The following is a 72,089-nucleotide window of genomic DNA, read 5'->3' on the forward strand; positions in this document are numbered from 1 at the left end:
CACATCAATCAGAGCTCTACCTGTAGCTAAAAAGGGTCTACCAAGTATAATAGAGGGTTTTATCTCCTCTTCCATGTCTAATATAACAAAATCAACAGGGAAAATAAATGGTCCTACCTTAACAAGTAAATCTTCAACTACACCCACAGGTAATTTAATAGAAAGATCAGCAAGTTGAAGAGAAATACGAGTAGGTTTTACCTCCTCAATTTGAAGCTTTTTCATCACTGAAAGTGGCATGAGGTTGATGCTAGCTCCAAGATCACATAAAGCTCTCTAAATGCCGACTTCTCCAATGGTGCAAGGAATGACAAAGCTCCCTGGGTCTGGCATCTTCTCAGGAAGGGTGTGTTGAATAATAGCACTGCATTCCTTGGTTAGCACCACTATTTCTTGCTCCTTCCAATTCCTCTTGTGGGTCAACAACTCTTTCATAAATTTAGCGTAGAGAGGCATTTGCTCCAGAGCCTCTGCAAAAGGAATGTTGATCTGCAGCTTCTTGAAGACATCTAAAAATTTAGAGAATTGCTTTTCTTTGGACGCCTTCTGAAGCCTCTGAGGATATGGCATTTTTGGCTTGTATTCAGGGGCCTTTGGTAAGGTGGGATAAGTGTCAAGAGAGTCAGGAAATGGGTTGTCTGCACGTTTAGGAGGGGCGTGCTCTACTTCTTCCTTCTTCTCCTATGGAGCTTTCTTTTCAACTAGATCTTCATTGACCTTAGTCTCAGAACCAGCTACCTTACCACTTCTCAATGGAATAGCCTTACAATCTTCTCTTGGGTTCACCACTGTATCACCAGGGAATGTATTTGAAGACCTTTCAGGTAATTGCTTGCTCATTTGACCCATTTGCACCTCCAAGTTTCTAATGGAGGCTCTGGTTTCTTGCACAAAACTCATCATCATCTCCCACTTAGAATCTTATTGGGATTTAGAATTTGCATGCTGAGGTGGTTATTGTTGCTGAGACTGAAATTGGCGGTTATTATAGTTGTTCTGTTGAAAACCACCATGAGAACTATTGTTGAAGCTCTGAGGTCTCTGAGGTTGATCTCTCTACCCAAAATTTGGGTGATTCCTCCACCCCTGATTGTATGTCTTAGAATATGGATCATTGTTGGGATTTCTAGGACCACTCCCCATGTAATTCACCTGTTCAGAAGAGGGTTGAACATAATCATAATTATCATTTTGCACAAAGTTACCTGCCATGTCATAGGAGGTATCTTGGGGTGGATTTTGAGTATTGATAGCTGAGACTTGCATGCCACCCATCTGTTGAGTAAGTAGATTTATCTGCTGAGACATAAGCTTGTTCTGAGCAAGAAGAGCATTAACAGCTTCTACTTCCAGCACGCCTCTCTTCTGAGCGGTCTCAGAGTTCACAGGATTCCTGTTAGATGAATATAAATATTGGTTGCTTGCAACCAATTCAATCAGCTCAATAGTCTCCTCTGGTGTCTTCTTCTTGTGCAATAAACTGCCTGCAGAGGTATCTAAGCTCATCTTGGACATCTCACTCAAGCCTTCATAAAAAATATCTAGTTGGGTCCACTTGGAGAATATGTCCGGCGGGCATTGCCTAGTCAGTAGCTTGTATCTCTCCCAAGCTTCATAAAGAGTTTCACCCTCCTTTTGCTTGAAAGTCTGAACCTCCAACCTAAGCTTAGTCAGCTTCTTTGGTGGGAAGAATTTAGTGAGAAACTCCATAACTACCTTTTCCCACGTATTCAGACTCTCCTTTGGTTGGGAATCTAGCCATAGCTTTGCTTTATCCCTCAGAGCAAATGGGAAAAGCATGAGTTTGTACACCTCTGGGTTCACTCCATTTGTCTTTACAGTATCACATATCTGCAGAAAATCAGATATGAACTGATTTGGATCTTCATGAGGAAGTCCATGATACTGGCAGTTTTGCTGCACCAAGGTGACCAATTGTGGCTTCAACTTAAAGTTGTTTGCAGTTATAGGAGGCACCACAATACTTTTTCCATAAAGATCCGCAGTAGGGGCAGAATAAGAGCCAAGCACTCTCCTCTGTTGATCATCCCATTTGGATTTACCACATTGGCATTAGCATTATTATTTGCCATAGTGGATTCTACAGCCTTGCAAAGTCTTGCTTGTTGTAAACGTCACCTAAAAGTTCTTTCAGGTTCAGGATCAAAGTCTAAGAGATGTTCTTTGTCTCTATTCCTACGCATACACAAGCAGAAAACAAGAAAAACAAATATGGGACTCTCTGCGTCAGAGTGCAGAGGAGTCCCTGTGAGATAACCTATGTAAAATAATAAAATAAAAATGCTAATTAAATAAATAAATAAATAATTCGAAAATTTAAAAGGAAAAATAAACAGGAAAATTAAAATAAAATTAACTGGGTAACACCAAACTTAATTTCAGGAATTAAGGAAAAATATTAATACTAAAATAAAATAAAATAAAATAAAATATTAATTCGAAAACTGTTTTTTTTTTAAGATAAAAACAAAATAAAACTAATAGAATAAAAATAAAATAAAATAAAAAATAGAAAGAAACGAAAATGAAAATAAAAGAAAGTGGAAATAAAAAGAAAATAAAATAAAATGAAATAAAAAAATTTAAAACGGACTATAGTAGAAAAATGAAAAGAAAAAGGACGTAAAGAAACAGGGGGGAGAAACAACGAAATACGGGAATGAAAAATAATAAAACAATATTTAAATAAAATTAAAATTAAAACGTCTAATCTAAACAATCAAACAACTAATAGTTGTTAATCACAATCAATCCCCGGCAACGGCGCTAAAAACTTGGTGCGGTAATTTACAACCACACTTACTAACCGGCAAGTGCACCGGGTCGTACCAAGTAATACCTTACGTGAGTAAGGGTCGATCCCACAAGGATTGATGGATTAAGCAACAATAGCATTTGATAGGATTAGTTAGACAAACAGAAAATTGTGTTGGGAGTTCAAAGACATTAAACAATAGCAAAAATATTAAAGAAGGGCAAGTAATTAAGTTGGGAATAATATATGGAGAAGACAGTTAAGGTTTCAGAGTTATCTATTTTCTGGATTGACTTTTCTTATTAACTATTTTAATCATGCAAGATTTAATTCATGGCAAACTATTTGTGACTAGACCCTAATTCCTTAGACTTCCTAGTCTCCTCTAAAATTCATTAACTGCCAATTCCTTGGTCAATTAATTCCAATTAGAGGGTGATGATCAAATTCTAGTTTATATGCCACAAGAATCCTAATCATCCAAAAATAAAGGGATTATATGTCACGTATCCCGTTAAATACAAACAATTAGAAATTCAGGATAATATGTTTTCAAGCTATTGTTCAAGTAAAGAGCTTTTCCAAGTTTTACAAGAACTCAAATAGAACATGGGTCATACTTCCGTTCCACCCAAAGTCATAAAATAAAGAACGAAAATAATTATTGAATATAAATCAAAACATGAATTAAAATAGAAAAATAATATTATCAATCCATACAATAGACAGAGCTCCTAACCTTAACAGTGGAGGATTAGTTGCTCATGGAATACGGAATATAAATTTTTATGGAATAATGTTGTGGAATGTTGTTCTGGAACCACCTTATTGGGATCCCTTTTAATCCTAATAATTTTAAAAATCAAATTTCTAAAAGTAAAATTAAAATAATATCTTTTCCTAAAATAAGATTTGAATTTGAATTTGAATTAATTAACAAGTCTTCAGCTGATGGGTGGGACCACTTGATTTGTCCATTCTGTAGCTTCTAATCTGTGATTTCTGGGCTAAGAACTGGGTCAAAACAGCCCAAAAATCGTCCCCATCGTTTTTCTACATTTTTTGCACGTGGCGCATGTGACGCGTCTGCGTCGTCCACGCGTTCGCGTCATTTGTGCAGATTCCAGTCTACGCGTTCGCGTCAGGCACGCGATCGTGTCATTGCGATCTCCTCCATTCCGCGCGGTCGCGTGAGCCATGCGTCCGCATCGGTATTCGTTGGTCATCTCCTTGGTTTCTTCTCTTTCTCTGCAAAAACTTCATCAAATCCATTCGAATGCTAGCTAAAATAAATAAAATTGCACAAAACTCAAAATAGCATCCATAGTGGCTAAAATATAATTAATTCTTAATTAAACTCAACAAATTAGATGCAAATTCACTTGGAAAAGATAGGAAAGATGCTCACGCATTACTATGCACTTCTGCTCTTTCTTTTTTTGTGTGAGTATTACATCAAATTAACCAAAATTTTTAATACCCTAAATTCATTCTTTACCTCTGTAGCTTACACCTTTAACTTCTGTCGACGTTGTCAAGGAGTCTGTCATTGACGCTCTCAGATCCTTCTTTCTGCGCTTTGTCAGTGGCATTATTAGAGGTCCACTCAGCGACACTACCACGTACACTTACCAAACAACTCATCACATCAACGCGTAAGTAAATTCCGTCAGTTCTTGATGTTGGAGATGATGGAAAGACCACCATGTCTCACAACAAGCAGGAACAAGAATCAAGGGGTACCATTTTTTGGACAAAGATCACTTTGTCCTTCTAGGAACCGCACTGGAATTTTACTCATATTATTAAGTAATACTTGGGGACAAAGAAAGAAAACATAGTATATAGAAAAATACTAGTGAGATGTTCATTTAAAAAAGGGGTAGGAATACCAAATTATTCTTTAATAAATTTTAGATTAAATATTTTAGTTGTTGATAAATTTTTATCATTATAAAAGTTTTTTAGAATTATTTTTGTCAAATAGATTAGTCTCTTTATCCTCTTTAATAAAATTTTTAATATACGTATTAAGCAAAATAGTACTATATAACAAACTTTATCATAAGAAAATTAAGTCCTCTAAAAAACCACTATAATTATAAGACAAATTCATCTTTTTTTTTTATGGAGGGATCAATTCATCTTAAAAACTTTAGAATAATAAAAATTTGTTAGAGATCAAAGTGTCCGATATAACATTTTTTAGAAATAAAATAATTCAAGTGTTTTCTTCTTAAAACAAATATGAAAGAAGCAGAGAATATATGAAAAAGGAAAAAATGAACATAATAGTGTATACAAAGAGTTATAACTAACAATTCAATATGATATAACTTATGCAACAATAATTAACAAATAGGTGAGCATGCAAATCGTTTATGAGGATGCTCTCCTTTTCTCAATTTGCTTTTCCATAACTGCTCTCTTCTCCTTATTGTAGTGTCCAAGATATATTAAAAGAACACGAAGTGCATTCCTATCCAAACTTGGGCAATTCTCAAATGAAAAATATATGTTAAAATAATCCGGCCCACTTTCATACCTCCTGAAGTCATCTTCACTTATTTGTTTCTTGAACAATTTGACGTGTTGTTTGAGTATTTTAGGTGTTGGAGTGAACACTGTTTTCAAGGATGTGCAATCACTGACTTCCAAGTATTGTATAGAAGGTGGAAGCTCAGGCAATGATTGAAGCCTCCTACAACTCCCCAAGTAGAGAGATCTCAACTTTCGAAGATGTTTGATGCTTTCTGGCAAGCTCTTCACATTAGTTCCCTTTATTGATAACCAACATAACAATGATAAGTTGTTGACATTGTCTGGTAGTTTATCCAAGTTATGGCACCCACCCAAATTGAGCCTTTCTAATGATGATAACCCACTAAATAAAATGTGTAGGTTTGATGTGTCAAGTTGCTGGCATCCTTCAAGGTAAAGCTCTTTAAGAAATTCTAATTTGGATGTGCTATCTGGCAGATGCTTTAGACTCTTGCATCCTGATAGGTTCAAGTGTTCAACCTTACTGCTGCTGCTACACTTACCTAAATACATCGTCATATTTATCATATATTTCACTTCAATTTGATCTTTTTTATGCATTTTTAGTATGTAAAGTTCCATTATATTTTTCTGCAATTGTTAGCCAACTATTATTACTATTTTACTAATATATTAAATGATACGTATGTATACTATATAGCATCGGTTAATGATGTGACATATCACAGAGGGACGTGTGATTAGAATTTAGAAAAATATTTTTATATTTTTAGAAATTTTAACTAAAAACTTTATATTGGAATGTTTTTTCAATGCATGTTTTTACTATATCTTCTATTTAATATCTATTTTTTGGAATGTCTCGTTGGATCTTCATGCTAGAGCTTTCTGGAAATTTGAATTGTGGAAATTCATAAATTATCATGTATAATAGCTGCCTCATTTTTTGTTTAGCTCTAAAATTATAATTTAGTCTTGTAATCTTGTAATATATTTTATAAATTATATCTAAAGCATCATACTTTTTCTCAATAATATCTTTTGGATTCTAATATATAATTTTAAAACTTTCGTAGTACATCCATTTTAATTTTTAAGCTCAACAAAATTTAGATAACAATTAAAAAAATATTGGAACATCATGGAATTATTTTTTAAAATAATAATTAAAGAATCTTTAAACTTAATTTAAGACTATTAGTATGCTCACATTTATCAATAATTCTATACAGCTAAGTTTTTCACAAAATCAAATCCAACTAACTCATGATATATTTTTTATCATTATTTTATTATATTTATTACTTCATAGTTTGGACTTTATTATAAATATGTTATTCTATAAAATTTAAGTTTAATAAAAAAATTTAGAAGGTAATTTAACTTTATGAAAATATTTTAACAATGAATTAATCTCAACATTTGCTTGAATATTACCATAACTCACCTGGGAGTTTCTTCAACCTTATACAACGCTCTAGGTCCACATGAATTAGTTTTTGGAGGAAGAAAATAAATGGATGAACAGAGCGCAAATTTTCACAGTCACAGAGTGATAATGTTTCAAGATTTGAGGCTTTGGAGAGGTCTGGAAGCTCTATCAATTGCTTGGATCCATCAAGATCAATGCGTCTTAGATTAGCCAAATTCTGTTTCAAATTATCAAATAAAATAGGTTAATTATCTTAGAGGGCAAAAGTAGTAAAGTAAAATTATTTTAAACATGTATTCAACCACGTAATAACGCATTAACAAAAGTAATTTTATTTATATTATCGCATGAAAGATGAATATAATTAAATATCTATGTTAAATATATAATTAAATATCTATGTTAAATATATATATATATATATATATATATATCAAAATTAAACTCATATCTTATTATATTCACCATGCAATAAACATATTTTATAAGTGTTTAATTATAAGTAGTAAACAAATATTATTTCCACGCACCTGTACGTCATTCCAAAGTTTTTTGACGTAACTTCCTTGCATATCAAGTTCAACAAGATTCTCTGCATTAAATTTGGTGGGCAAGGATTCCAAAGGGTAATCATCCCAGTGAAAAAGTTTTAGTTTGTCTGGCAATTTTTCAAGGCCTTCTGGAAGGTGCACCCCATATGTATCATATGAATAGAATCTCAGAAAGTTAAGATTTTTCATTTTAGCAAGGGAATGACGATTTAACCTCAGATCAGGAGCACTTGACATGTTGAAGGTTATGCTTTCAATACGATCAGTCCCCTATCCAACAAAAATTAATACGAAATACGTAATTCCAAAAGAAAAATGATATATTCTTGAAATTTAATTTTGATTCGTATAAAGTAATTTTACACGTGCACTAATGACATAACATCACATCAGCAAAAAAATTGACCGCGTGAATGGTTATTCATAAAAACATATATAATTATACGACTGTGTAAATTATTTTATATTGTCAATGCATCAAAATTAAACTCCTTATTCTTGACCAACATATCAATTAAAAAGTTTAAGTAAAGATATAACGAACTATTGTTCAAAAGATACTAATTAAGAGAGTAAATAAGTTATCTAGTTTCATACCTGGTTCTGCTTTAGTACTTGAGTTATGTCTATAGGATCCCATAAATGACTTCGTTCCCCAAACTTTTCAATGTTTTGCCGACGAACAATTTCTCGACCCATTTCTTGAATCAAATCGTGCATGGTTACGTGCTTTCCATCTTTTGAAACAATTATAAGAGCTCTGTCATGAAGAGTTTTCAAAGCAATAGCTGTTGAGTAACCACATGCATCCAGTAAAATTTTAATGTTATCATCTCCTTTGAAAAAACAAGCAATATATAAAAATATGTTGCTTTCTTCTCGATCTAGTCCTTCGTAACTTAATCTCAAAACATTTTGGATTTCGTTGAATGACATTTTCTCAAGTTTTTGCAATTGACTTTCCCATTCTTTAGCACTTTTTCCATAAAGAAAAGTTCCTAACACCTTTAAGGCTAAGGGGATTCCCTTGGCATAATCAACTACTTTTGTTATAAGATTATGATGATTCATTTGTAGGCTCCTTCCATTGAAGGCATGCAAATTTAAAAGTTGCAAAGCTTCATGGTGTTCCAATGCCCCAATTTCATAAATATCATCGGCTTCTTTACAAATCACATGCTTATCTCTAGTTGTGATGAAGATTCTGCTACCTTGACCCAACCATTTATGTCCTCCAACTAAGTTTTGAACGTGATCTGGATTATTAACATCATCAAGAACAACAAGAATCTTCTTGCGACCAAGTCTCCTCAAAACATGACTTGGTACTCCATTAGCACCAATGTTTAGATCTTTTTCCTCTAACAATATGGAAAGAAGTTTATCTCTTAATTGGATTATCCCATTCTTCTCTGATTGTTCTCTGACATTTGGAACAAAACAGCAACCTTCAAATTCAGAGCATAATATATTAAATAATGCACTGGCTATAGTGGTTTTACCAATACCACCCATACCCCAAATTCCTATAATATGAACATCTTTTGATGCAGTGCATGACATCATTGATTGAAGCTCTTCAATTGGTTTATCGATTCCAATAAGACCTTTGAACTCAATTCGGGGCATGTAATTCAACCTTGTTAACACACGTTGTACAACTTTTTCAATAAGTTCAACTTCAGTCCTATAACAAAAAGTAAACAAAATTTATTGTTATCAATCATCCAAAGAATATGAAACAACTCATAAAAATATATTTTTCTTTTCTATAACATTTCATTTATGATTGACTATTACTAAAGAAGAAAGTATATGGAACCAACTTTTATTTAGTCAATACTATTTAGGGTTTATAATTTAGTGCATGGTTAAGGATTTATAATTTAGGATCTAAATTTTAAATAAACAAAATAATTAAAAAAAAAGTTAATTAATGTTGGCTGAAAAAAATTGGCTACCTAACATTATTGTTCAACAAGCAATTCATGGTATACAAGTAGTTTCATCATATTCTTTATTTGTTAACCAATAATAATAATAATTATAATAATAATAACAATAATAAGTACTATGACGACTTGTATAAATTCTCAAGTCTCATCATCCATTATTCATGAACTTGTATAAGAAACTATGTGATTTTTCCATTTATAAAGAAAAACAAAAACGAAACAAAAGAATCCAGAAAATAGGCTAATTTGTTCCCATTTGGCTTGAACCTACTTAAGTTATGAGTTATTTTAGCCAAGTCAAAATAACTCACTTCTAAAAGAGCCATATTTTTGCTACCTTAAATTGTCAGTTCTTTGCAATTCAACCAACTAACCAAGTCAATTATGGATTTCAATTTATTTTTAAGGCTCTATGACCGCATACTTCTCTAGAAAATTATTCATACCCTGGCCCAAAAATATAGTCAGGCTCAAAATGAATAAAAGCCCACTAAAAAAGGAAACAGTTATCCTCCATTAAAGGTGGAACTATTCTAAAAAGATGGTTATCTACTCTATTATAAATACACTGACACACTCAAGTATATTCAAGATCCAATCTACTAAACACCTATTTTAACCTTTGCTAACTTAAGTATCGAAGCACCTTGCAGATATCACCCTCCACCTCCTCTCGAAGAACTTGGAAGGCGGCACTTCGGCACCAATAAAAGTCAGACGCTGCCCAAAGGGAGTCTGGACCTCACGTTCAAGTCCAAAAGCAACCCAGTTTTAAGTAACCCAAGTCATGTCTAAATTGTGATGTAATGTTTACACATGCAATTTGCTATGCATCATAAGCTTGAAATACTGAGTAGTGTATTTGTTTGAAAAAATAGCAAACTCAATGGTGTGGTAAAGTTTAAAAGAAAAAGTCAAATACTGATGTCATAATATATATTAAAGTGAATATATCTACACTTACCCAAAATTTATGGAATGAAATCCTGATAAATTGGCAACTCTTTTCAAGGAATGTTTCCATTTTTCTACAGTCATGATGTTGTCTTTGAAAGATTTTTCATGATGAACAAATGCATTTTGGTAGCACCCCTTTTGACGTCGTACATCTGATGGATCTATATTGTAGAAGATAGGTATTACAATTTGCCAATTTTTTGTCATGCATTCTGTTATTTTGACAAGCTCTTCCAAACACCATTTTGAAGAAGCATAATCGCTGGAAAATATAACCAATACAATTTGTGATTTCTCAATTGCTGTAAAAAAGGCAGGCAATAACTCATCTCCTTCTTTGAGCCTGTCATCCACATATGTATCAATTTGTTTCTCCCTTAATGCCTTAAGCAAATGGCTTAGAAAACCGCGACGGGTGTTTAAACCTCTAAAACTGATGAAGACATCATATTTTATCTGAGATGAAGACGAAGCCATGATATGAAGGGCACTCATTGTATGAATCTATATAATCCACATAGAAGTATGTATCTGAAAGAAACAATTTATATAAGAACAAAATAACACATTATCATTGCCAAAAAGAGAAACAAACTCATTTGACATTTTTCATAAGCTATTCAATAAAATATGGGAGAAAAAGAGAGAGAATTGAAACTAGGTCATGACAACTTATCAACAAACTATATCAAATATTATGATCTCATATATAGCGGTAACTCAAATTTCATCAATTCAATTCTGGGTAATAGTAGGCATTTTGGCTGCTAGATTTCTAAAAAAATATGTTTACCTATAAAGATACATTTTTCTTAATTATTTTTGCTTTAGAATTTTCTAATCATTTGTTTGTTTTTTTTTTTAATAAAGTGCCTCTTGACTGAACACAGCACATATTTTCAATATAAGCATAACTAGTATGAGTAAATGATCCTTGACTACTAGCATGATAACTTTTCAAAATTTGATCAAATCAATCCGATAAACCCTAATCCCAAACTGGTGAGTGGAGAATTGGGACGAGATTGACTTTGAATTCTTGGAGAATGTGAGTGGAGAGCCTTACATTCTGCACACCAATGTGTTCAATAATGGCAAAGGCAACAGAGAGCAACAATTTTCTTTAAGATGCAGGGAGAACATATATTCTCAAAGTTTTACCGAGCTTCAAAAACGAAAATGATTTCCATGATTAGAAATCAAAACTAATGTATATAAGAAAAAGTACTAGTCAATGAGTCAAAATAAATTAGAATATGGGGGCGTTGACCTTATTTTTGAGGGCTGCTGGGAGAAATACTTCTTCAAAAGCAAAAGTAGATACAGAAACAGAAGTACATTGGTTGTAAATATTAATGGTAATGAATCTTTCAAAAGCACAGGCAAAACAATATATATATATATATATATATATATATACTTACTATTGAAAAATAAAACATAATTTTTATATCCTACAACTAGAAGTACAAATAAACAGGCTCGGTTATATAGAAAGCAAGTAGTGATAAAAATTGGGGATTAAGTGATTACATTAGACATCAGTTGCATTCTCCCCTTTTAATACAAAATTTTCTTTCAAATTTATTTTTTGTATCAAACAAAAATCAAGTTTTTCCACAGGCATGCGTACCTTGATTACAATAGAGAAACAGGAAATTGTGGGGAAGGCAAAGTGCTGCTGTTTAAATTCATTTGAAGAAGAGAAGGTTCTGATTCTAATATGGCACTACTTGATTTTTGTGGAAATTCTACCTTTTCATCAACTTGCCCAATAAATTAAGTCTTTTAGTCACTGCTTTAACAGTCATGATTATAAATACAGATAGGCATAGATCATTTCCAAGCATCATTCACTGTTTCTTACAAAAGCTTCAATGCAAATGCATGCATTCATTCATCATCATGTAGTTCTTCGTCAAACTTTGCCTCCTCTTCATGGCTCTCAGAAGAGTTAGACTGACAACAGGTCAAGAGAGCACTACAACTTCACTCCAAAAGAAGGGGATATATATGCACTGGTTTAGGATTAGGTTTATCGCTTAGGATTGATTTGATCAAATTTCATAATGTTATCACGCTGACACTCAATCAGGAGACACATGTGTGCTGACATGGACATGTAACCATTCAGGAAAAAAGTAACGGAAAAACTAACTAGACTAACTTAAAATCTTTTAAGGATAGATTTCATTAAAAAAATTTAAGAATTGATTTAAAAATTGCGTAAATTTTTAGGGACCAATTTGATTATTTACTCAATAAATTTATGATTATTAAATCGTCTTAATGAAAAAATAAATAAAAGTATGTATGAGTGTTTATTGTCAAAGATCGTTATCGAAGAAAGAAAAGGATCATAAGACATTAGAAGTGACATTTCAATTAATAAAGATAAAATTTGACCAGACAACATTAATGTTATATGTGTTTGCCAGCGAATGTTAATGCACTTCAAAAAAAAAATAGAGTGTACTGCTTCTTAAACGCCTAAACTTTAAAGCCTAAGTAAAAAACTTTGAACTTTCTTAAATTCTAAATATTCAATTCTAAATCCTAAATTATAAACTATAAATCCTAAATCCTAAATTATAAACTCTAAATTTGAGCCATTGATATAAAATATAAAAAATGGAGAGTTGAAATTTATTTAATTAGCAAGGGGTGCAACACTCCTTACTTTGGTCTAATGTTTATAGACTGTTTTTGAAATAGAAATACATAGATAATAAACACAACATTTCATTTGGTTATGAAAATAGGAAGACACAATTTTTCTTTCTTAGAGATTAAAAATTTATGTATTTTCTATATTTTCATAAAATGGTGATAAAAAATACATGTCTTCTTCTCTTTACTTATGTGTTTTGTCTTTATATTTCTATTTTAGATACAGTATCTAAATGCATTATTAAGAACCTTCCTAAGTTTCAACTCCCTTGATAGTGGGCTATGATGATTTTCTATTAACTCTAGCTATATTTTTTAGTTTGCTTTTGGCTAAAGATAGCCTTTTAATGGTAAGAATATTATATAACTATTTTTTTCAATTTGAGAATTGCTACAATAAGGATTCTTGAGACTTTATGTGAGTGTTGTGAATCTGAATTTGGATATAGAAAATTCTGAGAATGCTCTATATGTCATTGTCCTAGTGTGGCTAAGGGCACTTACAAGGACTCTAATCATTTTAGTAAAGAAGATAATAGTAAGATTTAATTATTCATACATGTGGGTATTTATATGGAGCTTGCATTGGGGACTAGATCTTGAAAACATATAGTTTATCCATGATCACCTCTTTAGGAGCTATTTCTAAAGATGTGGGCAGTTATTAGCTTGGGATCTAAGTCATGTTCATAATCACTAAGTCATGAGGTTAGAGAGCTTAGTCTCCAAGTCAAAGGGAGAGATTCCTACGTTAAGGCTTTGTAGTTGGTTTGCAACCTAAATTGGGTTATCGTATCAAGATGGAATCCAAGGATCGATGTTGGGCCTACATCAGATTCCTTTATATGTTGGTCAATCTTGTAGGTCAGGCATCTAGTGATATTTGTGTAAATCATGTTGCTTGTATGCGAAGTTTGTATTCGTAGGTTTTGATGAATGACAAACCAACAAACGACATGAAAGACAAACCAACAAACAACTTGAATGAACAAGCATGTTGAAAGATCAACCAACATTAAACGTTGAGGAATGAAGAGCTGAAAGCAACACAACAACAACAAGAAACTCAAGTCCACAACATTTGAAGACAAGTATAGTGTCTTAGGACTTAGGTAACTTCTTGTTAAGAACCAATTGCTAAATCTCTCAACACACACTCACAAAATGTTTTGATGCACATCTTGCAATTCGATGCTAGCCAAATGGTTTAAAAACTTGTTTTCAAAGGTACAAAAGCATAGGAATTGACTCCAACAAGTTTGAGATCAATCCTAAGTATTTTGAAGTGATTTTAAGCTATTCTTTAAGGTTTGCATCGATGCACACTCATCTTGCATCGATGCAAAGCATGCGACGACTTGTTGCATCGATGCAAAGATGTTTGCATCGATGCAACCTAGCTGAAAATTCAAATTTCAGCTTCAAAGACACATTTGCATCGATGCAAAAGTGTTATGCATCGATGCAAATGATTCAAAAACATAAAAAACGGCTAGTTTTGACAAAAAGGCTCCATCCCATTAACTCCCCAACGTTTCTAAGGTTTGGGGAGTCTATAAATAGATGGATTGAAGCCTTATTTCAAATACTTGAGTATTTGCAAACTATCTTGTTCATATTCTTTCATTCTACACATTTTTTTTTTGGTGTTATAATACACAATTTGAGAGAGCAATATCAATTGGTTCAATAGTGCTAAACTTGTAATCATACACTCTTCTAGAGAGTACTCATTTCGTCTCAACAATTCTTTGAGAATTGTTTTCTTGTACACTTTGTAAATTGGAGTGTGATCTCCAAGGTTGAGTCAAGAGTTATAAACACTATAGTCGGTGAGGATACCAAAGAAGTATACTAAGTACTCAAGGCAAATCTTAGAGAAGGTATCTCTAAGTGGAGTGGGTTAGTATACGAGTGGTGATCATATACCGTGAGGTGTTAGAAACTAAGGACTCGGATTGTAAAAGGTTTTGCGCGAGCACCTTGAAGCTTGGCAATAGTGGAACTTCTCAATAGCGATTGAGAAAGAAAGTGGACGTAGGACAAGGATTGTGCCGAACCACTCTAAATAGCGTTTGCATCTCTCCAAACTCATCTCTTCAATATTATTGTCTTTTACCTTTGAGCAAATAAATTGTGATCGAAAAGTAGCTTCGTAAGTACTTAAGGAATAGCTTAAGTCCGATTGGTGAAAAGCTTGATCAATTTATTTGAGTTGGTGTCTATTGGAAAGTAAAAGCTCCTTATAAATGCTTAGCAATTGAGTTAAGCTCTTGGAAAAATACTAGTACAATAACACTTTTGTATATTGTCTTTAACTTTCGCAAAAAGATTCATTGTTGTTGCAATACTCAATTCACCCCCCCTCTTGATGTCTATTGGAAAGTAAAAGCTCCTTATAAATGCTTAGCAATTGAGTTAAGCTCTTGGAAAAATACTAGTACAATAACACTTTTGTATATTGTCTTTAACTTTCGCAAAAAGATTCATTGTTGTTGCAATACTCAATTCACCCCCCCTCTTGAGTAATTGTGCATAGGTTCTTCAACAACCTAAGCATGCTTGGCACAAAATACAATGATAAACAAATTGTGATCAAGGTGCTTACAAGCCTTACACCAAAATGGAACTCCAAAGTGAACGCCATTGTGGAAGGAAGGCTCTATGATCAACTTACATTTGATCAACTACAAGGTAATCTTCTCACCTATGAAATGACTATGCTAAATAGACAAAAAGGTGAAGAAAGCAAGAAGAAAAGTCTCGCCCTTAAAACAACATCACTACAAGAAGAGAGTGATGATAATGAAGAAGAAGGAGATGAAGAATTTGCACTCTTATTAAAAAGATTCAATAAGTTTGCAATGAAGAAAAACTTCAAGAGTAAAACAAAGGTACCAAAATGCTATGAGTGTGGAGAAGTTGGACACATTAAACCCAATTGTCCAAAACTTCAAAAGGAGGACAAAAACAAGAAATTTAAGAAGAAGGAGAAAGCATACATATCATGGGAGAACGAGGATGAATCCGACTCCGATGACGACGAGGTTGCAAATCTTTGCTTAATGGCAAGCGAAGAAAAGGTTAGTGATGACAACTCCACTTCTTTTAATTTACAAGATGAATATGATGCCTTACTTGAGGTGCACACAAAACTTACCCAAGATTATTCTCTCCTAAAGAAAAAGAATATGGATCTTTTAAAACAAAATGAGATGTTGAAAAACGAGAATATCAATCTTGGAAAAGATAAGTGTAGCACAAGTAGTGATCCATACAAATCTTGTAAAATGCATGAAAATGAAATTACAAATCTTAAGAACACTTTAGCTAAGTTCAATGAATCTTCAAAGAACTTGGATAAAATGTTGAAAAACCAAAAGCATGTTCATAATAAGGAAGGTTTAGGTTTTGAAAAAGGAAAATTTAAAAATACTAAAACTCCTATTAGGCAACCGCAAGCCCAAAAGGCAAGCATGCCTAAAAGGAATGAAGCCTTTAAACATCCTCCTCAACATGCTTCATTTAGAAATTATAATCACAATGCATATAGATCAAAAGATGTTGCATTTAGGAAACAACCTAGGCAACCATTTAGAAACATGCATAGGATGCATAATCCAAATGTCATGTCATTATTGTAATAAAGTAGGTCATATAGCACCCGTATGCTTTACTAGAATTAAACATATAAACTTTCGTAGTCAAGATACGAGATGGGCACCTTATGGGCATTATGCTCATACTAACCATCAAGGATCCAAATTCACTTGGGTACCTAAATCCCAATTTTAATTGTTTTGTAGGTACGTGTTGGAGCTAAGGATACAAATTGGTATGTTGATAGTGGATGCTCCAAACACATGACCGGCGATGAATCAAAGTTCACCGCAATAGAGCCTACAAACGAAGGAAACGTGATCTATGGAGACAACAACACCGGCAAAGTAATCGGCGTTGGAAAAGTTGGTAAAAATTCTTCTACCTCAATAGATAATGTTATACTTGTCAAAGGTCTCAAACATAATCTCATTAGTGTTAGCCAACTTTGTGACAAAGGAAACTTAGTCACCTTTGATTCAAAATGTTGTTTGATAAAAAGGCAAGACACTAATGAAATTGTGCTAATTGGGCACCGTGTTGACAATGTATACATGATTAATCTAGATGAAGTTTCCTCAAATGATGTGAAATGCCTTGTTAGTAAAAATGATGAAACTTGGTTATGGCATCGTAGAGTAGCTCATGCTAACATGGACCATCTTAGCAAGTTGGTCTCTAAAGAGTTAGTAATTGGCTTACCAAAGCTACGTTTTGAAAAAGACGTCCTTTGCGACGCATGTCAAAAGGGAAAACAAGTAAAGGCCTCTTTTAAACCCAAAAACATTGTTTCAACAACAAGGCCATTACAACTTTTGCACATGGATTTATTTGGTCCTTCTAGGACTATAAGCTTTGGTGGCAATTACTATGCTTTAGTTATTGTTGATGATTACTCTCAATTTACATGGACCTTGTTCCTAGCAAACAAGAGTGATGCATTTCGAGCATTCAAAAGATTAGCCAAAGTTATTCAAAATGAAAAGAATTTGCATATATCATCCATTAGAAGTGATCATGGTGGAGAATTTCAAAACAATCTTTTTGAAACTTTTTGTAAAGAAAATGGCATTGAGCATAATTTTTCCTCTCCTAGAACACCACAACAAAATGGTGTGGTTGAAAGGAAAAATCGTCATTTAGAAGAAATGGCGAGAACTATGCTCAATGAGGCTAATATTCCTAAGTACTTTTGGGCGGATGCGGTTAGTACCGCGTGTTATGTTATGAATAGGATTATCATTCGACCTATTCTTAAGAAAACACCGTACGAATTGTACAAAGGAAGAAAGCTAAATATTTTCCACCTTCACGTCTTTGGCTGTAAATGCTTTATTCTAAATAATGGAAAAGATAACTTAGGCAAATTTGATGCTAAGGCTGATGAAGGAATCTTCTTAGGCTACTCTTTAACTAGCAAAGCTTTTAGAGTATATAATAAACGCATCATGACTATGGAAGAAAGTATTCATGTCGCTTTTGATGAAACTAACCGTTGTTATGCTAGAAAAGATTTTGATGAAAATGTAGAAAACTTTGATTCACTAAATTTGAATGGTGAAGACAAAGAAAAAGATTTAAATGAAGCCTCTACAAGCTCAACAAAGGATAGTGTTCAAGTTGAAGAAATTGAACCATCACAAGCACAAATAAATGCACTTCCAAAGGACTGGCGTACTTCAAAGGATCATCCTCTAGACAACGTCATTGGTGATGTTTCGAAAGGGGTAACAACTCGATCCACTTTTAGAAATTTATTTGCATATAGTGCTTTTGTTTCTCAAATTGAACCATCTACCATTGAGTCCGCAATTGATGATGAACATTGGGCTATGGCAATGCAAGAGGAGCTTAACCAATTCAAACGAAATGACGTTTGGGAATTGGTTCCTAAACCAAGTAATCAAACAATTGTAGGAACAAAATGGGTTTTTAGAAATAAACTCGATGAAAATGGTACAATTGTTAGAAACAAAGCTAGATTGGTAGCTAAAGATTATAATCAAGAGGAAGGCATTGATTATGACGAAACTTATGCTCCCGTAGCTAGATTAGAAGCTATTAGGATGTTACTTGCTTTTGCATCCTCTTATAACTTCAAACTTTATCAAATGGATGTTAAGAGTGCCTTTCTTAATGGTTTCATTCAAGAAGAAGTATATGTTGAACAACCTCCCGGTTTTGAGGATTATGAAAATCCTAATCATGTTTTTAAACTCAAGAAAGCTCTTTATGGTCTTAAACAAGCTCCAAGAGCTTGGTATGAACGTTTGAGCAAGTTTTTAATGGAAAAGGGTTTTAGAAGAGGGAAGGTTGATACAACTTTATTTATCATGATTGAAAACAAAAATATCCTTTTGGTACAAGTTTACGTCGATGACATAATATTTGGTTCAACTAACGAATCACTTTGCAAGTTTTTCTCAAACCTCATGCAAAGTGAATTTGAAATGTCCATGATGGGCGAACTCAACTTCTTCCTTGGTCTTCAAATCAAACAAGGAAAAGAAGGAACTTTCGTTAGCCAAACCAAATATTGCAAGGAATTGCTCAAAAGATTTGGAATGGACAATGCTAAGGCAATGGACACACCAATGAGCACTACTTGCTACCTTGACAAAGATGAACAAGGTAAAAATATAGATGTAAAGAAGTATAGAGGCATGATAGGATCATTACTTTATCTAACGGCAAGTAGGCCAGATATCATGTTTAGTGTATGCATGTGTGCGAGATACCAAGCTAATCCTAAGGAATCTCACTTAAGTGCGGTGAAAAGGATTATGAAGTATCTCATAGGAACATTAAATGTTGGATTGTGGTATCCGAAAGGATCCACTTGTGATTTGATTGGTTATTCCGATTCCGATTTTGCCGGTTGCAAATTGGATAGGAAAAGCACTAGCGGCACTTGTCACTTGCTAGGAAACTCTCTTGTTTCATGGCATAGTAAGAAACAAGTAAGTGTAGCCTTGTCTACCGCCGAAGCCGAGTATGTAGCCGCCGGTAGTTGTTGCGCCCAAATTTTATGGATGAAACAACAACTTGTGGACTATGGACTCATGCTTGATCACATTCCTATCAAATGTGATAATACTAGTGCAATAAATTTAACCAAGAATCCGGTTCAACATTCAAGAACCAAGCATATTGAGATTAGACATCACTTCATAAGAGACCATGTTGAAAAGGGTGATGTGGTTATTGAATTTGTCGAAACTAGTAAACAACTAGCGGACATCTTCACTAAACCTTTATGTAAAGAAAGTTTTTTTAACATCCGAAATGAACTTGGTATCTTGGATTCTAATCTAATATGATTTGTTTGAATTCATTGTATTTATATTGCTATTTTTGTATCTCTTACTAACTTAAGCATTGGAGATATCCAATTAGCCATTGTTTTGTAGGTTTATGAGTTGATGAATGAGTGATTAATCTTGAGGTAGATTGAAGAATTTGAAGATTATAAACAATGGAGGATCAACAAATTGAACTTTATAATAGTTTAAGTGAGTATATACATGATGGAACTCAAAGGATTGAAGAAAGAACCACCAAAGGATGAAAATTTGGTGATTTTGGGCAAAATGATGCATGTTGCATCGATGCAACCAAGCTTTGCATCGATGCAAAGCACACAACGTGCTATGTGCATCGATGCAAACACGACCAAATTGCACAAAAACACGTAAATTTGGCATTTTTGAGCAACAAAACCCCACTTTTTCATCATCTTCAACCTCACAACTCATATCCCCACATTCAAACCTCCATAACCTCCAAAACAAGCTCACATATAGCTTCATACAACTCACAAAACTTAGATACCCACTACAAACAAATTACATATTTGAAGTCCCCACATTCTCCTCTACAAAACCCATAAAACAAAACCATCCACAATGCCTAGAATCAAGAGAACCATCAAGAAGTCAAAAGGCTCTTCAAGTGTGGTTCCACCTCCAAATGATCATCCTTTGGCAAGGTACTTTGCTTCTAATGAAGATCTTCAATTCTATGAGGCAAGGCTCGCCGGAAGAAAGGAAATTCCTCCGAGGTATTTGGATCCGACCCTTCTTGTCATTCATAAGTTTGATACTCTTAAGGCTATTCTAGTTCATCAAGGCCTCATGGATTTTGTTCAAATTAAGAGTAAATATTATCCGGATTTAGTTGCCATAGCCTATAGTACACTCATGCTTGAGATTAATGAGGAAGATGAATCAAATTTCACATTATTCTTCAAGATAGGAAGAAAGGATTATAGGCTAGATGGTGATGAGTTAGCCACCATTTGGGAGTTGCCAAATCAAGGTGACTTGTTTCAAGGTGGTAAAACCCCAATTGATGAATGGGGTTATTCAAAGGACAATGCCATGCATTTGTTCAACCTTGTACAAGGAGCTCACTCCAAAATTAGTTGCAATTCAATGAGTGCGGAACATAGAACTTTGTTATATCTAGTCACCTATGTATTGCAACCTAGAATATCCGGGCATGCGAATGTCAATGATGAAGATTTGATTGTCATGTGGGCTATGATGAATGGGATTAAGATTAATTGGCCATACTTTATAGTACAACATATGATTAGGCTCAAGATGAAGGATAGGAATGGTGGATTAGGATTCCTTTGCCTATGGTCTAAAGTCTTTGATTATGTTGGTATTGATATATCAAATGAGATTGCCAAGGAAGTACCACCTCAATCTTGTATCAACACTCATATTCTCAACAAAATGGGAAGAAGAAATGTTGATGAACAAGGTCCTCAAGAGCAAGCTCCTCCACAAGCACCTCAAGCTCAAGAACCACCCTCCTTGGTTGATGTAATGAGAGAATTACAATCCATCAACCAAAACATCCAAAGGATTGAAGTAGAGCATGGTAGGCAACTTGAAGCACTTAATCGTCGTGTGTCTCGTGTAGATCATCGCACGGGTCGCTTGGATCGTCGTATTGATGACTTATATGAGCATTTCGGCATCCACCTACCGTATGAAGAGGATAATGATGATGATGAAGACCAAGATTGATTGTCTCCTCTTCATCAAGTCACTTCTTATTGCTTTATGTTTATTTGATTATATGAATTGTTAAACTAACTCCTAGTAAGCTAAGGATTTCTATTATGGTTTAAATACTTTGATATTTCCTTCATAATTTTGTTTAATGATTAATGCTTGTATGCTTATTTGGTGAATAACTCAAAATAGGCTTGGTACCCCTATTTTAAGTTAATGTGCATGCCTTGATATATTTCACTTCTTTAGGGGGAATTATGCATGCTTGTTATATATAAAAAGAGGAAATCAAATTCTTTTTGAAAGGGGGAATATCTCATCCTTGAGATTAATAGAGATATTGAACTTAAAAAAATTCATTGTTTTATGCATGCTTCTATGACACATTTCAAACTCCTTTCTTTTTGATAATGTCAAAAGGGGGAAGAAAAGTTTGAGGATATTTGAAGTTTTGAACTTTTGAAAAAGAAGAAGTTTGAGGATTTGAAAAGAAGAAATAAGTTTGCGAAACAATGATTTCAAAAAGACTTCCGCTAAGCAAAAACTTTTGATATCTAAATCGTTTTCTTTGATAAACGCCCTTTAAGGGAACAAATGCACATATTTAGGGGGAACTCCTGCAAAAATTTTTTTGTGAAGTCTTCTCCAAAGCTTTCTATAAAACAAAGTGCATTATTGTTGCTTTCAAAATCATTTATAAATGCATATCCTCAAAATTGGTTTGTCATTATCAAAAAGGGGGAAATTGTAAATCATGTTGCTTGTATGCGAAGTTTGTATTCGTAGGTTTTGATGAATGACAAACCAACAAACGACATGAAAGACAAACCAACAAACAACTTGAATGAACAAGCATGTTGAAAGATCAACCAACATTCAACGTTGAGGAATGAAGAGTTGAAAGCAACACAACAACAACAAGAAACTCAAGTCCACAACATTTGAAGACAAGTATAGTGTCTTAGGACTTAGGTAACTTCTTGTTAAGAACCAATTGCTAAATCTCTCAACACACACTCACAAAATGTTTTGATGCACATCTTGCAATTCGATGCTAGCCAAATGGTTTAAAAACTTGTTTTCAAAGGTACAAAAGCATAGGAATTGACTCCAACAAGTTTGAGATCAATCCTAAGTATTTTGAAGTGATTTTAAGCCATTCTTTAAGGTTTGCATCGATGCACACTCATCTTGCATCGATGCAAAGCATGCGACGACTTGTTGCATCGATGCAAAGATGTTTGCATCGATGCAACCTAGCTGAAAATTCAAATTTCAGCTTCAAAGACACATTTGCATCGATGCAAAAGTGTTATGCATCGATGCAAATGATTCAAAAACATAAAAAACGGCTAGTTTTGACAAAAAGGCTCCATCCCATTAACTCCCCAACGTTTCTAAGGTTTGGGGAGTCTATAAATAGATGGATTGAAGCCTTATTTCAAATACTTGAGTATTTGCAAACTATCTTGTTCATATTCTTTCATTCTACACATTTTTTTTTTGGTGTTATAATACACAATTTGAGAGAGCAATATCAATTGGTTCAATAGTGCTAAACTTGTAATCATACACTCTTCTAGAGAGTACTCATTTCGTCTCAACAATTCTTTGAGAATTGTTTTCTTGTACACTTTGTAAATTGGAGTGTGATCTCCAAGGTTGAGTCAAGAGTTATAAACACTATAGTCGGTGAGGATACCAAAGAAGTATACTAAGTACTCAAGGCAAATCTTAGAGAAGGTATCTCTAAGTGGAGTGGGTTAGTATACGAGTGGTGATCATATACCGTGAGGTGTTAGAAACTAAGGACTCGGATTGTAAAAGGTTTTGCGCGAGCACCTTGAAGCTTGGCAATAGTGGAACTTCTCAATAGCGATTGAGAAAGAAAGTGGACGTAGGACAAGGATTGTGCCGAACCACTCTAAATAGCGTTTGCATCTCTCCAAACTCATCTCTTCAATATTATTGTCTTTTACCTTTGAGCAAATAAATTGTGATCGAAAAGTAGCTTCGTAAGTACTTAAGGAATAGCTTAAGTCCGATTGGTGAAAAGCTTGATCAATTTATTTGAGTTGGTGTCTATTGGAAAGTAAAAGCTCCTTATAAATGCTTAGCAATTGAGTTAAGCTCTTGGAAAAATACTAGTACAATAACACTTTTGTATATTGTCTTTAACTTTCGCAAAAAGATTCATTGTTGTTGCAATACTCAATTCACCCCCCCCCTCTTGAGTAATTGTGCATAGGTTCTACAATTTGTAGACTCGATGCTGTTTGTCTAGACTAAAGTCTCGTGGTATTGTACATTGTTTCAGATTCTTTTTGCAGCTTATCTTGGTTGATCATCAATGGTTGACTACCAAGCTCATTGGCTGACTATGAGGAGTTGAAGTGTGCTTTTGTAAGGTTTGGTCTAAGATCTCGTATCTCAAGTTGCTTTCACATAGTGGAGGTATTCTTGATCTACTACATCTGCTGTTATAAAGTTAAAAGTGTTCTAAAAGGGCTTTGTCCCAGTGTCTGATTTTGTCATCGTTGCCTTGTGCGCTTAATCGTCATTTTCAATTTTTATACTTGGTTCTCATGACGTTCTTATGTGGAAGTTAGGCTATGCCTTAACAAAGTCTGGTATGAGCTTATGACCTTAAGTCTATAGAGATGAACTCGATGTTATCCTTAGCGACGTGTGTCTCTTTTGAATTTCCTCACACTCATCATTAAACTGCCACTGACATTATTAGAATACATTTCATTAATATAGTGAAAAGATATTTTTTCACCCATGTTCTCTTTGTTCCATCTCATTTATTTTATAAAAACTTCTTCTCCTTTCATTTTTTTGTCACTGCTACCATTTGCATAAAGAAAGATTTATGTGCTTATTGCTTTTATTGCTATTGGCCTTGTTGTCTATTGTTTTCTATTCTCCATATATCCTTTAACTAAGGTTGGTATCCATATACTTCTTGTTCTTTTCATTTCTTTCTTTTATTGTGCATTCTGACTTCGTTAGTAGAATGCTTCCATTTATTTTTTTACCCTTTGCTTAGAGTGCAAAAATAGTAGCATAATGATGGTGGTAGTTGATGTTATGTGTGGTGTCTCTACTTCTGTGTGATCCCTTCGCATTGGTGGTGCTAGTTGTGCTCTGTCGTAGTGAATTTTATTGTTGGCCTATAGGAAGGAAATTATTTGAGTAAATGGAAGGAACCACTAGTAAATTAGTTTTGTAGCACCCTTTGATATTTTTTATTTTGGAACTACTTTCTTATTTTTGAGCTTCTTATGTGGATGGTGTTTCTCTTGTACATATTATGTTGTCATATTAAGGATAACTCCCTTAAGAAAGCTCCCCTTACTCTCCCCTCCAAGATACTCGAAGAGTTAAAATGGGTTGATAGCATCCTAAGGGCAACATTTGAGGTGGATGAGGATTTCTCACACTGTTTCATCAAGTCCAACCATAGGGGCAAATGTAGATGGAAAAGTCAAATATGAACCCACAGTATTGGCTATTGACAAGCAAGTATATGATTTCAACTTAAAATATTCTCGAGTTTTTCATTCAGTGTCTATGCATGAATCCTTTTTTTTATCTTTTCAAATAAAGGATTTTGATCTTGCTCCTTCCTAACTATATCCATATAGTTGGGCAATGGTCAAGGGCTTTTAAATCATTTGCAACATTACCAAGGCATTTAATGTTAATGGGTTCCATTAATGTCAATCTTTCTACACTTACCTTTGTCAAAAGATATTTGGTCTCTTTGAGGATACCTTCAATGAGTTCAAAACCATCTTCTTCATGTTCTGTTCTCATGAGCGTGTTCATCCCTTTTTTTTTTTTGTCACATGAGGGTAAACTCCATTTCAATATATATTAGTGTGAGCATGTGGAGTTGCTAAAGTATGATTTCACAGACTTGGATGAGAAGGAGAGGTTGGCGGTTGAGGTCTTCTTTGAGTGTCAATTGGTGGTCTTTAAACTTCCTTTTGAAGCTAAGTGTATGTTGATCTTGAAAAGGTTGTATTTTTTTCAAATTGAGATTGGTATATATATCTTACGCTTTACAAATTTTTATTCTTTTATGGGAAAAAGACTAATTCTCTGGCTTCTGATGTTCCATCCTTGAATCCACAGAAGGTGGTTGACTCAAATAGTAATCTTGCTAAGAAGAAGAAAGCGGAAGTGACATCTGACTTGCCAATACTTTCGTATGAAATTCCCATTGTGACTTTCATATATGCATCCCTTCTCTTTGATGTTGCCAATTCGAGCTTGTTCATAGGATTTGTATATAAACCTTTATTAGGCTCAAAAGACTTCTATAACATTCGTGGCTCTTGCCTAGATGGAGATAATCTCTTTTGATGTTCAACTTCATGATGTGATTAGCTTAGAAATTAGATTCTTTGTATCTCATTACATTAGACCTTAAAATTGAGAAAAATGAGCTTAAGGGGAAGGTCGAGGTCAGAATTCTATTCTGAAAAAGTTGCACAACTTAGTGAAGTTAATATACATGGAGCAGGCGAATGTAGACATGAAAAAGGAACTGGCTAAGCTTGAAGTTGAGTGCAGACAACTCAGAGAGGACACCTTTGTTGGGGTAGATGAGGCCATGATAATTTTGGAGGCTCATGTTATTATTCTTCCCCTGACCTTCAGGTTTCCATGCTTGATCTATCGAAAATCATGATTAACGGCTAGATCGTTGATGCTTCTCTTTCTTGATGTAGTTTTTAACTTTTTTTTATCTTGGATTGTTTAGCCCAAAAATGTCTCTTTTGTAACACTAAATACATTGTACTTTGAGATATTAACTTTAACATTCTTGGCGTGCAAGTTATTTGCCCTTCAATATGGACCTTTTGCATTTTTATCGTTTTCTTATGAGTTTTTTATTTACCTATTTGTAACAATTTCGTATGCATGTTTACTTGAGTTTCTTGCTTATTTCTCATGTATCTTAGTTTTAGTATAATCGATTTTATGCTTTTTTGACTTATAATGTTTTCCATTTTTATAAAGTTGCCTTTTCGCTCTCCTTTACCCCTTTTGTAAGTTGTATTGCCTCTATGATTTCTGGATTTAGCACCAACTATTGTTTTTACTATTTTGGACTTGTCTCTTGCCTTTGGCAAGTCCTCACATTTCTTGAGCTTACAATTTTTACTTATACACCTCAATATTTTGGCTATGTGTTTCATTTCGCTTTCGAAAGGAGGTAACCACTTCAAAGACGATTTAGGAATTGAACCCTCTTCAGATCAAGTCAGGAGTTTAACCCTCTTAAGGTTGCTAATTCTAAAATTAGTATGGGTCGACCTTTTTGTACTTTAGAGTTGGTTCCAATAGATGAGAGCAAATTGCTATTAGGAGATCGGATCCAAGCTTAAGGTATTCAAGAAATGAAGTCTTCTAGCTTTTTTGAACTCGACATTAGTAGGATCTCTTCAATATAACCTTTTTTTGTATGCTCAGCTTTATATTGTGGTTTTCTCATAGAACTTTGGTTCTTTTATCTTCTTTATTGTCAATATGTTGGGCTTGAATTAACTCAAATTCAAATAACAAATAAGGAATTTATCTTGATAACTTTTTATTGTGGCAACCACCTTTGGTTGGTGTTCTTTAATGATTTGGAATGTGACAACTTAGGACTTATTGAATACGAGCACTTAGGATGCCTCCATCTCTAGCCCACAAGTCGGTGCAGTTGTCTTTTAGGATGGTTCTTAGCTTGTTTCCTAGTTTGTTGGAGGACCACCAACTTAGATTGTCCATGTCAGAGGTGTTGGTGTTCTGGTTGCTTTTCATCTTGGTCATGCAGTCTTCCAAAACTTGATCATTGTTTCACGCTTAAGGTTAAAGTCAAAAGATTCTAGAATATTAGCCTCATTAGTCACGAGGTCCTTATTTTGTTAGTGCACTTAAAGAGCTTGATGCTAAGATCTTGGTGAAGGAGAAATTTTCAATGTTAAAAAGGAACTTTACTATATTTATTCTTGCAAAAACAAAGATAAAGTTGCCTATATACATTTAAGTTGTATAGTTTTTTTTATGGTTGCTAGGCTTTCCATGTCTCTAGTAATTTATGTCTTACAGGTTTCAATTTTGCCTTTTCTGCTAGGCTCGTGATAGTACATGGATTGGTGGTTGTGATATGAGATCAAGTTTTTCTAGATAGGTAGAGTTTGCACCAAATGGTGAAAGCTTATTCTTCAAGTCAAATAAGGAGGTCATACTAGTCTAGGTCATCTTCTCTAGGACTTTATTAATTTGTAAGGCTTCTACTTTGTAAGTTAATTATGATACTTCTTTTTGTTCATTTGATAACCAACATGTGCTAATGTGGATTTGGTACCTAAAACTTTTGAGTTCAAAAGTTTTCCCAGGGCTGTTATGCCTCTCTTTACTCCTGGCTTTTACCTGGTATAAACGGTGCCTGAGATGTCAAGAAATGAGTCATTTTCTCGACTTTGGATGTGGTGAACACATTTGAGATACATTCTTCTGAAAGACATGATTTGTCTTGTTAGAAGAATTTGTTTGCAATCGAGTTCATGACATTTGTTTACAATTTTCTTTTATCTTATCTGAGTTACAAGTTTGGTTGTTGTGTCTTCTTAATTCGGCTAGGTATTTGTTCAACCCTTTTTCTTTTATCAAGCATGCTCTTTGAGAATGTCATAGTGGGTATCTTGCATTGGCAGTTTCTAACTTGATGATGTCAGGTTTGCATCAATTCGATCTATATATGAAAAAGTAATTTTTTCATGAAATAGATGTTCCTAAAAAATTGCCAAGATTGACAAAGTAATATCAGTTGTATATCATTATACTTTTGTAACTCTCGAAGAATCCTTTTTCTTTTTGTCAGAATTTGTGCCATGTGAGGTTGAGGTCAAAATTCTTGTCTTCTTGACTTCCAATAAAACGTCTCTTCCTTATTGATCTACATCAACGCTCTTCCGTTCAGCCTCTTGTGCAATTTCATATTCTAATCGGAGCAAGATACTGTTGTAATATGGGTTAAACTCATGACCTTGGATTGATGTTGTTCTAGTGGTAGAGGCATGCGACTTTGGGAAACCACATGAGATGCAAGTATGTAACTTAGGTGAGCCTGGTTGAAGATTAGTGTTCGTACCTAACTATTGATACGTACTTATGAGAATCCAGATCCCAATGTGAATTGTTCAGACCAGGCCGGGAAGACAACCTACAAGCACTCCAAAGTTTAAGTTAGTAGTGCGTTTCTAGTAGTGATAATGTGTCTTGTCTTACCAATTTGCAGAGCTCCCGTTTTATGTGTTTTCCTAAGTATCCATTGAACATTTATTGCTTCGAATTTACATTTGTCTTGCTTGTTTTCCGTTTTACCAACCCAGAATTATTTTCGTATTTATGTTACCCGTGTTCTTCGCATAACGTTGGTAATGTATGATTCTGTATAGTCAAATTCTCAATATTCATTATTGTCCAAAACAGTGTCCCAACTTGGGCTTCTTGGCTTGCGACATTGTCAAGTATGCCCAAGTTTTAATGGACCGGGCCCATGTAACCCTCTTCTCTTTCTTGCCTTTTGGGCATTTTTAAGCGCCCAAAAAATTTTCTTCAAAAAGAAACCTTTCGGAAGCGGTTTTAATTTCTTCTCTTGGTTTTCGAATCATTTCTGAACCATCGCCTCTACATTTTTCTCTTCATCAATCAATCAATTAATGAAGCATTTACTCTTACGAGAAAGTTTTACTTTACTTTACTTTATTTCATTTCCTATTTTCGCATTTGCTATCTCTTGTTTTTGCATTTGCTTCTAGAAAAGCCATCCTCTATTCTCTGAAGAAAAGAGGAATTCTCTTCGTTGTTTGTCACGGTGTTTTGGACCCTTGCGACTTTCTCATCTACTTCTCCTTCCTTGTGGTTCTTATCTAAGTAAAAATTTTGTTCTCCTTGCACTCACATTTTTGTTCGTTCCTTTATGCTTTGTGAAAATGGAATAGATTTTTTGCATGTGTGCTATCATTCCTAAAATGCGATATTTTCTTTGTTGCCTGGTATTTCCTCTATTGGTTCTCTCTGATTTAGTAACCGAATCAATTTAGTGGGGGTACCACTATCTAGTTTTTCCCCTCCTTAGGGTACGACTAGTTTGCATGTTTCTTTGCATTTTCTATGGAAATTTTGATATTTTAGGGATAGATAATCTCTTCTTCGTAGGAAGGAAAAGGATTTTTCCTCTATGATATGGTGGCGGTGCCCTTGTAGGTATATCGAGATGCCGAGGAATAAGGTGGTAGCTTCTCACGAATGAGTCGGGATGTCATCCTCTAGGCCGGTTCCGTGTCCTCCTCAACGTGAGGGTGAACGTGTTATCCTTACTCTTGGGTTTCCGAGGAAGTGAGATCTACTCCTTTTACTATCACCGAAGACGAACTTGAAGCTATGCGAGAAGCCGGGGTTATCTTTGATTTTGATTTGGAAAATCTATATGTGCTTTCTGTTCCTCATCCGAATGATCGCCTCTACCATTTCAACCATCATGCGGGTTACAAACCTGATTGGTTATGGATGTATAAGACGTTATTTACATGTTTTGGAGTTCGTCTTCTGTTCTCCAGCTTTCAACAAGACATTTTAAGTTATACTAGCTACGCTCCTTCATAATTGCATTCAAACACTTGGGCTATCATCCGAGGGTTTGAGTTGTTGTGTTCCTTCTTAGGGTTGAATACATGTTATAGAGTTTTCTTCTATTTTTTTTACTTTAGCTCCCAGGGTTGCAGGTTTATCTCCTTTAGAGGTATCCCAAATAGGAGAATTTTTACTCTTTTTGAAGAGTCTTACCATGGTTTTAAGAAAAAGTTTTTTAAGATTGAGAGGGTAGAGGAAAACTATGCCTTTTTTTATGACTTTAGAAGATGAAAAAAAGTTTAATTTATATTGGAATTTTAATGTATTGTTCCCTAAGATCCAATTGCAAGGTATTAACACTTCCAAGTTTGCGAGCATCCAAATGCTTTTGGAGCTTTGGAATGAAAATCCCTTAAGTCTTTGAACTATTTTTTCCGACGAGCATGCAGATCGAAATGCCATTGGTAAATACTTTACGTTTGGTCTTTTAATTATGCAATTTGACGCTCTGACGATCTCACCATTTTCCTTCCTTCTCTTCTTTCTTTTTCACAATTGGCATGGCTGGGGGATTGGGGATATTATAACAATGAGAAGGAGGTTGACTTCTTCTGATGCTAATGGTTGCTGCCAACCCGGGTAGTGGTGATAAGGTCTTCTCCTCTGCTATACTAAGCAATATCCAGCCTCTGCCAAATTTTAACTCAAGAGCTGAAGTTCATGATGTTGAGGATATTTCTCCTCCCCCTTCTCCTATCAAGAAAAAACAAAAAAGAGGTAAGAGCCCCATAGCTAAGGTTCATACTCCATCTTTCTTTGGATGTATCTTGGAGAAAGAGTTTCAAGCTCCTGAGTTTGTTAATGAATATCTCCTTAACGAGAGAACGAAGTTAGGTTTCACAAAACTCCCTTTGGAAGAAACTCTGCCTCGTGTTTAGAGGATGTTGCTTCGCTCGTCCACCTATACCAGGGATGATGAGAAGAAAATTGCTATCTTTCAATCTGAAGTGTTAGAGCAGGAGAAAGAACTGAAGGATGCAAAATCAAAAGCTAAAAACATAAATGAACCCATGAAAGTTCTTAAAGGAGAAAAAGAGAGCCTGCCAGCCAAGGTTAAGACATTGGAAGAGGCAAAAATGTCTTCTGACGCTAGGGAAGAGAAATACAAACAGCAAGTTTCGGAGCTCATGCAGTGAATTGACGATCTCTCCCTTTCGGTAAAAAAGGTCGAGCAAGCTGCCATAGATGGAGTTTTTGATGTGGAAAAGAATATGTTGGGCCAAATCAATCTTATAGGTCCCGACTTGGAGATCTCCAATGTTGGTGCTTTTAAGAAAGCGGTTGACAGAAAAACTATTGATATCATCTAATTTCCCTTGTTTAAATTTTCTAAGTATGTTTATGTAGTTATCTCGTAACTTTGTTTTGGATGTAACTGACAATTTATTTATGTCGTTACTTAAGTGACGTTAGTACCTACTGCCTTCGGGCTCGGAAACTTTTGTTTCCGTTACATTATTTAAGTGCTTTTATTTGTTTACCGTTGTCTCGGTTTTAATATTTATAGGCACCTTTCCTGGTAGATCACCTTTCCATTAAACCAATTCTTTTATTTTCAGATGAATTAGAAATAAAAAATAGAGCAATTGTTATTCAATTGTATTTTATTATGAACCATTCCAGTACAACAAGTTTATACTGAGGCCTCATTAAAAATCTATATTGATAGGAAAATAGTGCCTCTTATTGTAAGAGTTCTTAAAAGATGAAAAAATTTCCTAAGGATCATACCTTTTTAGATGAATTGCATTCGATGACCTCAGGATCTCTGCACCATCTAAACTCTCTAACTTATAGGCTCCCTTTCCCAAGCTCTTCTTGATTCTGAAAAGGCCTTTCCATGTTAGGGCCAACTTCCCTAGAGTTCTCGATGCCCCGGCATCAGCCTGTCTTAATATTAGATCCCTGACTTGGAAGCTCCTAGGCTTAACCTTGGTGTTGTATCATTTTGCAATATGTTGTTTCAATGCTTGCTCATCTAGGTTGGCTGCGTACCTTATCTCATCAATTAGGCCTAACTCATCAGGATTCTCAGTGTTCCAGAGGAGTAGCCTTGGATTGGGTTCACCGATCTCTACTGGTATCACTGCTTCCTCTCCATAGGTAAGTTGGAAGGGTGTTTTTCCTGTAGAGGATTGGGGGTAGTTCGATAGGACCACAAAACCGACCATACCTCGTCAACCCATGATCCCATAAAATTGTCCAACCTCTTCTTCAATCCTTTTAAGATTATTTTGTTTGCAGCTTTAACTTATCCATTTGTCTGTGGGTGTTCTACTGGCACGAGTACTTGATATATTCCCAGGTCAGTTAGAAATTCTCGAAACTTAACTTCTGCAAATTGAGTTCCATTGGCAGTCACTATCACTTCGAGGAATCCAAACCTTGTTAGGATGTCTCTCCATACGAATTTCTGATATTGAAACGTTATCTTCCACAGTGGAACGACTTCAATCCACTTGGTAAAATAATCAATTGCCACTATCAGGAATTTTACCTGACTAGGTCTTTGAGGAAAAGGTCCCAATAGGTCTACTCCCCATTTCACGAAAGGTCTTGTCAGTATCACAGAAGCAAGTTCCTGAGGTGGAGCTTGATGAAGGTTACCATGAATTTGGCATTTTTGGCACTTCCTCACAAAATTCATTGGTTCCTTTTTGGTAGTGGGCCAATAGTACCCAGCTCTGATGACCTTCTAAGCCAACAAATTGCCCCCATATGGTGTCCACGGCATCTTTCGTGTACTTTCTGCAACACACAATTAATTTGTTAAAGTGTTAGGCATTTAAGCAGGGGTTGCAAAATGCCCCTTTTAGACAATTGACCATTAATCATGATATATTTTGCTGATTTCAAGCGCAGCTTCCTAGTTTCTTTGGGATCACTTGGAAGGATCTCGTGTTCTAAGTACATGCAAATAGGATCCAACCAAGTAGGGTTAGTGCCAGATGGTAATATCATGACATTGGAGGAACCCACGGATGGTTTCTAGAGTACCTCCTGAATTAAACTCCGATTCCCACTTCTTGTCTTGGTATTGGCTAATTTTGACAAAATGTTAGCTCGGTATTTTGTTTCCAAGACACATGCTTAATACATAATGTCTTAAAATTTGAAATTTCATTTTGTACCTTCTTCAAATATAATTGCAACAATGGATCCTGCACCTGATACTTGCCATTAACTTAGGAGGTTATGATATGGAAATCACTATACATAGTTAGCGATGTTGCACCGACTTCAGTTGTCAATGACAATCCTACAATTAAAGCCCCATACTCAGCCTAATTGTTTGAGATCGGAAAATCAAACTTAATAGAAGTTTCGATGACCAGATATTCCTCTTTAATCAAGATGACACCTACACCCCCATGCCTTGTTTGGGATGCTCCATCAACGTGAAATTCCCAAATTGGTGACTCGGAGAAGAATAAGTAATTTTGGCCAAAAAGTCCACCATTGCTTGTGCCTTAATGGCTGAGCGTGGTTCATATCTTATGTCAAATTGTGACAATTCTATTGACCAGCTCTCATTCGACCTGCCAAATCTGACTTTTGCAAAACTTTTTTAATCAGCTGGTTGGTTCACGATTATCAAGTAACTTTGGAAATATTATCGTAGACAACGTGCCAACATTAGTACCGCAAAAGCAAGCTTTTCTAACTTTGAGTATTTCACTTAGGGACCTTGAAGGACCCTACTAATAAAATACACAAGTCGTTGTGCTGAAGCTATGGATTCACCATTGACAAATAAATATAGGTATAGCGACTTCCTGGGCTCCGGCTTTGTGAGGACAAGAGGAAAAGATAATAAAATTTTAAAGTGTGTGAAAGATTTTTCACGCTCCCCCGTCCATTCAAAAGCTACTCCTTTTTTTATTATTTTAAAGAAAGGTTTTTCTTTTTCAGTAGAGGCTCCAAGAAACCTTGACAAGGTGATGACCTGACTTGTCAACCTTTGCACCTCCTTAAGATTCTGAGGTTTGACATATTTAAAGTGACTTTACAATTTTCTGGATTAGCTTCAATACCTCTCTGAGTGACCATGAATTCGAGAAACTTTTCTCCCCATACTCCAAAATGCACACTTGTCGGAATTAACCTCATGTTATGAAGTCAAGGTTATCAAAAGTTTCTCGCAAATTAGCTACAAGGTCATCATCCGATCTAGTTTTTATAAACATGTCGTCAATGTAGACTTCCATGTTTCTCCCGATTTGCTATTTAAACACCTTGGCCATTAATCTTTGATAAGTAGCCCCTGCATTTTTTAAACCAAAAGGCATTACAGTATAACAATAAATTTCTTCTGAAGTGATGAAAGCAGTCTTATCTTCGTCAGGTTGGTGCATCGGGATTTAGTTATAATCACTATATGCATCTAAAAAACTTAGAATCTGATATCTTGATGAAGAGTCGATCATATTACCAATGTTAGGTAAAGGAAAACAGTCTTTTGGACAAGTTTTATTCAAATCAGTATAATTCACACACTTTTGTCATTTTCTATTAGACTTTTTCCCATTACAACATTAGATAACCAAGTTGAATATGTGAGCTCTCTAATAAAACCAGCGTTCAACAACCCTTGTACTCGTCTCTTAACCTCGTTAGACCGGTCTTGGGACATTTTACGATGTCGTTGTGCAACCAATTTATATGAGGGATCCATAGCAAGTTGATGGGACATGAACCTGGGATCAATTCCAGGCATATCGGATGGTTTCCAAATAAGTAAGTTGTGACGTTACCTTTTAGAAATATTGAAGTTTTGACTTCAAGGGGTAAGCAAGTCCTTGTTGATGAATGTATATTTTTAGTTTCATGCCCAATTTGGAATTTTTCCAAATTGCCATCAGGTTTGGGCCTCAGCTTTTCCTGATCTCGTGAATCCAAGTCCACCAAGAATACTCCTGTAGATTCATTTGCTTTATCCATTAAGTTCAAACTTACAATGTTGCATTTGATGGCGGCCACTCAATCTCCTCGAATGTGGCTACACGACCTTTTGCCGACATATACTTCATAATAGAAAATTTGGTTGAAATGAAAGCACATAGATTATTTAGGCATTTTGCGTCCGAGGATAACATTGTAAGCCGTTGAGTCTTTCAAAACGATAAACTCTGCCTGTACAACCCGAGCTTCCAGTCCCTCCTCTATCATAAAGAAGAGGTTGATAACTTTGTCATGCTTAATATAGTAATTTCCCAAACCCACCCCAGGTAGGTATGGTTTGAGATGTCGATCCTTAAGCCCTAAGACGTCAAATGCGTTCCTAAAGAACAAGTTTAAATCTGTTCCAATGTCTATCAGGATTCTCTTAACAATCCTATTTCCTATCCTAGCCGTGATTACCAAAGGCTCATCATCTTCTAAAGTGGTATATTGGAAATCCTCAGCAGTAAATTGGACAATTGGAAAACTCTGTAACTTCAAGACTTCGGAACTTCTGGATTTGGCATCCTTCTTAACTGCGTTTTTGGTTTTTGCTGAACCATTTTTTCCCAGCACGACATTTACTACCACTTGTGCAATGGCATCCTGGTTCTCGCTGGTTTTATGCTTTCTAGGGTTCCTTATTTCTCGGTTTTTGTCAATGTTTTGCCGTTGGGACGGCCTAACGTGTTGAATGATTTCTGAAAGTTTCATCTTGGATGGCCTGTTCCAAAACATCCTTCAAGTCTATACAATCTTCCGTCCTATGACCATAGGATTTATGATAATCACAATATTATGATTTATTCAAAGAAGCCCTAGATCGTATCTGCGTAGCTTTGGATAATATGCCTCAGTGTGACACTTGTTGATAAACTTCTGCCAGTGATGCCACTATGGTATATATGTCGAGAACTTTTCCACACGAGGAACTGTTGCTCTCAGGGCATTTTGTCCCGAGCTTCTGGCCTTATTAGGCAAGGGAGCTGGATTTTTCCGCTTTGTCGAGACCACCTTTGAAACATCTTCGTCCCTCATGTATTCTAGAGCGATTTGGTGGATTTCTTCCATAGACTTCACATCTTTTGAGGTGAAGTGCCTTCTGAAGTTTCCTTCGAACAATCCTGCTATGAGACAGAGGCAAACAACCTCGGGAGTTCAGGTATTAACCTCCAAAAATGTTTTGTTGAACCTATCTAGATAATCTCATATGCTCTCTCCGGTCCTTTGTTCTATTCCAAGTAAGGAGATTGGGTGCTTAACTTGAGATTGCCTGGTTGTAAAATGAGCAAGAAACTTGATCTTGATGTCGTGAAATAAGGAGATAGAACCAGATGGCAAAGGCTAGCCCAGAAAGCATGACTGGAAATGCTTTGCATCTTATAGCATCACTTTCCAGGTTCATTCGTGCTTCGAAAGCTTCTATGTGCTCCTGAGGATCAAACTTTCCTTCATATTTGAGATCCGTTGGTTTATCAAAGTGCTTGGGCAATCTGACTTGTAAAACGTGTGAAGCAAACGGGGTTTGCCCCATGATTACGTACTTCCTAGAATTCGTATACTGCCTAGGGCTTGGGCTCTTGTTCGGAGCCCGTTTCCTCTTGGATTGGGCAGATTCGGAGTTGGACCTTCCTTGTCTTTCATAGTCATGGTAAGCCTCCTCATGACGAGGGTATCCTCCAAGTTCACCGATGACTGTCCTCTCGTTGGTAACCTCGGGACCTCTCCGGAGTCAACCTCTCCCGGCTATCTGGCTGATCTCTAGCCGTGCAGCTACGAGATCGAATATTTTTTGGATTGTGAGGGTTCTTCCAGCTTGCGCTCTAGTTCCTTCATTTTATGTTGCATTTCCTGCATTTCTCGCATCTTGTGACACGTCTCTTGCATTACATGGTCATAATCTTGTGGCCCCAAGCCAATGATTCGACGATCAGTGTTATGCTCGAATCCTCATGATGTGTTTCTTTGAGTAGAGTGTTTTGATTAATGGTTGATTGAATCTTGTGTTCAGCTATGGTATGAAACAAATTCAAGATGTCTACAAACAGTCAATGTTCGTACCTGATAATTGAGACGTACTTATGAAAATTCAAGATCTCGATGTGAGTTGTTTAGACCAGGCCAGGAGGACAACTTGCAAAGACACTCTGAAATTTAAGTCAGTAGTACGTTTCTGGTAGTGACAATGTGTCTTGTCTTACCCATTTACATTTGTCTTGCTTGTTTGTCGTTTTACCGACCCGGAATTATTTTTGTATTACGTTACCCATATTCTTCGCATAACGTTAGTAACGTATAATTCCATGTGGTCGGATTCTCGCTATTCATTATTGTCCAGAATAGTTAGATTTGGTATTCATGCTTTGTTGTGTGTAACTTCACGTTAAGGGAAGCACGCCCATCTTGATGAAAGTAGTGGTTGCTTGTCATATGTAGATGAGCTCTGGGTCCCTAGCATTGTCACTAGTGTTACGATAGGAGTGTATGAGACTTTTATGCGAATGTTCTGGATACGGACTTTGGAAATCTAAAAAATTTTAGGAATGTTCCACGTCGTTACCCTAACAGAGCAGGGGATCCTGCAAGTTAATAAAGGAATCAACAGAGGAGTTATGAGGTTGAATGATTCATACTTGTCATTGGTCACATTATAGGAAGGTTAGAAGTTGGATCTTAGGGACTTAGTGTGTTCGTAATCACCTTTTTAAAGCTCTTTGCTAGAGATGTAGGCAGTTACTAACTTGGGAGCTAAGTCATGTTGGGAACTCCCAAGTCGCTTATTCTCCAAATCAGAAGGGGAGATTCCTACATTAAGACTTAGCTTGGAGCCCAAATTTAGTCGGGTCTTGGTGGAGCAGGTTTGTCCTTACCTGTTTTGTTAACAAAGGTCATATTGAAATGGATTAACTAGTTTTTTTTTTTTTTTTTAGTCGGTGGATTGGACAACCCCCAATCCTAGGTATCCCAATGGATTGGATAACCCCCAATCCTAGGTACACAACACACCCACATACTCTTCACATATTTTATCACATTTTTCCTCAATTGTATTTTCTAGGGTTTGAACCCTAGACCTTGAGGTGGGGAGGGGAGAGAAATGCCATTAGAGTTAAGACTCATTCGCGGATTAACTAGTTTAAATTTGATGGTCAAAGAATAGGTCCATTTAACATGACATGCTCAAAGAGTCAAACTCATAGTTATCAAACATGGACCAAACCCAGTATGAGGCAAAACTTACTATTATGCTAAGTTTTTTATTCATTATATATATTGTTTTTTTTAAGAGAAATGCTATATAGCTAATAACTCATAAGTCTTTGATCAACCATTAAATTTAGAAATTTAATTATATCAATTTTTTATATGTTCAATTTTCAATTTTTTAGGATACTAATAATATCCAATTTAAATTAAATTTGATTTGCATTCTTAAGTTCTCTCAAACTCATCAAACATCCTAAAATTAATGAACGAGTCTAACGTTTAGATTTTATGGTTTATAATTTAAAATTTAAGTTTTAGAGTTTGAAGTTTACAATTTGGATTTTTTTCACGATTAAAAATTTAAGTTTTAAGATTTAACTTTTAAGATTTATTATATGTTTAAATTATGTTTTATTTTAAATTTAAATGCAGTCTGACTTTGTATTTTAAATATATGAAAAATAAATTATGAGACATCAAATCTAATAATGCGTTTCTTATATTTATTTAAATTAATCTTAATAGTCATTGGTTAAATAAAAGTGAATTTTATTAGTTACTTAATTAATCCTATTATTTTTAAAATACGTATTACATGAATAAAATTACATTATATTTTTATGTATTTGAATTAATTAATTTTTATTTAACCAGTATAAACTAATAATCTACTCATTAAACTTCTAATAGAGTGACTTAGTTTCTTGATAACTGGTTCACTTCCTGAGTTGATTTGACTAATGTTTGGGAGTCAAAATTTAGAAAATAATAAAAGAGTCATAAATTTTTTTTATTTTTTTTAATGAATTTATTTTTATTTTATATTCTTTAAGTATTATTGAATAAATAAATAATTTTAAATATAATCATTAATTATATAATTATAAATATTATGTATATAAAATTATAAGAATTAAATTAAATAAAATAATTTTATTATTATTATTATTATTATTATTATTATTATTATTTTCCTACCATTTCTCGTTCCTTTTGATAACTATGGTAAGACGTGTGTGGCTAAAATGGTGAGACTAGGCTATTTGATAGCTTTACGAACAGCGAAAAGAAAAAAAAAAGGATTACTAAAAATAGAGATTATGCTAAATAATTAATAATTTTTTTAAATAATATAAATAATAAATTTTAAAATTAATTTTAATTTAAATAAAATACATTACATTTTAAATTATTTATTTAAATTTTAATATTAAAATAATTATTTATATATCTAATAAATTAAATATATAATATATTTATTATTCATATTATTTAATATTTTTATTGTCTATCTATATTTTTTTCTAAAAAATAAGAATAACAACGATATGCTAATACGAAAACCAGAACTATCACGGTGGAATTGGTCAAAATGATAAATACCTTTCTTCCTTAACCAACCAATTATTTGGGTTTTGAATCTCAAGAACGGAAAGGAACAATCCTAGTTGAATCAATGGTAGTTGCAAAAATGAAGATGATCCCACCAGACCAAATATTCTTTGCTCGTTCAACTCCTGTGTATAACTCTGAAGAAGGAGCATGCTTTCTTTGAAGCATGACAAAAAAATACAAGGAGGATTCAAAGTTCAAACGCATAAAAAACGAAAAACAAAAAGGGAAACACAACTCACAAAATAATCAGTTACTCCAAAAGATTTATGTAACCGACACCGACAAAATACAAATCAGCATTTTTAGGTATTGTTTGTTTGGATTGAAAACCAGTGGAAAGAAAATAAGAGGAAGGAAGTAAGAGGGAAAACATTTATTTTCCCTTGTTTGTTTAGAATGAAATTTTTAATGGAAAACTCAAATAGTGTAAAATCTAGAGTGGGTCCCACCTAAAATTTTTCTTTCCAATCCTGGACAGAAAACTGAAGGAAAAAGGAAACCCAACAGCGCTATCTCATATTTGCCCTTTTATAAAAAAAAGAGAACAAGAAATACGCAAGAGTTCTTCTCCAAGCATGGCGAAATTGAGAGGGACATAGAAGCATTCAAGCTCTGTTTTCACCATAAAATCAAGAGTGCATTTCTTCTTCAACTTTGCTGTTAGTATCAACATTGTACTACAAGCATTCTCAATCTAACCTTACACAAACAGGTTAGGGTTCTACAATCTCTGATGTGAAAAAGTTGTCATTTTTCTTCTTTTCTTCATATGTGAAACGACTTCTGCAGTATGAAATCTGTGGTAGTTCTTGAAATTTTTTATCTTTAATTTGTATTGATAGCTTTGTTGTTTCTATCTTTTTATTTTATTCTTTCTTTTTTATGTTGAGCTACGGTGCCTTGTGATTTGAGTGCGTTACTTTGTTCTGTTGTGTCATAACTAAGAAATCAAAAGTTGTGATACTAAAAAATCCAGAACCTTTTAAATCTGTTGGTTACAAAGAAAATGTTAGGGTTTTATCTATTTCAGATATGGGTAATCTTTTGTACATGCACATTGTTTATTCCGTTGTTGTTAATGTTAAGTTTTGGCTTTTGTACCCCAAAAATGATATTGCAAGATCTAAATTTAAAATTCATTAAATATAGAAAAAAATTACTTTTCATTCAGTGTTTGCTTTAAACATGTTTGGTTAATTTTGTAGTTTCAGCATGTAATACACGTTGGTGATGAAGATTGGAAGTTGTTTTACTGCATAATTTTAACTGTAAGCACGGCATGGAAAATATTTTTTTTGATGATTTTCCCTTATTCCAAATATGCAATCCTATTCTGGTTGAAAATCAAGAGCATGCATCAGATGTTTCTATAGGTAACCAGAGACTTATAAATAGCATTGAGAGTCAAGAACATTTGTTAAATGTTCTCAAAGAAAATTGGGAGAGGGATAAGAAACTTAGTACAATAACAATGCTGTGTTATACTGTCCACATGTTATATTTTCTTAAAGTGATGGCTAAGAAAGTTGACAAACCCATAAGAGATCACATTATTGGGAGAGAAGAGATTCGAACCACTTTGTTACGACAGTTGCGCGAAACTAATAGGTGTCGTGATATTTTACGAATGAGCTCACATGCCTTTTTAGAGTTATGTGCAAAATTAAGAGCAACCGGTCATGTGAAGGATACTATACATGTCACAGTTGAGGAGCAAGTAGCTAGATTCTTATATATTATAGGTCATAATGTTAAAAATAGAACCATTTCATTCTTCTTCCACCGGTCTGGAGAAACAATCAGTCGTAATTTTCATGCTGTTCTAAGAGCTGTAATCTCACTTGAAGAAGAGTTTCTTCAGCAACCTTCCGGAACAACCATTCCATCAGAGATTCTTCGAAGCAATAGATTTTATCCATATTTTAAGGTATGATTAGTTGTACATTGAATTAGAAAATCATAATTAGTATATAAAACAACTTTTCTTTTTAATTAAGTTATATGTACAGGACTGTATTGGAGCCATTGATGGAACACATGTCAGAGTCAAGGTTCCAATAGCTGATCAACCTAGATTTCGTGGAAGAAAAGAATGGCCAACTCAGAATGTACTTGCTGCGTGTGGCTTTGATATGAGATTCACATATGCTTTAGCAGGATGGGAAGGCACTGCATCTGACTCTAAAGTTCTTAAAAGTGCACTATCAAGGGATGATAGGCTCAAAATTCCAAGAGGTTTATCTATTAAAAAACTTTGACATGTTTAAATAAAGTGGTGACATCTAAAGTATAGTATTTCTATATGATTTTTTTTAGGCAAATTTTATTTTGGGGATGCTGGATTCATGCTTAAACATGCTCTAATAACTCCATATCGAGGCGTAAGATACCATTTAAAGGAGTTTGCTGGACGTGAACCTGAAAATGCATATGAATTATTTAACCTTCGTCATTCTTCGTTACGAAATGTGATCGAAAGATCCTTTGGAGTTTTGAAAAAAAGATTTGCAATTATAGCAGGTGGTACAGAACCTTATTATGACGTAGAGGTTATGGTTGACATTGTCCTAGCATGCATTATACTCCACAACTTTTTAATGGGTGTAGATCCTGACCAACACTTAATTTCTCAAGTGGATCGAGAATTACAAAATAATAATCCAGAAGCCACTAATGAAGAAAGAGAAGAAGTAAATGAAGATTACCGGCGAGGTGCAGCGCTTAGGGATAACATGGCGGCTCAAATGTGGGCTGACTATCAAATTGAAAGATGAGACTTATTTGAACCTTCATCCTTATGAAGGGGAATGAAATTTTTTGAACCAAAGTGAATGTAATGTGTGAATATCATGTGAATGTTAGGACTATTATGTGTCAAACTAATATTTTCAAAGGTGTAATACTCATGAGTATTGTGAAAAGCATGATATTACTATGTATGAAGTGTGTAGTTGAAACATTCACTTATGATGATAATTATTTTTTAAAATTAATTAAATTACTTGTATTATAGGAATTACTTCTAAAGGTAATGTTCTTGGTTAATTGATGAATTCATCATTAACACTTTTTATATTATTATTTCATTGAAGTTAATTTATAGAAGATTGTTTTTATAATTTAGCTCTTAATTTTTCAGGTTAAGACCAAATGGCAAAGAAGATGGCATCTCAAGGTGACACATCAATCAAAGACAATTTAAGGTGGACTGAGGAAATAGATGCAGCTTTTCTTGATGCTTTGATTGAGGAATGTAGTAAAGGAAACAGAGTTGAGGGCACTTTTACAACAACTGCATATGACAACGTTCTTGCAACTCTAAAAGCTTCATTCGGGAACCATCTTCGTAAAGATAATCTTAAGAATAGACTGAAGACTTTGAAGGATCACTTTGGAGTTTGTTACGATCTCTTTCATAACTTAAGTGGATTTTCATGGAACCCAGAAACCAAACTCTTTACCGCTGAACCTGAAGTTTGGGCGGATTTAATTAAGGTAATTAATTTCATGATAAGTTGTTACTAAAGTCTATAGATACCTTTGCGCATGATAAGTTGTAGTATGAAATTATTTTGACCTGTGATTTTAAATGATTAAAATTCTTTACAAGTGTCAAATTTATGTGGCAAATTATGCTTCCTTGATCTAAAAAATTTTAACAAATAACTAATATGTGAGGACTAGATTTTCATGAAGCTATTGCTCTTGTATATACTTATTTATGAAACTATTCACAAATTAAGAAAAGAAAACCGTATAATTAAATTACATATATGTATCTATTTTTTATATAGGCAAGACCAGATGCAAAAAAGTGGATGCGAACTCCCATCAAACACTATGATAAATTGTATTTTATATACGGTCAAGACAGAGCTACTGGAAATATTGCTGGAAGTGCCAAAGAAAGAAATAAAAGTATGGCCAAGATGAAGGAAACAATTAATTTGAACGAAGATGAATACCAGGGGTTTGACTGTGAGTGGAATGATTGGCAACCTACTACTCATTCAACTAGCTTTGTTGCAGAGGAGAGTCCTGATTTAGGTAACTCAAACCAATCTAATGGAACACAAGGGAATCATAGAGGTTCTAAGCGTAAAGCACCAATGAGTGGTTTATTTGAAGCTGATATGGAACGAATGAGTAAAGGTATTCAAGGATTGACAGATATGTTGAAGGATGGGAATAATTACTATGATAAATCACTTGACATTGCTTCGAAGCAAGCGTTAACAGCTGAAAGGCAAGCTGAAACAGCTGAGAAACAAGTTATGCTAGCAGAAAGACAAGTTCTGATAGCTGAAGAACAAATTCAAGTTGCCAAGATCCAAGCTCAAGCTGTTGAGAGAGGAATTACATTCCTAGAACAAAGTAGAGCTCGAATTTACTCTGAAAATGATGTGTATAACGAGCTAAAGAAATTGGGTGTTGTCAAAGAGATCTTTTGGAGTTGCTACCGTTTTCTCTGTAGAGATGAAAGAGCAAAACGAGAATTTTTTGGTGTTCCCTTTGAAGATCACCACGGTGCATTATATGACTTAATGAAAGAAGCTGGTGCAATTTAAGAGGAACGCAATCAGTAATGGTAACATATATTTTGTGCATGTTTATGATTTTAGGATTTAATGTTGTATAATCTTAGTAGAGCCTCTATATTTTGTAATTAATATACTCATGAGAGTCTTAAAAGAGGCTTATGGTTGGTATATGCTTATGTATTTTGAATATGAAGTTATATATCTTGGATATTGACTGAAGTATATATTTAATGCATCAAGAATTTCATATTATAATATTAGTGTTGTTGTAGTTGCTCTTTGATTAATAGACCCTTGAAAACTACCTGATTATACTGAGAGTGCTAGAATTTTAAAGGTGATATGCATAGACCCTTGAAAACAACCAGAATTTATGTGGTTGATTATATTGAGAGTGCTAGAATTTCAAAGGTGGTATGCATAGACCCTTAAAAACTACCAGGATTTATGTGGTTGATTATATTGAGAGTGTTAGAATTTCAAATGTGGTATGCAAATTATTTGGTGTTAATAAATTTGTGTTGTTGATATATTAATTGGATAGTAGATTAGTATTGTGCTTGGAATTTGAAACATATAATTTTTCTTGTTGAAGATAACAAATTTAAAAGAATTAGCTTTAAAATATATGAAACTTCAAATCCTTTAAAATATATATACTATTTAAAGAGCAAGCACATGTGTTAGAATTTTTTCTACCGTTGATGTGTATGAAGAGAATTCAATAAAATTTGTATTAGCTATCCATCATGCTTTGCATGAATCCGGCTGGAATTTTTTTTTTTTAAAAAATTTAAACAATACATTATATTTTGTCTTAAATTTCATGAAGTAATACATTGTGTGATGTAGGATTTTATTTGGTATGACTCAAACTTATTGTAACATAAAAAAATTATGATTGATGATCTATCTTTAAATTATTAATTGTATTAATATATTTAATTTTTTAATTATTTTAAATTAAATAATAAATTTATATACATAGAATACCCTTTTTACAATACAAGGACAAAAATGTCATTTACTACTAATTTATTCTTCTTTCTTCCTAATTTTCTTTCTAACCAAACAAAGGAAATTATTCTTTATTTTCTTTTCTTTCTTTTCATTTTTCTTTCATCCAAACAACTCAAGAGAAAATAAAAATACATTCAAATTCTTTCCTTTCTTTTCTTTCCTTTCTATTTCCTTCCTTTCTATTTCCATCTTCCCATCCAAACAAACCCTTAAGGATAGACCCAAGAATATCTCAGATTACTCTAAAATATAAACAGTAAATACTAAATACCTAGCTACCACATGGATCTAATTCAAGAGCATGAGAGGATTCCACAAAACTGAAAGGGAGAAAAAATTTGCAAAATTATTATAGTGAAATAATAAAAATAGAAAGTAGATTTGTTCTCACCTTTAAAGCGAAAGTGACGATCAGCGGTGTAAGCACTAAGCAAAGTAAAGTCAAGTCTATCTTCTTCCTTCTTTCTTCTTTATTTTTCTTTGGCTGTGGACTAAGACATTATTGGTTCAGCTTTCAACTATATATTGTGAGTTGTGAACAACACTACTAAAACGAAGTAACTTTATAAATTAGAAAAATAGATCCTTTCAATTTTTTTTAAATTTAAAAAAATAAAATATAATCTCTCATTATTAATTTTATAAGTAAAATTAATAATAAATATAAAAAAATAATAAAAAATTAAATTAAATAATTGATATTATCTATTTTTTTTATTCGAAAAGATCCACTCCCCATAAATTAAAAACAAGTTATCCTAAAATTATATATTCTAAAAATTTAAATAACAAGTGTATAAAGACTAAAAAGTCATATCAAACAGATAAATAGTATGCTTGATTCCACGTATTAATAAAAGGACAAATATAATGTTTGGACTATAAGCCAAATAGCCAATGAATATATATTCTCTGGTGGCATTGAGTTTATGGTGGCCAAATTGGCTACATCAAATACATCTATGAGAGAGACACGTGAAAGCTAGTTTTAGTGTTGACCGTTCTTTAACTGGGTTAAGATGCAGTAAAATTATTAACAATATACGGTAATTGTTTAGTTTTGCTGTGGTTAAGTAATAAACATTAAAAAAGACAAATTAAAAAAATTAAAATAAAAATTAAGAAAAATTATTTTTTTTTTATTTTATTTGTTGCCACTGTCACACTTGAAAGACTTTGGTTTAAAGCTCGTGGCAGCTCGTTGAGAGTGAAATCGCCGCAAGCAGCAGCCCCAATAATATGGAACCAATCACACTAGTTTATTTCGTTTATTGGCACTCTAAACTGGTCGTCTCTTCCTCCATCACTGCCACTTAATAATTCTCCGCCGGTCTTCTCTTCGGTCATTTTTCCGTTCCTTATCCTAACAATGATCGCTCCTCTCATCTAACTACACTGCCAAATTCATGTTCATTTTCGGCCACAATAACAAGTCTCACACTTGTATGAAATTAACAACTAACCCCTTCAATAGAATTGTCCTAGCAATTTTGTCGCTGAAAATTTTTCTACTGCACTTTCAAAATGTCAATCTTTCCTACACAAGTAAAGCCCATCAAGCAACTCATACCCTCTATTTCAATATACGATGAACAATTGCTTCCATGGCTGCACAATTTCAGACCTTCTTTCCTACACAATTTCACCTGCACCTGCAACACACAAAATTTCAAGTTGAGGTAGAGAACCAAAACAATTTGTAACATCATGTAGTATATTACATCCATTTTCCTGTATTTGTGGTTTGTGTTTGTGCCCCTCAAAAATGCTGCTGACGATGAACAATTGCTTCCACACCACTGGTATCATGGAAGCAATTTAATCCAACATGCAATTACCCTTTTAGCCTTACCCATTTTTTAAATTTTCTTATTTATTTCTGCAGTAAAACTTGGACTATACACAATATAGTTTACCTTATAAGTACATAGATAATGACCTTGTGAAACCTCACAGTTGTCGTATCTTTATTGGCAGGTCAATATCTAGCCAGCTATAATCATCGTAAACAATTCCACCAGAGTCGTCGCCACATAAATAACGTAGAGTAAATGATTAAAATATCTACCAAAAAATGATTAAAATCACTTTTCACTTTTAAAGGCATTGATAAAAATATTTTTAAAATATTGTAAAATATGACCAAAATAACTAAACAATGTTGAGTTTGGAAAACTTTAAATTATTGTGATGATCAAACATTGTTAAAAATGTCAATTAAAAATTATTAATTTGATTTGGAACTTCAAATTATTTGATTAATAATTTCTGTTTTGTGTGCAGTATTTTGTTCAATGGGCATATGCAACAAAAAGTCCAATAGATTGAAAAAATATTCAATATGTGGTACAAAAATATTCAATCAATGTGGCTGAATTATTTTTGCAAATGATTTTTGGGCCAAGTATCAAGAGAACAACCCAAATTGATTTTGTTGTAAGACCAACAATGCTTGGTCCGAAAATTAAAAGAAAAGAGAAAGGAAATGCTGCATGCCTCCCATAATTACCTACTCCCACTTTGGAATGGAATTCAAAGTGATCAAATGGATTTAATTGCATTGGTAACATGAGAGAGAAATTTCAAAATTGATTTGATAGCTTTTATTACTCTCGCACGTTACTAAGCATGGAGAGTGGGAAATTAATTTCTTTTAATTTCATTCATCAATTACATTAAAAACTTTTCACTCTTCTCTCTCTTCTCTCTACTTCTCTGTCAGGAAGAAGATGGCGCAAGTTGTCAGAGAAGGTAGAAGCATAGAGACTATGAAGAGGCAAGCGGCCAAGGTGATGATAGTCCTTGCAAAAAGAAGATCAATGGTATGGTGTGGCTGAGATCTTTACCACTAATGGTAAAATGTGGTGAAGAAACCTCAAGCTCTCCAGACCTAGAAATGGAAGCAATCAATTTCGGTCAGAGAAGAAGATCCATGTGGTATAGCTCGTTTCTACTTTTTGTTCACTCATCACAGAAGGTAGCTACTGTAGCTACGTGGAGGAGGAAGCAGAAGTGGAGCAGTTAGAGCTGTCAAGGATCAAGCATTCATCAAGGGTCAGAAATCCTTCTTGGGAACCAAGTCAAGATGGAAGGCTCAGATTGATGAAGTTTGAAGAAACGGGATGAGAGAGAGGTAATTGCATGTTGATTTTAGCTTTCGGTTCCCTCTCTCTTCTCTTTGTCCGAACCGGTTTTGGTGTTGAAGAAGAAGAAGATTGGCTCGGTTGAACCGTTTCAACCTTGGAGGCTTCCCCTTCTAGAATAAGGGTGAACAGCCAAGGCTTGAGACAAGAAGAGAAAGCACAGAGTTTTCATAGCTACCCAAGCTAACAGAAGTTCTTCTCCTTCAATCTGTTTCATTTTGTATTTTCTTTAGTTTTGTCTGTCTGAGTCTCATGGTGAAAAAGGCAAACAGTGAGGTTTGTAAGAAAAAGCCAGTGAGTGAAAAAAGGCAGAGTGTACAAAATTAAAGAAAAAGCCATAGGTGTCTTAGAGGTTCTTTGTACATCTATGTGTTGTGTATCATGATTCTGTGGGAATCCCCTTGCAAGTTGGGTTAGCACTTAGCAGTTGAAAGCTTGGTAGGTGACCAAGTCAAGTTCAGGGTTAGGGATAGATTCTGGACTTGTCCCGGATAGGAAGGGTAGTTTCTAGGGAGAATTGGTGTTTGTAATCAAGATGATTATAGTGAAATTTCATCATTGTTGTGATGGAGACTGGATGTAGGCTGCATTGCACTGAGCAGTTGAACCAGGATACTTCTTGGTGTGATTCTCTCTCTCTCTTCTACTCTATTTCTGATTCTGTTGCATAGAAGACAAAATTGAAAAATATCTCCTGACTGGTTACGAGACAAAAATAAAATGTCTCTTGACTAGCCACGAGACAAAAAGAAGAAAAATCTCCTGAAGCTATTTCAAAGGGCAGAAAGCAACACTAAGCAAAAAGGGGCTAAGATTCAACCCCCTTCTCTTAGCCACTGATTACCATCAATTGGTATCAGAGCTTAGTCTCAAAGAGATCAAGCTTTGCAACTTGGAGAAAAGATTCTGATGGCAGAAAACAGTGGTTCAAACCTGGTGGCCTACACTTTGACAGAAGGGCAGTTAAGCAACAGACCTCCTCTCTTTAATGGAAAGAACTACACTTATTGGAAGGAAAGAATGAAGATTTTTATCTAATCAGTAGATTACAGACTCTGGAAAATAATCCTAGAAGGTCTTCAATTTCCAACCACCACAGGAGCTGATGGTGTAGTCTCTCTCAAGGGGGAAGCCAGCTGGACCGAAGAAGACAGAAAAAAGATGGAGCTCAACGCCAAAGCTATCAACTTGCTTAACTGTGCAATCAGCTTCGAGGAATACCGACGGGTATCAAGATGCAGAACAGCAAAGGAAATATGGGACAAATTATAAGTCACTCATGAAGGCACAACTCTAGTGAAGAAGACCAGAATTGACATGCTAAACAGAGAGTATGAAATGTTCTCAATGAAGGAAGGGGAATCGATTGATGAACTGTTCAAAAGATTCAACATCATCATCAATGGCTTGGATGCTATGGGGATCACATATCCTGAATCTGTGCTTGTGAGGAGAATTTTATGAAGTCTCACAAAAGAGTGGGAAACTAAGGCAATAGTAATTTCTGAGAGTAGTGGTCTTGATTTTATGACTTATGATGATCTGAGAGAAAATTTGCTTGCTTTTGAAAACACATATTTAAAAAAGGATTCAAAAATAAAAGGAATAGCCCTCAAATCTGTTACTAACCCTCTGGATGATGAATCCAGTGATAACTCATCTGAGAATGATTTTGTTTTGTTTGCTAAGAAATTCAGGAAAATGGTGAAGCTAAAGGAGAAAAATAGAGGAAGCAGCTCAAGGAAGAAGGATCTCAGCAAAGTGATCTGCTACAACTGCAAAGAGGCTGGGCACTTCAAATCTGATTGCTCTAAACTAAAGAAGGAAGAGAAGTCAAAAAAGGGAAAGAAGAAGGGACTCATGACTTCTTGGGAAGACCTGGAAAATGATTCTGATGAAGATGAAGAATCAGAAACCAAGTCCCAAACTTGCCTCATGGCAGATCACGTAGAACAGGTAGTTTTTCATAACCCTGACACTGAAGACCTTCATCTTATGATAGGTCACCTCTCTGAAAAAATTAGATGCTTCTTAAATGAAAACCAAAATCTTGAGTCTCAAATTGAAATTCTTAAAGCTGAAAATAGTTTTCTTAAAGAAAAATTGAGAGAGGCTGAAACCGCTGTTGATCTTCTGGAAGAAAACAAGCGGTTGAAAGATGAAATAAAAGCCTGTGAAAAATAGCATTCTGTGGTTGCATATCTAAATTGTTTTGAAGAAAATGAGAAGCTGCTCAAAGAGGTAAAAAGACTCAAAGAGGACTTACCCATTTTTGCTCAAAGTTCAGAAAATTTAAATCAACTCTTAGCTAGTCAAAAACCTCTTTATGATAAAGCATGATTGGGTTTTCATAAAGCTACAAAATCTGTTGAAAAACCTTATTTTGCAAACATAGCGTCATCTTCAAATGATGTAAGGTTTCAAAACCCAACAAATTTTGAGAAAATAGGAACTCATGGATTTCACAAATTTTGCAATAGGAATGGTCATTTTCCTATTCAATGTTTCTTTAGTGAAAGAATGATAGGAAATAAAGTTTGTAAAATTGTTTGTGATTACAATGGATTGGGACAAAGAAGGTGGTTTGACGTCAAAGGATCCAAAAAGATTTGGATACCTAAGGTCACTTGAGCTTATTTTGAAGGTTTGCCTAGCATCCAAGCGAAAGGACAATATGTAGTATATGGATAGTGGATGCTCTAGGCATATGACCGAAAAGCAACCTTCTTCATTAAGCTTGATGAATATGATTGAGGGTTTGTCACTTTCGGTGATAATAGAAAAGGAAAGATAGTGGCCATTGAAAAAATTGGTAAAAGTTTCTCTTCTTTCATAAATGATGTTCTACTTGTTGATGGTTTGAAATACAACTTACTAAGCATTAGCCAACTATGTGATCTTGGTTATGAAGTTATTTTTAGAAAATTGGATTGCTTAGTTATTTGTAAAAAATCTGGTGAAATTTGTTTGAAGCCAAAAGATGTAATAATGTGTATGAATTAACTCTTGAGGATTTAAAAGATCAAAAAGTGACATGCTTTACTTCTCTTGAATCTGAAAAAATGGCAATGGCATAAGAAATTGGGTCATGCAAGCATGTACCAAATTTCTAAGCTTGTTAAGAAAAACTTGGTGAGAGGAATTCCAAACATTAAATTTGATAAGGATATTACTTGTGATGCTTGTCCATTAGGAAAACAAGTAAAATCCTCTTTTAAACCAAAAGATGGAATTTCTACCGAGTGGCCATTGAAAATGTTGCAATTGATCTTTTTAGTCCAACTAGAACTCAAAGTTTAGGAGGTAAACATTATGGTTTGTGGTGGTAGATGACTACTCTAGATTCGGTTGGGTACTTTTCCTAGCTCATAAGAATGATGCTTTCCATACTTTTTTAACTCTTTGTAAAAGAATTCAAAATGCAAAGGATTTGAAAATAGCCCATTGAGAAGTGATCACGGAAAAGAATTTGAAAATCATGATTTTGAAAAAATCTGTGATGATTTTAGAATTTCTCACAATTTTTCATGTCCTAGAACACCTTAACAAAATGGGGGTAGTTGAAAGAAGAAATAGAAGCCTTCAAGAAATGACTAGGTCTATGCTTTGTGAAAATGAGATTCCAAAATTTCTATGGGCCGAAACTGTAAATACAACTTGTTATATTTTGAATAGGACTATCATTAGAAAAGGATTAAAGAAAACTCCTTATGAGCTATGGAAAGGAACCCCTCCTAATCTTAAGTATTTCCACATTTTTGGATGCAAATGTTTTGTGCTTAACAATAAAGAAAATCTTGGAAAATTTGATCCAAAATCCTATGAGGGAATGTTTGTTGGATACTCCACCACTAGCAAAGCATATAGAATTTACCTCAAAGAACATAGAACCATAGAGGAATCCATACACGTGTCTTTTTGTGATACTAATTCAATTTTCAGTGTTGTGGTAGAAGATGATGCAGGTTGTGAAGATATTGTCATCTAGGAAGTCAGTGAAGAAAATCCCAAAACTGTCCCAAGTGAAGAACCTGTCCGTCCAGAAATGTCTCATCATGATGGAAGTGACATTTCTATTTTGTCTCCTGAACCAGTCAGAGAATCTGGAACAGACCAGATTGATGAAGCTCATCAAGGTAGATCCTTACCTCCAAGGCCAAGAGAATGGAAGTTTATGAAGGGTTACCCCCATGATTTTATCATTGGTGATCCTTCCCATGGCGTGACCACTAGATCCTCAAGCAAGAAGCAAGTTGAGCCAACCAATGTTGCTTTCTTGGCCCAATTAGAGCCTCTCAATGTAAAGCAAGCCCTAGAAGACCCCTCATGGGTTAAAGCTATGGAAGAGGAGCTTGCTCAATTTGAAAAGAATGAGGTTTGGACACTTGTACCTAATCCTAATGGTAAGAAGGTAACCGGTACAAAGTGGATCTTTAAAAATAAATTGGGTGAGGATTGTAGTGTTGTTCGTAACAAGGCTAGATTAGTGGCCCAAGGTTACGATCAAGAGGAAGGTATTGATTTTGATGAGTCTTTTGCTCCGGTAGCAAGAATGGAAGCAATTAGGTTGCTTCTTGCCTATGCTGCCCATAAGGGTTTTAGAATGTTCCAAATGGATGTTAAATGTGCTTTCCTTAATGGCTTTATAGATAGAGAAGTATTTGTGGCACAACCCCTCGGTTTCAAAAATAAAGAATTTCTAAATTATATTTTTAAACTTTCAAAAGCTCTTTATGGGCTTAGGCAAGCTCCAAGAGCTTGGTATGAAAGGCTTAGTGCCTTCTTGTTGGAAAATTATTTTCAAAGGGGTACCACCGATACTACTTTATTTATCAAAGAACCTAATGATGATATTCTTCTTGTTCAAATTTATGTGGATGACATAGTGTTTGGTTCGGCCAATGAAACCTTGTGTGAAGAGTTTGAAAAACTTATGACTAGTGAGTTTGAGATGAGTTTAATGGGAGAATTAACTTTCTTTCTTGGTCTCCAAATTAAATAAACTCCTAGTGGCAATTTTATTCACCAAGAAAAATATGCAAAAGAATTACTCAAGAAATTTGGCCTTGAAAATTCCAAACCAATGGGAACACCTATGCATCCAAATACTAAACTTGAAAAAGATGAGAATGGCAAAGATGTGGATGAAACACGGTATAGAAGAATGATAGGCTCACTCATGTATCTTACATCCTCTAGACCGGATATTGTTCAAAGTGTGGGTGTATGTTCAAGGTTCCAATCTCACCCAAAAGAATCCCATCTTTCAGTCGTCAAAAGAATCATTAGATACATTAAGGGAACTTATGATTTTGGCTTATGGTATCCTAAATCTGATGATTTTTGTATAGTAGGATTTTGTGATGCAGATTATGCGGGAGATCGGGTGGATAAAAGGAGCACATCCGGAATGTGTTGCTTCCTTGGAAGCTCACTAAACATGTGGTCAAGCAAGAAACAAGCCACAGTTGTCCTATCCACGGCTGAAGCTGAATACATATCTGCCTCTACTTGTTGTTCTCAATTAATTTGGTTAAAAAAACTCAGTTAGAGGATTATAAATTAAAAATCAGTAGTATACCTTTGTTTTGTGATAATATAAGAATATTTCTAAAAATCCTATTCTGCACTCTAGAATTAAGCACATTGAGGTTAGATATCATTTTATTAGAGAATATGTGCAAAAAGGTACTATTGATATTCAATTTGTGAAATCCGAAGAGCAATTCGCTGATATATTCTCTAATCCCCTGTGTGAAGATAAGTTCTGTTCATTAAGAAACAGTTTGGGTATGATGGATTTAAGTTCTATTGATAAATTGTGATTTTATTGACTCTGTCTGTTTTGTCTCGTAGGTTGGAAGGAGACAAATCTGGGAAGATAGTGAATAAGCAAGGAAACAGGGGGAGACTGATCATAAGCGTTACTAAACTTAAGGCCCACCAAACTCTGCTGACCCACTCCATGATTCTGGCCCGTTTGATTTCTTCATTAATTTTTATTAATAATGGAGGTTATCACATCATATCTTTATGGGGGGAGTTAATGTCAAATCAAAATCTTTTTCCCTTACTCTCTCCCTTGATTCAAGGAAAAAATCTTTTAGTTACCTTTTAAATTTTAAAAAGATTTTCTTGATGATAACCGCTCCATTAAATGCCCATTATTCCATTATCCCTCTTTTCACTTAGCATTAAATACAGATATAACCTCTCTCCACTCTCCAATTCTTGCGGCCATCCCCTCATCTTCTCACCTTCTTCTTCATTTTTCTATCATGAAAAAGAAGTTGGCCCCCAGAAGAAGTAACCAAACCCCTGCCTCCAAAATCCCTCCTTCCTCTTCTACTCCTCAAACGCACACCCACATTCACATACATTCTGCTTCATCTTCATCCCCTTCTTCTCAGTCAACCAAAGCCATGAGGAGAAAAGTCATTGCTCAAAAAACCTCTTCTCGTAAAAAGATTGGAAAAGAAAAGGATCCTGTAATAGAAGAAGAAGAAGAGTCACAATCCTCTCCACCTCCTTCACCTCCACGGAAATCAACTCCTCATCCATCTGGCCGAAGCTCTCAGTGTCCAAAAGGTTATGTTCTGTGCAACATAAGAGAACCTCCAAACCTGGATTCTTTAGACTTCAAAAATAAGTTCAACAAAAATCACTCCCACTTTGATCCAGCATGGTTCAACTCTTGCGCTGCCTACAAGTTCCATGGCCAAGTTCTGATCAACCGACATCTATGTACCTCTCACATAGTAAATCTGGAAACCCTGAGTGCAAAAGAAATCGACTTCATTGCTCTGTTCGATAATCTCAAGTGGACTCCTTTGTTCAAGATTCAAAAGCTGGTTTATCCAAACCTTGTTCGCGAGTTCTATGCGAACATGATGTACCATGACGGAGCCATTCATTCTTATGTCAAGAAAGTTCATTTAACTCTGAACAGAGAAACCATCAGTGGTGCCTTAGGGTATACCGATGAAGGAGCCACAACATATATATCAGGAAAGTGAGACTCTCAAGTTGGGATCTCTTATCAGATTGCTCTAACTCAAGTCTGTGAGAATTTTTCTACACTGGATGGGACTGTTTTAACTCACAAGGCACTTGGTCCAGTAAGAGCTCTCCTTCACCGCATTATCAACCACATTCTGATGCCACAAAGCGGTTCCTTTCAGAGAGTAATAGTTTGTGATACCCTGGTTCTGTTTGCTATTCTCACTTCCTCATCTATTTCATTTGCATATTTAATGGTTCGTCATATGTGGGACTGCGTACGTAGTGATAAAAAGGAAAATATGCCTTATGGTATTTTTCTCACATGTATCTTTGAACATTTTTATGTTGATTTGTTGAATGAGTCTGTAGAAAACAGGATGTCTACCATCAAAGGAGGCGGAGTTTCTGGATCCGGAAAAGGTAACAAAGGCAAAAACTCAATGCCAGCCATGTCAGTTGACAGTGATCTGGAAAGTGATCCTTCTGAGCCATCTAAGCTTGCTGAGTCACTCAAGGACGTTGTAAATGAGCTTTCTCATATGTATAAATTGATGGCATGTTCCTTTAAAGAAGCTCGTAAGCAGGCTTACCAAAATAAAAAAGCTTGGAACAAGTGGAATGAAAGGATCAATCTGATTCTCCAAAGCTTTGAAAAGGATCTGGCCCCCTCCGACAAAGACAATGAATTTTCTGACTCTGATGTGAATCTGTCTGATGCCTAATTGTTAGGCTCGCTGCTGCCCTCTTATGTTTGAACAATTTCTAGTTTACTGTTCTTTTGAGTACTGATTTTTTTTACTGTTGGTTGACTGTACTTGGATACTCTGGACCATTGTGTTTTGGTTTAAAACAAATATTTTGTATTTTGGCATGTTGTTTCATTTGTTTTGCAAGACCCCATTGATGACAAAAAGGGGAGGAATTAAAAGGAGAAAAGAAACAGGGCTGACTCTATGGTTTAACTGAAAACAGGGGCTGAAATCTGAATGATTAATGATTATCCCTGTGCTCGTGCTCCAATTTTTCTATTTCTATGGTTTATGCTCTGATTTCTGGTTTATGCTATGATTCCTGCTTTATCATGTTCTGAATTTGTGTGTGCTCTGATTTTCTCTGATCTGATATTCATTGCCAATATTTTTTTGAAGCTTTGTTGTTAATACTAAATCTCAGAAAATCTGAATGGAGCCTGAATTATTGCTTTGTTTGGCAAAAATTTTACTTAGCAGAAAAATTTGTGAACATGTTGATATAAGAATGTTGAAACCGGTTTATTTGTTGCTATGTACTCTGAAAGTACTCTAGGATAATTTGTTTTATTTTGTTGAGCAGAAAAATTTGTGAAAAGATAACAAATCAGGTTTCATTTATCTTAATATATGTGCTCAAAAATCAAAATGTTCAACATTCTTGTGTATCATATGTTGAATACATTCTGGAATGTACAAAGCTTGTTACAGGTAATGCTTCCACCAAATAAAATAGCACATATTGAGGGGGAGCTATCTAACAGATAAGAAAAGGGGAGGATCCAAAAACTTCAAGGGTGTACTCTTAATCCTTATCCTTTTCTCAATTCAATTTTTAATAATATTTATCATCAAGGGGAAGATTGTTGAATTTGGAAAACATCAAATTATTGTGATGATCAAACATTGTTAAAAATGTCTATTAGAAATTATTAATTTGATTTGGAACTTCAGATTATTTGATTAATAATTTTTGTTTTGTGTGCAGTATTTTGTTCAATGGGCATATGCAACAAAAAGGCCAATAGATTGAAAAATATTCAGCATGTGGTACAAAAATATTCAATCAGTGTGGCTGAATTATTTTTGCAAATGGTTTTTGGTCCAAGTATCAAGAGAACAGCCCAAATTGATTTTGTTGTAAGACCAACAATGCTTGGTCTGAAAATTAAAAGAAAATAGAAAGGAAATGCTATATGCCTCCCACGGTTACTTACTCCCACTTTGGAATGGAATTCAAAGTGATTTTAATTGTATTGGTAACATGAGAGAGAAATTTTAAAATTGATTTGATAGCTTTTATTACTCTCACATGTTACTAAGCATGGGGAGTGGGAAATTAATTTCTTTTAATTTCATTCGTCAATTACATTGAAAGCTTTTCACTCTTCTCTCTCTTTGTTTTTGGTCACTTCTCTGTCAGGAAGAAGATGGAGCAAGTTATCAAAGAAGGTAGAAGCACAGAGACTATGAAGAGGCAAGCAGCCAAGGTGATGATTGCCCTTACAAAAAGAAGATCGATGGTATGGTGTGGCTGAGATCTTTACCACTAATGATAAGATGTGGTAAGAAGCCTCAAGATCTGCATACCTAGAAATAGAAGCAATCCATTTCGGTCAGCGAAGAAGATCCCTGTGGTATGGCTCATTTCTACTTTTTGTTCACTCATCACAGAAGGTAGCTACTGTAGCTACATGGAGGAGGAAGCAGAAGTGGAGCAGTTGGAGCTGTCAAGGATCAAGCGTTCATTAAGGGTCATAAATCCTTCTTGGGGACCAAGTCAAGATGGAAGGCTCAGATTGATGAAGTTTGAAGAAATGGGATGAGAGAGAGGTAATTGCATGTTGGTTTTAGCTTTCGGTTCCCTTTATCTTCTCTCTGTCCGAACCGATTTTAGTGTTGAAGAAGAAGAAGATTGGCTCGGTTGAACCGTTTCAACCTTGGAGGATTCCCCTTCTATAATAAGGGTGAACAGCCAAGGCTTGAGACAAGGAGAGAAAGCACAGAGTTTTCATAGCTACCCAAGCTAACAGAAGTTTTTCTCCTTCAATATGTTTCATTTTGTATTTTCTTTAGTTTTGTCTGTCTGAGTCTCACGGTGAAAAAGACAAACAGTGAGATTTGTAAGAAAAAGCTAGTGAGTGGAAAAAGGCAGAGTGTACAAAATTAAAGAAAAAGCCATAGGTGTCTTAGATGTCCTTTGTACATCTATGTATTGTGTATCATGATTCTGTGGGAATCCCCTTGCAAGTTGGGTTAGCACTTAGCAGTTGAAAGCTTGGTAGGTGACCAAGTCAAGTTCAGGGTTAGGGATAGATTCTGGACTTGTCCCGGATAGGAAGGGTAGTTCCTAGGGAGAATTGGTGTCTGTAATCAAGATGATTATAGTGAAATTCCATCATTGTTGTGATAGAGACTGGATGTTGGCTGCATTGCACTGAGCAGCTGAACTAGGATACTTCTTGGTGTGATTCTCTCTCTCTTCTACTCCATTTCTGATTCTGTTGCATAGGAGACAAAATTGAAAAATATCTCCTGACTGGTTACGAAACAAAAAGAAAATGTCTCTTGACTAGCCACGAGACAAAAAGAAGAAAAATCTCCTGAAACTATTTCAAAGGGCAGAAAGTAACACTAAGCAAAAAGGGGCTAAGATTCAACCCCTCCCCCCATCTTAGCCACTGATTACTATCAAAAAATTATTATATTTTTCATATGTAACATAATTTTTGTATTTAGTAAATTTTATAAGAAAAACAGTAAAAATAGACGAAAAAAAGTAATGGCAACTTGCTGGTGTAATTATTTATTATTGATGCATATGTATCATAAGTTGTTTTTCTTTGATTTATTATTTTATATAGAAAGTCAATAAACTATGAAATATTTTGTGCTTTAATTGAATATTATTTTAATTGCCTTGAGTTTGGAAATTTTTGTAGGAATTGATGGAAAAAGAAACAACAAAGGCATCAATAGAGAATCAATCATTCAACACTTCTAGAGCAACACTATAAAAGATTAGAAAAGGAGGATTGTTGAGTAACTTTTTAAAGACAAACAAGTGGAATTGTGCAAGCTTTAAAGACTCTAGTTCAAGCATTATGAATGGCGTCTCTAACTCCATTCAATTGGAGTCTTCAATGCCACCCCAAGGACTCCAATTTGATGAATGAAAGTGATGGAGTCTCCAACTCCCAAAGTATGGAGCCTTAGACGCCATACAAAGCAGACTCCAGGGGACACCATTGTGGCGTCCAAGACGCCAACTCCTTCATCAACTTTATGGCATCTTAGATGCCTCCTCCATCCATCAAGTTTAAAGCCTCCTTTGGTCCAATTCATGGCATCCCAAATGCCACTTTTCCTTCACCAAATGGGCGCCTCCAATGCCAAGAAGTTGCCCTCCAAAAGCCTTCCAATGGTGGCGTCTTAGACGCCATTTTCTTCCCTTCAAATGGGCGTCTTCAACGTCAAGAGAGTTCACATCCAGGTCCTACATTTGGTGCACAATCTTGGCGTCTCCAACGCCACCAAAGGCACCAAAATGTAAAGCGTCCTCCTTCATATTCGCCTTTGAAGAAGCATGTAAGGGGCTTGAATTTGGTGTCTCCAAATCCATGCAAAGCGTCTCCAACGCATTCCTTAAGCACACTTCTTTGGATCACGTTTTTAAGTTTTATTTTGGTTCATGAAAAGAGCATATTGCATGCTACATTTGGTGTTTAATTTGATTATTCAATGACACAACAATTGTTCCTCAAGCCCACTTAATGAAGCCCACAACCATCACAACAATTGACAATGCTCATGACTTAATGGAAGCAAGGAAGATCACTAGGATAGTTAGTTTGAAAATGTATTTGCTTGTAATTTGAATACCTCCATCTCATCACCGTTCTTCATTTTCCCCAGCCACCGTGACATTGCATCTGCACTGCCGCCATTCAGACTACTCCAGCGTCATAGCAACGTCTCTGTTTCATTGTTGTTTTGCACTACCTTCTGTTCTGTCGTTGATTCGCATTGCCCTCTATTTTGTCGTGTTTCTGCCACTGTTTCACCATACTTTCGCCACTGTTCAGCCTCTGTTTCGTCGCGCTCCAGCCCACGTCTCCAGCCTCTATCCAGCCTTGTTCCATCGTGTTTTCCACCTTCTGTTCAGCCGCTGTTCCGCCGCTAATCGATCTCTGTCGCCGCTATTCAGCCATCTCCGTGGAGTTTTAAAGTTCTAACTCGCTCTCCTTCCTCTTTTGATTTTCAGAAAAGCCTAAGGTGATTTCTTTTCTCCCTCCTCTATTGTTGTTACAATTCTTGTTTTGATATTTTCTTAATCTATATTTGATGTTCAGTTTCATATGGTGATTTTTTTTCTCCTTCTTTCATTGCTGTATTATTTGGTTTTGATGATTAACTTGATAAATTGGTGTTGTGGTGTTGGTCTTGAACTTGTGATTGTTAGGTTATTGTGCTGTTGTTGACATTTGATAATTTGTTAATTTGATAAATTAATTTTTTTGTAAATTTATTGTTCTTGATCTTGATTTTATTGCTGTCATTTTTATCTTAGTTAATTATTTTTTGTTATTTAATTTTTTTGTTTGTATTTGAATTTAATTATAATATTATGGTGGATATAGTATCATTACTTTAGATAATATTTTAAAATTTATATTAAATTATAATTATATTATTTAAATTTTATTTATTATTTTATTATAAAATAATTATTTCGATTAAACCACAATTAAATTAATTAAAGGGCAAACCAACAAAAACATAAATCAATAATTAGAGTAGTTCAATGACCGATTCGATTTTTAAAGCCTTGATAATTTCAAATACGATCTAATTTTCTTTTTGCATTTTCTCTAAAGTCTTCTAAAGTCTCATTGCTGCAAGAACCTTATTAAATGTAACCGTTTCTGAATTTATTATGAGAGAGAGGAATATCAAATGACCATTAAATGTCAAAGATAAAATAATGTTCAATAATAACATCATTAATAATTTTTCCGTATATATTATTAAAATTTATTTAATATATGTTTTAAAAATACATAATAAAATTATTAATTAAAATTTTTATAAAAAATTGTAAAATTTAAATTTTTTAAATTTTTATTATTATTCTGGTATAAATGAATTTTTAAAGTATATCTCACCTTAAAGGAAATTGAACTTGTTTCTTCGTTTCTAAAGGATGTATACTTCAGCAAGAAGAACACGGAGGATAGATACTTGTAAAAGGCACACCAACGTTCAAGTCAGTAAATATTTAAAAAGTATATAATAATTTTATGAAATAGAATGTTAGACATGAAATAGAACTTATCATGTAGTCTTTTTTGAGATATAGAAATTGGTGCTTTTATAGACATAAGGTTGATAAATAGAGTTGATGTTATGACCGTTGGTCATTAGGTCAGAATAACGGTTATTAAGATCGTTCGTTATAAACTTAGAATAAAGTCAAATAAAGTCAAGTTATGACTCATAATGCACAATGAAGACCGAACTATAAGGTGACGGATCAAAGCCCCCAAGCTTTGTTCGCCGATCATATGATCCAGGCTAAGCTTTAGAAAATGAAATGAGTTATAACTCGGTTAAAAGATAAATGAATAATGATATGGTGAGCCCCAAGCTTAGTCGCGTAATTATGTCGGCACTTATTCAAAAAATAATTGAGTAGTAAGAGTCATTCAATCAAGATAGTTGTGTGGGAGATATTTTTTCGATAAGAAACAATTTTTCATGACATGCGTATATCATTTGATTGTATGTGAACTGAAAAGTTCAGAAATATATATCTATGACAAAATCGATTGTATGATCTAAGAATATAATGATTAATTGTCTTGAAAATTTTTCCGACCGACAACAACTTATTGATGAATTTCTCATTCAAATCTATTAGTTATTGAATATTTACAATTTATTGAAGATCATATGACATGAATAAGATAAATTGAGAAAATAAATATGTATAAAATCACAATATATATTAAATAATATATGTTGTAAAAGTACAGGAGTTCAAAGGAGAAAAATATACCTTGAAAGTTAATAATTGTAGAGAAGAAGACGACATATGAATGTTATACATACCAAATGTGAATTACTTAATTTTATTTGTTAATATTATAACTTTGTTTCATAGAATCTGCATTAACTTGTTAATAAAGTAATAAAATAATTAGTCATTTAATAATATAATAAATCTTGTTTAGCTATAAGATATATTTTTTGTGCAAAAATAGCAAATTTACATGTTTGTAACTATTTTTTGCTTAACTTTTTTTATTAAATAAATAGTAACATAAAATTTAATAGCATAAAGTGAATAGTATAATAGTTATATATAATTGATTTTTGATGGAATCCAATTTTAAGATTTGAACTCATCATTATTGTCATTTAATTGTATAAATAAAATCATCAAGTAATAAGAATATAATACATGATGAAATAAGAATTCAATTAACATAGTTGTTATATGTTATTATTGTAAATGAATGGCTTTGCATTGTATTCTAATATTGGATGTCTCTTTCTCATTTTTTTTTTCAAAATAAAAACACAAGAATCAATGATATTTAATAATAGAAATAGAAACCGATGAGTATTGTCTTGCAAAAATATAAATAAGAATAGAGAGAGAAAAAAAGTACAATAATTGTAAAAATAATTTAAAGTATAGAATATATATTGAGGTTTGAATATAACTAATAAATTAGTAAATATTAGTTACACAAAATATAAATGCAAAAGTATGTGTGAATAAAATATATGTAAGACCCAGAATTTTCAAATAAATCTTGTTATGAATTAATTTCAATTCATTTAATTCATTAGAAATTTTATCTTCAGAAATTATTTTATTAAAGCTAATTAAATCAAAAATTAAATCAAGTTTTGATAATTAATTAGAATTTTACCTAATATTATCATTTTTGAATTATTATCTATATTTATATTATAAAATTAGTAGTTACGGAATGACAAGAATATTTATGTGACTTAAATCAAATAATTGATATTTTTATGATTTAATACCTCAAATTTTAGGAATAAAGAAAATTAATTTTATTATCTTATAAATTCAATTAGAGATTTTGATTTTAAACCAATTAGTATTTTAATACAACAAATAATATTTTAAAATAATTTTGAAGATTAAATTAAATTCCAAATTAACACTCTATACCCTAATTTGATTAAAAATAACCAAAATTCCCAAACTCACTCTTCTAACCCTAATGTTATTACATTTTTCCCTTTCCTCCTTATCTCAGCGCCGCCATACCCTTTCCTCAACTTTAGAAAATCAGGAAAAAGAAAGAAAGGGAAAGAGAGATGGGATCGGAGGAAGAGAAGAGAGAAAGGGAGAAGGGAGAGAGATTTGAGAGAGCGAGCACAGAGTTGAGGGAGCAGAGAAGTTGCGCCGTTGCTGCACCATGCCTCGCGAACCATTGCCGCGTCGTGTCTATCGCCGTCCTCGCAGGCTCCTGTCACAGCCACTGTCCCTGCCGCGAAGTCCGTCGCCGTTGCTGCAGCTGTCAGCGCCGTCGTCCGTGGGTGACGCAGAGGAGAGAGATCTGGGAGGAAGGGAGGATCGGGACCTGTCCAGCCACCGCGCACAGTTGCCGCTCCTATCGCCGGCCATCCTCATCAAATATGCTGCCTCCAAAGCTTCTGGCCGCGACTTCTGATCGCGCCTTTGCCGCCGGAGAGCGCTGCTGCCACCGAAAACCGCCTTTGAAGCCTGTGTATGTTGGAAACTGCCGCCGGAACCCCTGTCTTCTTGGTAAGCACTTTGTTTTTGAAACTTCTTGAAATCAATGTTCCGTTGCAATCTGTTGGAGATTCTGAGATGCTGGTACCGTAGGTTTGGGTTCCGGTATTTATGCGTTGAAATTAAGGTTGTTATTGAACCACCGGAGCTTCGGGGAGTGCCGGAGCTGCCGCCTGATCGGTTCAGAGGGTCACTGCTGCTTTGTTTCTCGTGGTGAGGTTATTTGATTCTATTTTAATTTATCGTAAATGTTCCATTACTAATTTCGTTCTGTTCCACTCAATATCAATTTCGCTTTAAATTCCAATTTATGTCAGAAAAGTGTTGTTGCCGCGATTCTTGATGCCGCTGTTGATATTGTCTGATAATAAACAAGGTTGCTGCCGTTGCTGTAAAATTGAAAATAAACAAAAGAGGAATTGATGAGTCTAACTACTGAGCTTTGACTAAATCGAGGTAGGGGTTTTTCTTAAAATCTAATTTACATTACAGAGTTGTGATAAATAGATATTGATGCAAAAAGATATATTTATGTGATTATATTTGTCTTGTGGATGTAATGGATTGTTGGACTGGATTATTGGGTGCTTGATTGCTTGAGTGAAGTACGGTTGTTGATAAGAAATGGATTTGGAAAGTTATTTACTTGATTATTATGAAAAGTGGTTTTTCTTGGTTTGAAGTTAAACCGGTTTGGTTTTGAGTCGGTCTGATTTTATAAATAATTTAATACTTGAGCTGGTTTGACTTTAAAGAGTTTCATTATTGGAATTGGTCTAATTTGAAAATACTTTGATACTGGAATTGGTTGAATTTTGGAAAGTGTTGAGATTTGGAAATGGTTGAGAAAGGATTTGAGAAATGTGTGGATGGGACCCGAAAAGGGTGGCAGTGTCCGAGTTTTAAAGGAAATGCTGCCGAAATTTTATAAAATTGGAAGCTTTATTTGAAGTAGTTAATTAAAAAGATTTGTTTTTTAAACATTCTATGCTTCAAGATTGATTTATTTATCAAAGAAAGAATTATGTTTTGAATTAGGACTGTTAATGAATGGGATGGAAAGAAGGATGATGAGAATTGATGAGGATTTTCCTTGAAATATGGTTTTTGAATGAAGTTGGAAATGAGATTTGGATTGATGAATGATTATGATGTTAAGAATGTTGAGATATGATCTTTGAATTATTTATATGGCTTATGAATTTGAAATATCTGAGATACGAGCTTCCCTGGATTAAGTGCCGTGGCTTGCCACCACGTGTACCAGGTTGAAAACTCGATACTCTGTTGACCCTACGATGTAAGTGTGTGACCGGGCACTATATAAATTCCCGGGAATGTTACCCCCATTGAGTAATATTGATTATTTGAGAAAAAGCTATGCATAGACTCTTGGGGATGCACGTCGGGGGACAGTCTAAGTACAATTCAGACTTGTCGGGTTGGCTGGATAACCGACAGATGAGCCTCATCAGCCATAGGACAGGCATGCATCATATGCATTTGTATGCTTTGCTTGAGTTTGAACTTGTTTTGGTTTGCCTAATTGCTAAACTGTTCGTAACTGCTACTTGGACTATTTGCTGTAACTGCTGCTTACTTGTGCTTTCCTTGTCTGCCTTGCCTGTGTTTGTCCTGGCGTGCTACATTTGAGATTGAACTTTGGTGCTATATTAATGATTGTGTTGTTTGATTGCGTGGTTGGTTTCTGATTGAAAGTTTCTTATAAGAAAGGAAAGGTTTCGGATTTCTGAAAGATTAAACATTGTTTCTTTGAAAAGGTTTTGAACAATTACCTATTGGTTTTTAAAAGATTCATAAAGCAATGATAATCACTGAGCTTGAAAACAGTTTTCTTATAAAATATCTTCTTATGACAACTTTGAAACTCCGTGGTGAGACCGTGTGGTTAGGTTCTCACCCCCTACAGCTTTACCTTTTCAGGAACCAGATGAAGAGGCATTAAGGAGTGTTATACTGCGTTTGGTTTATATATTATTGTATTAATTAGATTATTTTTCCCCCTCGTCTTTGTTATTACAAATTTGTAAGAGGGATATGAGTTGTATGTTTTATATGTATATTATATTATGAGTTATTATGTAAGGAGTTTTGTATATGAATCTATGCCTGCTTATATTTTTGCTAAGATAAAGTATTTATTTCCGGTTTTCGAAGAAATCAGCGATACAGTGTCGAGTCACAGGCTCCTATTTTAGTATTTAGTATGTAAAGTAGTCGTAATACTTCTTGCTATCAGAGTGGTGCAGCCGGAAGTATGACTTCTGATAGTGAGGGTGTTACAATATATAATTTTACTTATGTAAGTAGAGAGCTTTAAAAAAGTTAACAAAATTGATAGGTGCGTTTGTACTCCAATTCATTGAAAATAGAGTTTATTTTTTTCTTAGATTGATTGAAAGTCGAATTTATTTTCGCATTGGTTAAAAGTCGAGTTAATTGTTCTCGAATTAGTTGAAAGCCGAATTTCTTCTCGGATCGACTGAAAGCCAAATTTATTTTTGGGTTCGTTGAAAGTCGAGTTTGTTCTCGGATTGGTTGAAAGCTGAGTTTGTTCCCGAATTGATTCATTGATCGATTATGACATGTGAAATATTATAATGCGTAAAAGTAAAGCAATTTGAATGTATAAAGTACATACTTTATAACAAATTACGATAGATTAAAATTTGATAAAAAATATTAAATAAAATCTTAAACAAAATTGTTGAAATTGGTTCAAAAATTTGAATATAATTCAAGTTTTATGAACCTGAGGGGAGTAGGAATTATTTTACTCGTCCCACAGACATCGCCAATTGTTCTTGTGTGGATAAACTTTCGAGGTATATCTCGCCTTAGAGAAAATCGAACTTGTCTCTTCGTCTCCAAATAATGTATACTTCGACAAGAAGAACATGGAGGGTAGGTACCTGCAAAAGGCACTCCGACGCTCAAGTCAATAAGTATTTAAAATGTATATAATAATTCTATGAATATAGAATGTTAGACATAAATAGAACTTATCATGTGGTCCCTTTTGAGATATAGAAATTGGTGCCTTTATTGGTATAGAATTGATAAATAAAGTTGATGCTATGACTGTTGGTCATTAAGTTAGAATAACGAATCGTCCGTTACAAACTTAGAATGAAGGCAAATAAAGTCGAATTATGATTTATAATGCACAATAAAGACCAAGTTATAAGATGACAGATCAATTGTGTATTTATTAAACTAAAAGGTTAAAAAAAATTAATAGTAATCTTATCAACTCTCTAATATGTTAGCTAAATAATAATAATAATAATAATAATAATAATAATAATAATAATATTATTATTATTATTATTATTATTATTATTATTATTATTATTATTATTATTATTATTGTTAGAAATAAGGAGTATAACCACAATCCAATCAATCATATATCATATAATTTGTTATTGTTATTATATTAAAATGTTAATATAATTAAATTTAGAGATTTATCATTATGATAGTGATCATAATATTGAGAGATAAATCTTTTATAATTTAATCTAAATTGTTCTTGGTCATAGGATTATTAAAAAGGACATTAATAATCCGGAAAGATCAATATATATATAGGAATTCTCAAAGTGAGTCAGGTTCAATGGTCATATCTCTATATGCACCATATATATATATATATATATATATATATATATATATATATATATATGGTGCATATAGAGATATGACCATTGAACCTGACTCACTTTGAGAATTCCTAATGATTATAATTACCGTATATTTGTCAATAGGATATTCTCAAGATGAACATGGTAATAGAGTTTCCTTTGACCTGCGACTGTCATAGTAATTAACAATGTATTTATTATACTTTGATTCCGGACACCTAATACCTTAGGGTGCTAGTTGAATGGATATTGAGTATGATTTAAATACTTGTAGAATTAATGATTAGTCAATAAGGAATCCATCAACTCTCGGTAAAGAGTTTGAGCTCTATGATTATAATGACTGAGATGAATAAAACCTTGGCCAAGGGGATTAAATGAATGAAGAAATGAGTTTCTTAAGTCATTCACAATTCATTATAATAATGGTAACAAGTTAGAGTTTGACAATTAAACCATACTCTAAAGGTTAACCAAGAGCTGAAAAGATGGAAGGAATTATACTTTGTTCTTTTAAGGTTCTTAGTAAAAATATATTACTTCAAACTATCAGGTCGTTGAGGAGTGTTGCTAGACGCCAACCTTGATTAGTAAATTTAGTATGACTAATTTACTACCCGCTTAGTATTGAACCTATAGTGTCACACAATAACGAATGTTCTAATCTTTGCTGTAGAATTATTTAATTATTAATTTGATTTGATCAAATAAATAATTATATTAATTCAAATGGAATAATATTATATTTTTTGCTAGCACCAAGAATATAACAATAGTATGATAATTGAGAATATTAAATGAGATTTGAGAATAATTAGTTATTCTATTTCTAAATTTGGATATGAGATTCTAACTGATTCTGTTTCAAATTGAGTTATGATATGATTCATAAATTTAAAAGATTTAGATTTAGAATTTTAAGATATGATTTGAATTTGAATTGAGATTCAAATTTAAAATCAGTAACAAATCTCATACTATATATATGTATGCCAAGAGTAAAGGAATAACAGACGAGAATAACAAGAGTTTTATTCCGTTACCTTTACACACATAAACGTATGTGAGCCTGATTCTTGGAGAAGAATTTTATGGCGTGCAAAGAGTTGTAAGAGGTTTCTCAATTTAGATCAGATGTCCATTGGTCAAGGAGTTGACAGCAAAAGTTGGTCTCGGTGTGGATACGCATAGCGCCTTCGTACCATCGAAGGAGAAAGTTTTTACTAAAGCGTCTAAAGGTATTTAGATCTGATCTATATCTATATATTATTATTGGAATAAAATTTAAGCACAAAATAGATCTTTAGGATTACCTTCTTTTCTTCCGCTGCGTGTTATGAACACATGGTAATCCTTCAGTGGTATCAGAGCTTTGGCTTTTTGTGTTTAAATTTTATTCCTATTTTCTTAAAGATTGGGAATTAATAGGATTAATTTAAATTATTTTTTAAGCATGTGATGTATTTATTTCTATTGAGATAGTTTTCTAATAAATTAATAGTTAATTTATTTTAATTATTTAATTGTGATTAAATTATCATTCATTTAATATAAAAGTTATATTTATAATCAAATATTTTGTTTGATTTTATTTATATATTAAATTTTATTGTGATTTTGATCACAATAAAAGGAATAAGATGCAAAATATCTTTTGTTTGTTTCTTATATATATAAGTGTATATATAAAGGTCAAATTTGATTTGATAATTTTTTAAGGCTAAACGTTAGTCTATTAAAAATCAAATTTTGATTTGATTGATATGTTTTGAACGTTATAATTTTAGAAATTAGTTTTTTTCTAATGTTCTTGATTATAAAGAGCGGCCTGACAACCAGGAGTTTTATTTTCAAGTTACTAATCAGTATATACATTTGATGTATTAGGGATTTAATTTTATATTTTTACCTAAACAATCTAAGAGTATAAAATTTAATCCATGAATACTGGTAGAAATTCTCTAACAATTGAGATAAATCCTAAAAGTTAGGAGTTTGCCAAAAATAAATTTATCTTTTGTTTACAAGGAACAACCTGACAACCAGGAGACTCGTACTCATGGATAGAATTTATTTATGCATATGATGATGTATAAGAAGAATTAATTTTATACTTGAACCTATACAACCTAGGGGTATAAAATATAATTCAGTTAAATAATTGTTTGACAACCAGATAATTATTTAGGATTATAATTGTATGTGATACAATTTAATCATATTTATTTGGAATAGGTATGAGTAACAACTTGACAACCAAGATACTCATTCGTGATTCTAAATAATTTTTCCAAAAATACAGATTTCTTGATTTACTTTCATATTTTAAATTTTAAATATGCCCATCTTTTGTGTGGCATGCTTGAAAGTAATGTATTGGCTACAATTTAGAATTATTTTTCCAAAAGGTTATCCTTGATATGACAATCCTATTGAAGTTGTGAAGAATTTGAAATATTGCTTTACTGCAACATGGGTTGTTTTGACAACCATGAGTTCCCATTTCAAAGATAACTTACTATTTATTATTAAACATCTTGAGAAGATGTATGATACCCAAAGTAAAATAGTACGATTATCAAAGATTTTGTTTAAACTAGTGGGAGTATTGGACGATATATTTTGAATTAAACAACTTTAGAAGTTGGAATGCCATTAGGCAAATGATTTTAGCGAGAATTGTTCTTGCAAGTATTTTTAGAGATTTATTTTGTTACAAACAATTTATAATTGGCCTTAATATGATTAAGGTTTGTGATCCTTTTGCAAAAACTCAATATGAGTATTGAAGATGTGAATCAAAATTGCTCTTAATGGTTGGTTTGACCAATAATAAAAATATTGAGTATTTTTATTATAGGAGTTTAAAGTAAAATCTCTAATATCTAATTGATATTCTATTAAATTAAGAATGAAATTCTTTCCGTGTATAAATACTAGTACTCTTTGTACTCCCTCATGTTTAAGAAACATGAAATTTGATTTAGATGAATATCACTGTTTGTTAAATATTTAGACTACATTTTAAAAATGTTGCTAAATTAACAAATTTCTCACTAAATCAGTTTTTTACCTATATGAAATATGAAAAAGGCATAAGCTGAAACTCAAGAACATTAGAGTTTGGAGATGTCTTATATGTATTAAGAGATTGCACAATAATAGAAATGATATTAGGTCCAATAAATGAGATTTATTGGTTACCCTAAAAAAATAATGAGTATTATTTCTATCATATTTCTTAAGACAAAGTGTCTGTGATAAGGTTAAACTCCTTTTTAGAAAAAGAATTCCATCTTAAAGAAAGAGTGGGAGTACAATTACTTTTATTAGAATTTGTATACCACTCAATAGAAGATATACTTTCTCCTGAAAGTATAAAAGGTTTGATCGTCAAACTAACTTTTCGAAAAAGTAGCCTATTAGTATAATGATACAATTCTATAAAGATAGATCTAATGGTTACTTAGATTTTTTTTATAATCATGTTCAATAAGGATTGTCCTTAAAATAAAATTATGCACTATTGTAGTGGGAGATTTCATGTTTTGAAAAAACGTGATATTTATTATGCACTAGGTGTATTTTACAAAAGTTCAAGCAAACATGCTCAAAAATTAAGGTGTTTAAGGTCAAAAGAGTTTTGATAAACACAAATGTGCATTAAAATTATACACATGATTGATTGGCTCTAGTACAAGTGGGAGATTATTGAGATAATAGTATGCCCAAGATCCAATCTATCATGATTGGCTCTCGTGCAAGTGAGAGATTATTGAGATAATAGTATGCCCAAGATTCAATCTATCATGATTGGCTCTCGTGCAAGTGGGAGATTGTTGGGAATAAGGAGTATGACCACAATCCAATCAATCATATATCATATAATTTGTTATTGTTATTATATTAAAATGTTAATATAATAACGTCCTTGATTAAATTTAGAGATTTATCATTATGATAGTGATCATAATATTGAGAGATAAATCTTTTATAATTTAATCTAAATTGTTCTTGGTCATAGGATTATTAAAAAGGACATTAATAATCCGAAAAGATCAATATATATATAACGGTCTTCATTGGATGAAGATTAATAGATCTCATTTATTAAATTATATATATATATATATATATATATATATATGGTACATATAGAGATATGACCATTGAACCTGACTCACTTTGAGAATTCCTAATGGTTATAATTACCGCATATTTGTCAATAGGATATTCTCAAGATGAACATGGTAATAGAGTTTCCTTTGACCTGCGACTGTCATAGTAATTAACAATGTATTTATTATACTTTGATTTCGGACACCTAATACCTTAGGGTGCTAGTTGAATGGATATTGGGTATGATTTAAATACTTGTAGAATTAATGATTAGTCAATAAGGAATCCATCAACTCTAGGTAAAGAGTTTGAGCTCTATGATTATAATGACTGAGA

At 33.9% G+C, this 72,089-nt stretch overlaps 2 protein-coding genes and 1 pseudogene across 3 annotated transcripts; 2 read left to right on the forward strand and 1 right to left on the reverse strand.

Moving 5' to 3' along the window:
- Window positions 1-5,033: 5,033 nt before the first annotated feature.
- On the reverse strand, window positions 5,034-45,813 carry LOC107627388 (TMV resistance protein N-like). Its single transcript, XM_021115952.2, has 8 exons — window positions 45,666-45,813; window positions 45,546-45,594; window positions 39,702-39,867; window positions 10,181-10,704; window positions 7,859-8,948; window positions 7,241-7,531; window positions 6,726-6,927; window positions 5,034-5,820 (listed from the first exon to the last, which is right to left on the reverse strand). Exons 4-8 carry the CDS (start codon window positions 10,666-10,668, stop codon window positions 5,156-5,158), a joined length of 2,736 nt encoding a protein of 911 aa, XP_020971611.1. The 5' UTR covers window positions 10,669-10,704; window positions 39,702-39,867; window positions 45,546-45,594; window positions 45,666-45,813; the 3' UTR covers window positions 5,034-5,155.
- Window positions 20,349-30,534, forward strand: LOC148574807 (uncharacterized; annotated as a pseudogene).
- Window positions 42,864-44,281, forward strand: LOC148574808 (uncharacterized). 2 transcript variants are annotated; one of them, XM_088503732.1, is made up of 3 exons: window positions 42,864-43,208; window positions 43,508-43,959; window positions 44,002-44,281. In XM_088503732.1, exons 1-3 carry the CDS (start codon window positions 42,864-42,866, stop codon window positions 44,279-44,281), a joined length of 1,077 nt encoding a protein of 358 aa, XP_088359858.1. The 2 variants fall into 2 exon arrangements, with proteins under 2 accessions (XP_088359858.1, XP_088359857.1); XM_088503731.1 differs by having other exon boundaries at window positions 43,508-44,281.
- Window positions 45,814-72,089: the final 26,276 nt, after the last annotated feature.

The sequence above is a fragment of the Arachis ipaensis genome, chromosome B2 (genome assembly GCF_059453495.1).
Source record: "Arachis ipaensis isolate K30076 ecotype BB chromosome B2, ASM5945349v1, whole genome shotgun sequence".
NCBI classification, from domain to species: Eukaryota; Viridiplantae; Streptophyta; class Magnoliopsida; order Fabales; family Fabaceae; genus Arachis; species Arachis ipaensis.

Excerpts from the sequence above, each read along its gene's own strand:
- LOC148574808 (XM_088503731.1), top strand. The coding sequence starts at position 42,864 with ATGGCAAAGAAGATGGCATCTCAAGGTGACACATCAATCAAAGACAAT. Across the intron at positions 43,209-43,507 it reads TTTGGGCGGATTTAATTAAG|GCAAGACCAGATGCAAAAAA; the intron begins GTAATTAATTTC and ends TTTTTTATATAG.
- LOC107627388 (XM_021115952.2), bottom strand. The coding sequence starts at position 10,668 with ATGAGTGCCCTTCATATCATGGCTTCGTCTTCATCTCAGATAAAATAT. Across the intron at positions 8,949-10,180 it reads TTTCATTCCATAAATTTTGG|GACTGAAGTTGAACTTATTG; the intron begins GTAAGTGTAGAT and ends TTTTTGTTATAG. Across the intron at positions 7,532-7,858 it reads AAGTACTAAAGCAGAACCAG|GGGACTGATCGTATTGAAAG; the intron begins GTATGAAACTAG and ends TTTGTTGGATAG.